General features: G+C 36.6%; 3 protein-coding genes across 3 annotated transcripts; 2 read left to right on the top strand and 1 right to left on the bottom strand.

Annotated features, from left to right (window-relative positions):
• Window positions 1-15,167: 15,167 nt before the first annotated feature.
• Window positions 15,168-16,340, top strand: LOC145791635 (L10-interacting MYB domain-containing protein-like). Its single transcript, XM_082872016.1, has 2 exons — window positions 15,168-15,578; window positions 15,711-16,340. Exons 1-2 carry the CDS (start codon window positions 15,168-15,170, stop codon window positions 16,338-16,340), a joined length of 1,041 nt encoding a protein of 346 aa, XP_082728142.1.
• Window positions 16,341-37,214: 20,874 nt separating this feature from the next.
• Window positions 37,215-38,351, top strand: LOC145791634 (uncharacterized). Its single transcript, XM_082872015.1, has 2 exons — window positions 37,215-37,676; window positions 37,950-38,351. Exons 1-2 carry the CDS (start codon window positions 37,215-37,217, stop codon window positions 38,349-38,351), a joined length of 864 nt encoding a protein of 287 aa, XP_082728141.1.
• An 11,884-nt stretch (window positions 38,352-50,235) lies between these two features.
• LOC145790821 (uncharacterized) lies at window positions 50,236-54,433 on the bottom strand. Its single transcript, XM_082869641.1, has 2 exons — window positions 51,537-54,433; window positions 50,236-51,445 (listed from the first exon to the last, which is right to left on the bottom strand). The coding sequence occupies exons 1-2, from the start codon at window positions 51,972-51,974 to the stop codon at window positions 50,816-50,818; spliced, it is 1,068 nt and encodes a 355-aa protein (XP_082725767.1). The 5' UTR covers window positions 51,975-54,433; the 3' UTR covers window positions 50,236-50,815.
• Between the last annotated feature and the right edge of the window lie 17,656 nt (window positions 54,434-72,089).

The raw sequence follows: 72,089 nt of genomic DNA, 5'->3' as shown, positions 1-72,089 counted from the left end.
ATAGAAAGAGAGAGAAAAAAAAGAAAAAAAAAGTTCACTCCAAATTTCAACAAATCACTCACACACCTAAACACACTTCATCAAATCACCTACACATCCATATTCTTCATATTAGCAAGCTATGTTACATGGGCTCGAGTACAGGTGCAGTATGTATCTAAAGGTCGAACTCGTCAAATAATAAATTTAAGGATACGCAGACTTGACAAAAAAATGTTATATTTATATTTTTAATTATGTGAGATAAAATAGTACTATATGTAACTTACAGTGTTAAAAAGACATTTATAGCAATTATACAATAATATATACATATAATAATAGTGTTATATACAATTATATAAAAAGTATGCGTTGAAAAGTATTGAACACATTCCATACCTTTGTTCGAGTGTCGGATGTTCGACATGAGTATTTGATTTATTTTGAAGAGTTCGTGTAACATAGTTGGCAAGTGATTTGAGCACAGAATATGAATAGCAAGCCATGAGCCAAGCTTGTAATGGAACATGACGCCGGCAACGATGTAGATAACGTCAATGAAATTGGAGTAATTGATCTATAATGATCTGGATCGAGGAGGTTGGATCTGGATCTCACGATGGAAACCGATTTGGATCTCGGCGATTGAAATCATTGTTGTGGGGGTTTTCATAGTTATAGCGGCATGTAAGAGTTCTATCGATTGATTTCACTTGAAAAACAACAAAAGCTTAACCTCTTCAACTCCCCATTATCTGTTGAAAGCTGATTCAACTTTGAATTTCCATCGATCTTGATGAGTTCATTTGCATCGTTATTGTAGAGGGGGAGGAGAAAGGTGGGGGGAGAGGGAAGAGAGACACTTTCGATGTACATATCGACGTTAGTGGCGGCGGAGGGGCAGATCTGGCCGACGAAGAGAATGGGGCGGGGTGGAGGACGAGAGAGAGAGAGACGGGGGTGAGTGTTTGGCTCATTTGACCGTGTATACAATATATATATATATATATATATATATGGGTATTCTGATGATTTTGCTTAACCATGCCCTCGTGGATAAAATATTTTATAGTGTGGACTTTTGATCAAACAAAATTCAATTTGGATTTATAGATCGAGTGCCCTTAAAATAATCATAAATCACAATGAAAAAATTATCAGTAAATTCTATTTCATTTTGAAAATTGCTATTAAATTTTATCATATTTTTATATTAACAAATAAATCTATTTTTTTATCTTATTTTATTTTATTTTATAAATTGTTATAAAAATATTCAATTATTTGTAATAGTATATTTTATTTTGATTTATATTTCTCATTAAAGTATGAAGCAAAAAATTCATAAATATTTTTTATTTATTTAAAATTTTATAATAAAAATATTTTAATTGTTGAAATTAAATGAATTCTTAAACAAAAGTATTAAGTATAAAATTCATTAACTATCTCATACATTTGTTTGAGATGTACTATATGAGTGCACTTTTTGGTTAAAAAAGTAGAGAAAAATATGTATGTTTGGGATAACTTTTTGATTTTTTGCGAAAAGATGTGCAATAAAATATTATAGTAAAATTAAAATGACCATTTTACCCTTTTGACTTTTTGGGTAGTTGAATTCAAAGGGCAAAATAATAATTTTTCTCTAGTGGCTTCCCCCCACAAGCTACCCTTAAATAATATAAACTTTTTAATTTTTTTAGTAACTTTTTGACTTTTTTAGTTTATCCCAAACAAGGCCTAAGAAATATATAAAATTTTCATAGTTATTTTTCATAGCACGTTGGAGTCTTTTGGGAAGCTGGTAAAAGCCAGCTTCCAGCTTTTTATCTATTTTGTGTCACATCACCTCTCACATAACTTATCCACAAAAAGATAAAAAAGTCAAAAAGTCAATTTTTTACTAACTTCCCAAAACATAGAATTTAGCCTTTTTAGATTGTTTACACTAAAAAATTTTGGATCCATTTGTTATTTGTGTTTTTAAATATAATATTAATAATTTTTACAATTAAAATTTTAAATTTTAATTAATTTAAAATTGTTAATAAAATTGTTGTTCGTATTAAATCATAAGGTTAAAATTGGAATAAGATAGACCATTATGAAGTAATGAATTTTTTGGGAACATTTTATCACAAATAAGAGTTAGTTGTCCATATTAAAATTTGATAGGACTCTATAGTAATCTTGACAGTAAAATAGGACGTATTAGTTATTTTCCCAATTTTTTTTTTGCTTGGTGTTTAACTCGGGAACCTGATTTCCATAGAGTGCGAAACAAAACAATTGCAATTTACAGCTACTTGATTTTTTTGATTCTATTCATCAGTTGATTTCATCGCCTATCTCATGGAGATTGTTCTATGTTGTAGATATTTGGATTCCTTGATGTGGAGAAAAGGGGTAAAATAACATTCAAGCAGGTAACAATCTCTCTCTCTCTCTCTCTCTCTCTCTCTCTCTCTCTCTCTCTCTCTCTCTCTCTCTCTCTCTCTCTCTCTCTCTCTCTATATATATATATATATATATATATATATATATATATATATCACACACACAGTCACACAGAAAATGAAATTTAATATATTGCTTGCAGTTCGTATATGGGTCAGCTCATGTCTTAAAGCAACAACTGTTCAGACAAGCCGGTGAATTAGCTTTCACCGAGTGTCATGCTGATAGAAACCATTCAGCATGCTTGGTTAGAATTTTCCAAAAACACTTTTCAGAAAATTCTATTTTCTTATTTTTCGTATTTTTTTATTTTTACTGAATTTTTTTAATATTTTAAGAAATTTTGTTTACTTTTTTTATTTTTTTTTATTTTTTACAAGAAAATCCTCCCTACTCTCCCGCAGGTCCAAGGCAGCGCCCCTTTGTAGAGATCACCAAGGTGTCCTGTTAGCCGTTCTGAGCAAGGAGACTATAACCTGGGAACTTGCCCCAACCTCCCAAGACAAGATTCGCTTAAGTCAAGACTCACACAGCGGGAGAGCATTGAACCCACACCAAGTGCTAATTAGACAACTTAAGGTCCACCCTCCTAACCAACTGCGCTACGCCCATGAGATTGGCCCAGGGGGGATTTGAACTCATGACCTGGGGGCTTAATCCCCATATTCTTACCACAAAGCCACCCACCCCTGGGTTATTTTTTTTACTTTTTAGACATACCTAACATAAATATACTTAAAAAGTAAAAAATTTATAAAAGAAATCTTTTAAAAATTCACTAAATATCAAAAATACAAAAAAAAATACGAGAATTCCGTACATATTTTGTATTTTTATGTATTTATTAATTTTTTAAAATATTTTTTTATAAATTTTTTACTTTTTAGATACATCTAAGTAAGGTGCATCTAAAAAAGTAAAAAAAATGTTTAAAATTTTAAAAACACTAACTAAAAACAAAAAAAAAAACACGAAAATCAAAAAATTTAGGGCTTGTTTGGTTTGATTTTGGGAGATGAGTTTGGGAGATAAAAAGTACGAAAAGTTGTTTGGTTTGGTTTTTTTGGAAAGATGTTTTGGAAAATTATTTTGAAAGAGAGTTTTGGAAAAAGTGATTGATTTGATGTGTATGAGAGAGAGATTTGTTTCGAAAACTTGTTTGGTTTACAAGTTTTGGCAAATTTTTTTGGAAAAATTTGTTTGGTTTGAGTTTTTCTGAAAACTCATTTGTAGAGAAATTTTCCCAAAAAGTTTTGAGAAATTCAAACCAAACGAACCCTTAATTTTTAAAAAACTTAATCCAAATAATTCAAACCAAACACACTGATTGCACTTCCGAGCAAGAAGTACATCTCTTTCTTGATATTCTCTTATATTTATATAATTGGATAAGCTTTAATTTGTGCACTCTTGGCTGGTAAATGCACGTGGCACGGTTAGAGATTCCATTAATCAAGCAGTTCCAAACTTGAATCAGTATGAGGTGAGTAATCAACACCCTTAGGTTGCGTTTGTTTGAACGGACTGGATAAGGATAGATTGTAATTTATTAGATTATTAGTCTTAGGATATATTGTTCCGGACTATTTAGTTTGACTAAATTTGTATCCTATGTTTGTTTAATCATAGGATTAGATGTCAGGATTGGATTATTTTTAATTATCTAATATTTGTTTGGGATATTATGGAGAAGGATAAATGCTCAAATGACTATTTTATCCTTTTCAATTATTTACTTAGTAATAACAATATTAAACATAACTTTAATATTTTAATTATTTTTAAGTAGATTAAATAAAAATTTGTTTTACTTTATTTTTTGCACAATATTTTAATTATTTTAATTTATTATTATCAATTAAATTAAATTAAATTTATAATTTATATTTTTTATTTAATATATAATTTTAAATTAACGACAATAAAAAATAATTTTATTTAATATATAAATTAAATTTTTAACAACACTAAAAAAATTTAAGTTATAAGGCCATAATTTATAATTTATTATTTTTAAATAAATTTAATTTATAATTTATATTTTTTATTTAATATATAATTTTAAATTAACAACACTAAAAAAATAATTTAATTTAATATGTAAATTTAATTTTTTAACAACACTAAAAAAAATTTAATTTATAAGGCCATAATTTATAATTTATTATTTTTAAATAAATTTAATTTATAATTTATAATTAAATTTTTTTATTTAATATATAATTTTAAATTAACAACACTAAAAAAATAATTTATAAATGTTCAAAAGACTATTTTATTATTTTCTAATTGTTTGCTAAGTAATAGCATGGAGGGTAAAATAGATATTTCACAAAATAATCCCATGGGATACCAATCCTATGGTTTCTATCTCACCTTCCTCCATGGGATAAGATAGTCCCATATTTGTGGGACTAATAGTGCGAGGGAACTATTAGTCTGGAGTAAAAAAAATGAAACAAATAATGGACTATTAGTCTAATGGGACTAATAGTCCAATCCCACCCTCTTAATCCTTCAAAACAAATACACCCTTATTGGTTCAATAGCCATGTCCATGTAATCCATACATAATCTTATATTTATAGTTTCGACATTTCCTCCCTTTGGGAACCTTGGAGAGAAGAAAAGAAGAGAAAAGATTGTGTTTTCTCTCCCTCATATTTGGATAAATAGGAGAGAAAAGAAGAGAAAAGAGGATGATTTATCATCTATTTTTTTTGGTTAAACTCTTTAAAAAAAAAGAAAATAAATTCTTGCATGTTATATTGCCAAAGTAACTTTTTATAAGGGGTTTCTTTTTTTATTTCTTCTATAAAGGGCAGTTTTGGTATTATGAAAAAACATTAATTTGTTATCTTGGGGGTTAAAGAGAAATTGATTTCTCCCCATTTATGAAGTAAGAAATATGTATTTCTTTTCTTTTTGGTTCTTTTCAAATCACCCAATTCAAACGAGCTGTGAAAGTTCTACAAACCCGACATGTCTTTCCTGCTCAACTTGATTATATTTATTGATCATACCCATCTCGAAAAATACAGGTTTCTTCCGAATTGATAAAAGTTTAGAGATAGGGACGAGTTTCCAAGTTTGGCTACAAAGAAAAAAGTGCACTTATTTTATCTTTTTATCTTTTTTGGGTTACATCAATCAACATCTCCTCTCTACTTTTTCTACACATAATACAAAAAAAGTCAAAAAGTACACTTATTTAGTCTTCCCAAACTAGTAGTTCCCACCTCAACTTGATTATATTTATTTTTAAAAATATATTTTATGAGTCGGTTTTAATTTTTTTGGTTGTAGACTTGGATTGTTGTATTGTTTTACTTGCTGATGGATTGGATTATAATGTTTTTATTTTATTATTAATATTAATTTTAATTTAAAAAAAAAAACACTCCACTCGAAATAATTTGTCCAAACCCGCCCTTGCTACATACAAATTTCACCCGATATTTTTTAAAGTTAAAAGTAAAGGTCATAAATGATTTTATAAGAAGGAAATAAAAATAGATAATTTATATGAAATTTTTTTATATAATGACTAGTTGGGTTTTAAGTTGAATATTTTTTTTTTCAATTTATTAAATTTAAAATAAAGAGCCTATTAAGATGTCTTTAATTACACAAACAATATTGTTACATTATTTTGGTATAATATTTTGGTAGAATAATATTTTTCTTATAATTATCTACAATCAAAATAGAGTGTTATTTAAGTAATGTAGAACTAATTATTTTAAAGAATATATTTTAGCGAAAAAGGTTGATTAATAGATGATAAACTGGTTAATTAGGATGTAATAAATTTATATGAAAAAATTATGCATAATGATTTGGTTGGGTTTTGATATGAGAAATTTTCTTTCTTTTTTAAAATTTTTTTTTATCAATTTAGAATAAAGAGCTTATTACAATTACACAAATAATATTGTCACATCATTTTGGTGTAATATTTTGTGTACAAATTTGGTAGAATAATCTTTTTCGTATAATTATCCACTATCAAAATTAATAGAGTTATTTAATTAATGTAGAAACAAGAATTAAAAAAAAAAATTATCGTTTCAGATCGAAATGTTGATTGATAGATAACAAACTGGTTAATTAAGATGTGATAGATGGCAAACTATTTTATCAATTATTTTTTCTTAATTAATTTTGAATCATTCAGTCGACAAATAGCTCTTACTTTATACCTAAAAAAAGAAAATAAATTACTCGTGCCATGGTAGATGATGTAATAGAGTGATATTTTGGTCTTGGTTTGAATTTTTGAAAGTATTTTTTGATTTTTTTTTTTGAAAAAATAGATTTAATTTGAAAAAAAATTAAATATTAAAAAGATTATTTTTAAAATTTATTTATTCCCTCCAAAAAGATAAAACTACATAAGAATAGTGAGTAATTTTTTTTCATTTTTTCACCACATTAATTTTTAATTTTTTAAAAAAAATCTGAAAAAAAAATTCTAAAACCAAACAAAACCAAACACGCCTCACTTTCATTTTTAACTTTTGTTAGTAAGTTGGAATGCATATGTTACCTTTTTCATTTTTTTACGAAAAATGTTACATTAGCGTTCATGTAGCATGATGTTACAGTCACGTGACGTAACAACACATTTTTATTACTAATTTGGGTAAATTATATTTTGCCATCGAAAATTTCAAAATTTTCTCATTTTAACTTTTAAAAGTTTTATTTTTTATTTTAAATTTTTTTTTAAAATAAAAAATAAAACTTTGGTCCTATAATTTTATTTTTTCTCAATTTAATCCGGCATCTAACGTTTGTCCAAAATTGAATGAATTGCAACCACATTGCCTCCGATTGGAACCCCACACTCCATCGTCCTCTTCTCTCCTCTAAATCTACTAAATGACAATTGAATTTGAGAGAGATGTTGCTCAATAATGTTGATTTGAAAGGGTTATGGTGCTTGAATGTGGTTCTGAGATGTTAGTGGTGCTAGAAAGAAGTGGATATAATGATGTACTGTTTAGTTGTTGGTGATGACAAATTACCACCAAATAGGGGGTAAGGGTTTTAGTTGTGGTTGTTTTTTTGCTGCGTATTATGCATAACATGTACATTTAATCGAATTTATTTGAAGGTATAATGTAATAATTTGAATTGTTCATATTTTAATAAATATTGAGTATAATATATTTATAAAAATCATATTAATTAGATATCGATAACCCTTTAATCAAATCACATTTGCATGTAGTTTTATATTTTAAATTACACTCACTATTTATTTTTTTACATACAAATGTGATTTGATGAGAGAACTATTGATATCTGATTAATATGATTTTTTACAGATATGTTCTACCCGATATCTTCAAAAATATAAGCAGTTCAAAATATTAAATTGGGCCCAATAAAGTGCACAATAGTTGCTGCAGGGCGTAGTGAAGGGATAGTGGAAGAAAATTATAAAGGGATAGTAGAGGTCAGGTTTAGAAACTTAGCCTCTGTTTGGCAAGTTAGTTTTCAGGTTTTTTTGGCTATTTTAGCCACAAAAAACAAAATAGGCTATTTTAGTCATAACAAACAAAACATCACATCAAACTCATAATCATTACATTCTTCTCTCACAAAAAAAGTCAAAAAAACCAAAAAGCCAAAAAGCCCTTCCCAAACCAAGCTTTTTAGCCCAGGCTAAAATAGCCAAAAAAGCCAAAAAGCCAAAAAGCCAACCCACTTCCCAAACCAAGCCTTAGTTATTTTAGTTGATTTTTTTACATTTTATGAGATGAAAAAAAAAAATTATATTTGTCATGTTTTATGATTTTTTTTATAATTAAATAGATGGTTGTGAGACATTTTGTATTATTAACTATTTTAGCATTTTTTATCTTTATTGGCTATTTTAGTCTCAAACCATTGGGCTGGAGGTTTTTTTTTTTTTTACTAAAATAGCCAATAAAGACAAAATATATTAAAATAGTCAAGACAAAATATCACATCCAAATCATAATTAATTTTTTTTTCACAACCATCAAATCAATTATAAAAAAAGAAAAGGAAAAAAGAAAGCCAACTATCATCCTAAGCCTATGTTTGACAAGTTGAGTTTGAGGATTTTCTGGCTCAAACAGTCATAAAAAAAAATAAAATAAGCTTTTTAGCTTAATAAGACAAAATATCACATCTAACCCACAATCATTATATTCTTTCTCTCACAAAAAAGTCAAAAAATCAAAAGTCCTTCCTAAACTAAGCTTTTTAATCACAAGCTAAAATAGTCAAAAAAAAAAAATTAAAAAATCAACCCACTTCTCAAACGAAGCCTAAATGCAACTTTTTTAGTCAGGTTAAAATAATAAAAAAATTAACTAAAATAACCTATTCCCAAACAAGACCTATGGGAACTTGGCTATTTTAGTATGTTTTTTTTTTTAATAGCTTTTTACTAAAAAAAAAAAATTGTATGTTTTGGAAGATTTATGACTTTTTTTTTTATAAATTGAATAGATATTTGTGATTGACTGTTTTAGTCAACCACATCAACAAACAGATTTTCATTTAATTTTTTATGAGTGTTTGTTGCTGAGTAAATTGAAAAATATTAGGAACTAAAATATATTTATAAAAAAAAGAAAATTAAAAATTGAAGTGAGAAAATATTAAAAACAATTAATGTGACTGCTTTTCTGTCCAAAATTGGACAAAAGTGAACAGTTGAAGAAATTTTTGTAGAAACCTTAGAAACTAAAGTGAGAAAAAGGTAAATTTGAAGAGTTAGGGGTGTTTTGGAAATAAAGAAATATGTAGTTTTTTGCCTTTTTAAAAAAAAAAAAAATACATTTGATAATTGCTTTTTTATTGGATTTTTTTTTTGTTTTTCAAAAATTATTATAATATGATGTCACATCATTTATAAAAATTGTGAAATTCCTATATTATCTTATGCATATTTGTGAAATTACCATTTTACCTTTTTTGAAAGGGAGTATGATCTGTCCTAGTCAATGAAATAAATTGAGGATATTTCAGTAATTTGACATATTATTCATCTTCTTGCCAAAAGAAAACAGACCTAAAATAAGCTACGTTTTGCTTATTTAAGAAAAGAGAAAAAAAAAATTGTTTATTTCTTTGTTCTGAAAACACATCTTAAAAGAAAAAATAACTGAAACTGAAGGGCAAGGTTAATTTATTTATTTCCAAACATGGTATACAGTGTACTTGATTTCAATTTTTTGAAAATTAATTTTATTTTTCGTGTTTTTTTTAATGAATATTTTTAAAATTTTAAGCATTTTTATTTTTTATTTTTTTAGATGTAACTTACTTAGATATATCTAAAAATTAAAATATTTGTGAAAAATATTTAAAAAAAGTAAAATATTTGTGAAAAAATATACTGAATTTTCATATTTTTTTGTATTTTTAGTATTTAGTGAATTTTGTAAAGATTTTTTTACCAAAATTATACTTTTTAAGTGTATTTATATTAGGTGTGTCTAAAAATTAAAAAAAAATTGTTTAAATTATTAAAAAAATTAATAAAAATAAAAAATTACGAAAATAAAATTTTCTAAAAAGTATTTTCAAAAAATTAGAAGCCAGTATAGTGATTTTTTCTGAATAAATAAATAATAAAAATTAAAAGTAGGTGGGGCCTACTCCATAGACTAGGATAATGGTGGCGGAGTCAGTGTTAATTGTTGTGTACTAGGTTGTCAAGTTTTGCATTTTACATATTTATAATCTATATATATCCAAATCAAAGTGACTCAGCCTTGATTTGGTTTTCATTTTGAGACTGGGGGCTGGTATGTCGTAGTTTAAAAAAGTGAAAAATAAAAAAGTTATTAAAAAAATAAAAGTTATTATTATTTATTAAAAAAAATATTAAAAAATTATTTTTTACAAATTCATACAACTCAACAATCATTTTTACTTTTCGGCTGTGCAGCTTTGGGACAGAAAAGTAGGACAGTTTGGGGTAATTTTGATACACTGTTGTTCAGTCAGTGGAGGCCTATCACGAGTCTCGTTTTGATAATCTGAACCGTTTAATATGTAAAAATCGTCGAGTACTATATATCTAAAAAAAATCACATTGATCGGATATCGATAACTACATGATCAAATCAGTTTTGTATAAAAAAATTGATGGTGTTATAATTAACAATTGAAAAAAACAAATCAGATCAGATAGCTATCGATATCCGATCAACTTGATTTTTTATAGGCATATAGTGCTCGACGAGTTCTACACATTGACGGTTCAGATTATCAAAATGGGACCTGTGATGGCCCCCACGAGCCGAACAAAATAGTCCACTATAATGCCCGAAAAGTACTCAATAATTTCTTGCATGAATTCGAATGGCAGGTTGTACCGCTGTTATTCACTCCTCTCGAATTTTTTCGCATTTCTTTATACAATTTTTTAATATATATTTTTTCATAAAAAGTTAAAAAATTAATCCAAACATCTATATTTTTTTCTTCAACTTGTTAGTCCAAAAAGATACAAAGTGCACTTATTTAGGACACCCCAAACAACCCCTAAATAAACACATAAAGACAAAAAAAAAGTCACAAAATGACAAAATACTTGATTTAGGATGCAAAATTACCAAATTAACCTATATACAAACAAAAAGTCGAAAAAATATCATTTCCAAGTTGAGAACAATTTTGTCATTCCAATGCAAAAAAGCCAAATAAAAAAACCAAACAAATAAAAAAGTCCTAAACTAAAAAAATTTAAAAAGTCAAAAAAATCAAAAGACAAACGACCCACAATGTGAAACATTTTAACTTCTTCACAAGAGAGGACTGGATTGAGGGTTTATACCAAATATTTCAGTGCAGGGTTGCTTGTGAAAATTTGACACAGTTTGGATAGTTCTATTCCCTCCACCCCCACCCAAAAAAAAACCCTTTTTTGTATTTATTTTGTTGCTTATTTGCACCAGCAAAAACAGAAATAATAATAATAATAATAAAAAGAATTTAAGGACCCCCCCTCCAAAAAAAAAAAAAAAAAAAAAAACCCCTCTTTTTGAATTTATTTTGTTGCTTATTTGCACGAGCAAAAACACGAAAAGAAAAAAAAAAAAAAAGGATTTAAGGAGCATCTTATAAGTAACCTTTGGCGATGATTGTATGAAGGGGCTAAGATCCCCTTTTTGTATTTATTTTGCTGCTTATTTGCTCGAGCAAAAACCAAAAAAAAAAAAAAAAAAATTAAAAAAATAAAAAGGATTTAAGGAGCCCCCCCTAAAAAAACTCCCTTTTTGTATTTATTTTGTTGCTTATTTGCGCAAGCAAAAACAGAAAAAAATAAAATAAAATAAAATAAAAAGGATTTAAGGACCCCCCCCCATAAAAAAAAAAAAACCCTTTTTGTATTTATTTTGTTGTTTATTTGCGTGAGCAAAAAGAGAAACAGAAAAAAAAAGGAAAAAAAAAAAAGAGCATCTTATAAATAGCCTTTGGTGATGATTGTATGAATGGGGGTTTTAGTAAGCGTCTGTTTGGGAAGACAATTGAGGCTAAATTAGCCAAAAAACGACAAAAAAGGCTAATTAGCCAAGTGACGACAAACACGCCATTGAGCGGGTGTTGGGCGAGGCTGTCTCGCGCGATTTTACCGAATTGCCCCGAGAGGCTAAAGTCTGTCCCTCTGCAAACAGACGCTCAGATTAGAGCTCATACACACCCATTTCGGAGCAGAGGAGAAGAAGAACGGAGGCAGTGGAGGCGGTCGGATCGACCTTGGCAGACCAAATCGCAACCGGAGATTGAACTAGCGGCCGCGAACAACAACCATCTCTTGCACACTCAAACCGATCTGCAGGTGAGAATCTGTGGCCTATTTGATTTGTTGTTTGTTCTTCCCATCTGCGTAGTGTATGTTCATAACAGCATCGGTTCATGGCCGATCTGTTGGCTCACGGTCGTTATTGGGTTGATTACACTGATATTATACACAGACCGGCCACCGATCTGTGTCATCCCTAAATCTCCTCTTTGAGATCTGTTCTGATGTTCGAAATCTGTTCGCGTCCACCAAATTTGGGGCAGATTTGTATATATACATATATATATAAATATAATATATGATCTGATTCAAATTGGTGGTCTGATATATATATATAATATATGATCTGTTGAAGAAATTGTTGGTCTGATTTGTATATATACAAGTTCGGAAATGCAAATCTGGTGTTGAATTCGAAATATCTGTTCGGATAGTTTGAAATGCAGATCTTCCATATTTTTTTTTTTTTTTTTTTTTATCAGAAATGCTGTTCCCATTTCTGAGTGGCTCCCATTTGTGCTTAACAGAAATTAGAAATTCCCATTTGTGAAATGCTCTATTGCCCTGATTGTTGCGTAATGCTGAAATTCCATTTGTGAAATTTTTTGTAATTACATAAAAAAAATAATTCCAACTCTGGGTTACAAGTTACAGATATTAACAACAACTTCTGAAAAAATATATATCACTTGTGGTCCAAAAAGAAAAAAATTGAGAACCGGGATCAATTTCGCAATATATTAAAAATATATTACGAAGATATTAAAAAAATATATGTCAAATGTTTATTACAAATTTTGATTTACAAGGTAAAGACTGTAAAAATTTTATTACACATATATGTAAAAATTTAATTATGAAAAACTTTATCATGAATATATGAATAAATGTTTTGAAAAGAGACAAAAAATATGTTGAACATATATTACAAATTAGATGTATTAATTTGCGTATATTTTTTACTGAAGACGAAATGGTCAATTCTCAATTCAAGAAAATCAATTAATTACATAAAAATTATTTTCCAACTAAATTTGGGAAGGAAGGTTCATATATTATCTACAGCTATTAACACCAAATTACAAAATTTATTATATTTATATTACAAATATATTAAACAAACAGTTTATTAAAAATACATTACAGTTAAAAATAAATGCGTGTAAAACTTTTATTACACAGATATGACAAAATTTAATTATGAAAAACTATATCATACATATTTTCAAAAAATATTTTCAAAATATGAAAAAAAAAAAATTGTTGAAAATAAATTACAAATTAGATGTCTTTAATTTGCATATATGTTTTACTCAGGACGAACTGCTCATTTCTCATTTCTAAAAAATAAATTAATTAGCACCGTAAATATTTTTATTACTACATTAGGGAAGGAAGGTAGATATATGTACATATATTAACAACAAATTACAAAATATTTGAAATTTATGTTACAAATATAGAAAAATAACAGTTGACTAAAAATATATTACGAAAATGTTTGACAGATATTAATAATGTATTAATATTATATATTACAAATTTAGAGGTAAACAATAAAGCGTGTAAAAGTTTTATTAAACATATATGACTACATTTAATTCTGAAAAACTATATCGTTAATATATTCCAAAATGTTTTCTAAATAAAGAAAATATATATATAGAAAATATATTACAGATTAGATGTATTAATTTGCGTTTATTTTTTAAATATACACGAAAGGGTCAATTCTCATTTCCTAAAAATAAATTAATTAGCACCATAACTATTTTCGAACTACATTTGGTAAGGAAGCTACATACATTATGTACATATATTACCAACAAATTACAAAATATATATAAAATTTATATTAAAAATATATTAAAAAAATAGTTTATGTCCAATATATCTTAAACAAATGTTAGACAGATATTACTAATGTATTAATATTATATATTACAAATTTAGAGGAAAACAATAAAGAGTGTAAAATTCTTATTAAACAGATATGACTACATGTAAGTATAAAAAATTTTATCATAAATATATTAAAAAACGTAAATATAGTACAAATATATGCTCACCAATCCATTTTGCTGCCTAGCATAAAATATATTATCAAAATATATTACAACATAGATTTCTTAATTTGAGTACGTAATCGTGTTCATGTTCATTCATGTCAATTTACTTTATATTAAATCGTAGCATGGCGTCGTTCACCTCAACTGCAACTTCCAGTACATGGCCAGGACGAATGTGTGCCTGTGGATATGGCCCGTGTATTGTTAGGATTTCCAGGTCCACCAAGAATCCAGGGCGTTCGTACTTTGTATGTCCCCGCCCTGTGGTGAGTGACCCAATCTTTACCGGTCATAACTTAATGAACATTAACAACCCATGAAACTAATAGTTGCATACTTTTCACTCATCAGCCTTGTGTCAGTTGGATTGGTTGGTGTGAAGAACGAAGCCATGAGAACCAAGGCTATGCGTCACCCGGAGATGAAATTGCCATGCAATTGCGGGCTGATGTCATAGACATTCAACAATCCTTGCGTGTGCTTAAGACCATTGTGTATGTGCTCTGCATTGTCGTTGTTATTTTGTTGTGCCGTATGTAAGCACCGTTACCATGTTCTTAGTATGTACAAAGACATTAGTATGTCTTCAACATGTTGTTAGTATGTAGTTAGTATGTTTGTAGTACGATGGTATTATGTTGTCGCATATGGGAGCCGTAATACTAACTATCATGTTTTTGTCCACTACTAACTCCCATGGAACCTGTGTACGTACGTAAAAAATGTTTTCAATGGGTATATGCAAATTTCATCTTCAGCATCATATATCTGCGTTTGTTGTTTTTAATGTGTCATCTGTTGTGTGTGTGTATGTAACAACCAAATTTGTGATGTATATCTTTTGTAACCGTACATTAGTAATGGCTTCCACACGTACTTCGCCTCGTAACCACTCGAAAAGCAAAGGCGTTGTCAGTGACAAGTCAACCAGTCTTGAAGAGACACAAACTCAGCTAAGCCACAAGGCCTCATGGGACAGTAAGTCAGTCCGAGTTTTCCTCCAGTTGATTGCAAATGAGATTAGTAAAGGAAATCGGCCATTCTTAGTCCTCAGCCAGGCAGGGTACAAGTCCTTGTCAAGGAAATTTCAGAGAAAAACAGGAAAAAAACATGGACTTAAACAGTTGAAGAATAAGTACATGAGCTTGAAGAAAGAGTGGCAAGCGTGGATGAAGTTGATGGATTCAAGCAAGGGAGTGTCCGGGATAGGCTTTGACTATGACACCGGTTTGTTTCAGGCACTTGACGAGTGGTGGGACAAGATGGAATCAGTAAGTACATGTACCAACAAGTTTTATATTTCTCATTTACCAGTACATTTTTTACTTCTTAGTTCAACTTGAATAAAATTTATGAATATGAAATATAACGTCAACCTCTTTTACACATGTACATGTCTGCAGATCAACAAGGTGTGTGCGAAGTTCAGGAAGAAAACGTTGGAACACCGTGACTTGCTGGAGACGGTTTTCATGGGGGCAGCAGCTACTGGGAAGCACCATTGGACCCCGGGAGAGAACATTCCTGAACCTGCTACGGACTCATCTGATTCAGTGCGTAGTTTGGGCGCCCAGCCATTCGCTGATCCGATACCCACAGGAGTACAGGACGTGGATTCCGATCCTTCACTGGAGCATGTGTCGATTGAAAAGGCAAAACGGAGAAAGACGCCATCAACAAGTGTTTCAAAGTCGAAGAAGGCAACAAGTGGTGCGTCTATTATTGCGGAGAGCATGAACAGAATGACAGATGTGGTCCGTTCGAAGAATCAGCAGGTCACGGTCAGGCACCTGACAGGCAACGAAGCACTGTACACTATTTCCGAGTGCATGCATAAACTGAGCAGTATTCCGTCTCTGATTGGTACACCGTTATTCCACTTCGCCTCTACACTTATGGATAACGCTGATTACCGGGAGGTCATGATGTGCCAGCCTGATGACGACCACATCATTGGCTGGCTTACACAGAAGCAGCTCCAGTGTACTGCGTCGGGGCCATTTGCAAACCTGTTTGGGGGTAGGCGGATGTGATGCTACGGTCTTACGAGTGTTGCAGATGCATGTCTTTTTCTTCCTTTTTAAAACTTAGACTTATGGTACTTTTGGTATGTACTAAAACAGGATGGTGGTGTGTGCATGTTTTGCATTATGTCTATTTTTTTTTTTCTTGCTAGCTACGGGCAGTGACAAGTTGTAGGTAAGTCCATGGGTTGACGGACCGGAAGCATGGTTGTGCTTCGTTTTTGGGAAATGAATGGGATGTTTACGGTTTAATATTTTGTGGCGCTACGTTTAAGACAGGGAAATACGTTTTCGATGCATGCTTCTGAATGCCTATATGTCGCAAGTTATTTTCTTAGTTTTGTGGTTGTTACAACCATGGCCCCCCTGTGAAGCATACGTTGAACAGCTTTTTTTATTTTTTGCAAATCATATGATCATGCCTTCCAAAGGACATTGGTGACAGCATTGCGTTCATTACAAACAATGTCGACATTGTAAAATTGCAAAATTCAATATAATTTAACTCAATGAATCACGTGCAAACTAATTGAAAGCCTGCCACTTTTGTAGGTTTTGCATCAACGAAAACGCGATGAATCCCTGGGATGGAAGCAACCATGATGAAATAATGGAAATGCTGAATCAAATGGCGGTCCAGCTGCAACAAGAACAGAACTGCACATTTCTACAAGCATGCCAGTTGGCGACAGAATGGTACCAAAAACACATGCATAAAACGCCATGTCGCACTTCTATACTAACCGGGAATACATGGATATGCGAACTATATGCGGGGCATATGGGTCGCTTTGAGGAAAATGTTTGCATGCCGAAGGAAGTGTTTGCCGCCTTGTGTGAGACATTAGTAAATGATTTTGGGTTACAAGTCCCGCAACGTCCACATGGGTTAGCTGTTGAAGAAAGCGTTGCGATGTTTATCCATGTCTTGAAAGGGAAGCAAAATCGGGAAATCCAGGAACGCTTCCAACATTCTGGGGAGACTGTGTCGAGGCACGTGCATAACGTATTAAATTCCATGAAAGAGTTCACTGTTGTCCATTGCCGGCCCACATACAGTCAGCATCGTATACATCCATACGTGAGGTCTAGACGGAAATACCTACCGTTCAAGGTACTTCAGCAAAACATGATTGACATATAAGTGAAGAAAATATATATGTTTTTTGTTATTAACTGCACGTGACAAATGTGAAACACTTGTAACAAAGTTACGACTCAAAAACATATGATCCATGTTGACAGGACTGCATTGGCGCAATAGACGGAACACATGTCAGTGCATGGGTTACGGGGCCAGATGCGGCAACATATTTCGGTAGGAAATACTGTCACACACAAAATATAATGGCCGCTGTCGATTTTGACATGTGTTTCATATTCATTTCTTGCGGATGGGAAGGAAGTATGCATGATAGTCGCATATTCAACGAGATACTAACAAATGACAACGTCCCATTCCCACATCCTGACGAAGGTAACACATGGCCATGTTATTAGATTTGTTAACAAATATTTATTTGCTGAAAAAGCGTTATATGAAAATGACGCAGAATGTTGGTTTTGGTGTCATACATTGTCGTCATGTCTGCAGGCAAATATTATCTTGTCGATTCTGGCTATGCAAACCGGATTGGTTACTTAGCACCATTCAAAGGCCACCGTTACCACCAACAAGAATTCCGGCGTATTGCAAGAAACGCGATGGCAAACACGCCAAGGGAATTATTTAACAAAGTCCACTCGTCCTTACGCAGTGTCGTGGAACGCACTTTCGGTACCTGGAAAAATCGATGGGGGTTTATTCGAGACATGCCTCGGTATGACTTTGCAAATGTGCAAGTTCAGTTAGTAGGTGCGTCAATGGCATTACATAATTATATACGGCGAAACACAGGTAACCCAACAACTGTTCAGCCAATCTGTGACGAGGAAGAGGCTATGACAATAGTAAATGCCATACCAGAAGTTGAACATGACGAGGATGGTTTAATGGTTGGAGATGAGGACCCCCATATGGCATTGGTCCGCCTTCACATACGTGACAAATTATGTTACATGCGTAATAACGGAATGTTAGGAAATATATAGTACTCGAAATAATGTTCGTATGGTCGTCACGTAATGACACACGTGGAACAGACTGTATTCAAATATATTATTATGTATAATATGTATGAGTTGCCAGGGGAATGTAACCCCTTCCAGTTGCTGACGTGCCTAAATTAAAAAAACAACAATCCATATGCATTTTGGTTTTGGAAAAATAAAAAGAAGGTGAAACAAATAAAAACAAATTAAAAAGAAAACTAATACACAAATTGTAAAGTGCGACGAGAATTACAAATAAATGAAACACTTAAATATATTAAAAAAAAGTTATTGTATACCAATTAAAAAAAACAAGACTTAGTTCAAAATAAAAATCGAAGACAAAAAAAAAAACATAGTTAAAAAAAAAACATAGTTATAGTAAAAAAATAAAAATTTTAAAAGACAAAAACATAAATTCCCAAATAAAAACCGAAAAATTTAAGCACAAGACCCCAAATCCAAACCGAAAATGAAAAAAAGTAACAGGAAAAAAAAATTAAGCATAATATGAAAAATCCAAGCGCAAAATAAAAAAATGTCAAAGAAAAAAAACAAGTTAACGCAAAATCCGCCAAACTACAAAAAAAAAAAATAAAAAAATAAAAAAGACAATTTGGAGTTGCAAAATTCGGGAGATCGAAACACAACATACAAAAATTGTCCAAAAAAAAACTGTAAAGCAAAAAATGCCAAAGCGAAACCCCCCTCAAAAAAAACAAAACAACAAAAAAGGCAAAATCGAAACCCCAACATAACAAAATTAAAATAAAAAAGAAGAACCAAAATATGGCAAATTCAATTCCAAAAAAAAAAAAAAAAAATTAACAAATTAATCAAAAGTCGGCAGATCGACACCCAAAATGAAAAAAAAGAAAAAGAAAATAAACACAAAAAAAAAAGACAAATCCAACTTGTGAAAAAAAAAAATTAGCAAAATACGTGAAATCGAAAGATAACATCAAAAATTTTTTAAAAAAATATAACAAAAAAATGCCAAATCCAAAAATAAATAAATAAATAAATTTAAACAAAAATCAAAAATTGGAAAAAAAAATACCAAAACAAAATAACAAAAAAATGCCAAATCCAAAAATAAATAAATAATTAAATTTAAACAGAAATCAAAAAATGGAAAAACAAATACCAAAAGAAAAAAACCAAATTTTTGTTCCCAACAAAAAGGCAAATTTGTATAAACAAAAAAAAAAAAAAAAAAAAAAAAAAAAAAAACCGAAAATATGCTAAATCCAAACCCAAATAAAAAAATCAAAAAAAATGGAAAAGGGCAATTTCGTCATTTAACAACATCACACCTCACAAAAAAGCCTAAAAGCCAAAAAAGCCAAAAAAGCCAAAAAGCCCTTCCCAAACCAGGCTTTTTAGCCCCAGGCTAAAATAGCCAAAAAAGCCAAAAAGCCAAAAAGCCAACCCACTTCCCAAACGGAGGCTAAGTTGATAAAAAGTCAATTTTTTTGACTTTTAAATTTTTTTAAGTCACATTATCTTTTTATTTTTTTATATCAAAAAATTATAAAAAAAATTTAAAAAATTAATTTTTTACCATCTTTTCAAAACACCATGAAATATATCACTTGGTGTACTCTTGACATATTGTCAAGTTTGGTTTCCCTGACCGGCTTTGATCGTACCCATCTCAAAATATACAAGTTTCTTCCAACTTGATAAAAGTTTAGGGGTAAGACCTCGTTTGGGAACAGGTTAATTTAGTAATTTTTTGGCTATTTGGCTAAAAAGGTAGGTAAAAAAAGCTTGTATGTTTGGGATGACTTTTTGGCTAATTACGAAAAGATGTGCAAAAAGTAGAGAGAAAAGAGAATCTTTGCCTTTTTAGTATGAGTTATTGGCTTTTTGGCTAATTTAGTAATTTTTTTGACTAATTGGCTAAAAAAAGTAATTCCCCAAACGGGGCCTAGTGACGAGTTTTAATTCTCACCTCAACTTGATTATATTTATTTTTAAAAATATATTTTATAAGTTAGATTGGATTATAATATTTTTATTTTATTAATATTAATTTTAATTTTAATTTCAAATAGTGGTAAAAAAATAAAATAATCCACTCGAAATCATTTTTGCCCAAACCCCCCCTTGCTATAAATAAATTTCACCTAATATTTTTTTAAAAAAGTTAAAAGAAAAGGTCATAAATGATTTTATAAGAAGGAAATTGAAATAGATAATTTATATGAATTTTTTTTACATAATGACTAGTTGGGTTTTTTTAAGTTGAGAATTTTTTTTTTTGAATTTATCAAATTTAAAATAAAAAGCCTATTAAGAAGTCTTTAATTACACAAATAATACTATCACATTATTTTGGTATAATATTATGGTAGAATAATATTTTTCTTATAATTATCTACAATCAAAAGAGAGTGTTATTTAAATAATTAAAAAAAAATTATTTTAGCAAAAAGGTTGATTGATATATGATAAACTGGTTAATTAGGATTTAATAAATTTGTATGAAAAAATTATACATAATGACTTGGTTGGCTTTTGAGATGAGATTTTTTTTTTTTTTTTGAATTTATCAATTTAGAATAAAGAGCTTATTACAATTACATAAATAATACTGTCACATCATTTTAGTGTAATATTTTGTGTACAAATTTGGTAGAATAATCTGTTTAATAGATAACAAATTTAGTGTAATATTAAAAAAAAAAAATCATTTCAGATTGCAATGTTGATTAATAGATAACAAACTGGTTAATTAAGATGTAATAGATGGCAAACTATTTTATCGATTATTTTTTCTTATTTAATTTTTGAATCATTCATCCGACATAGCAAAATAACTCTTTGTACCTAAAAAACAGAAAATAAATTACTCATGCCATGGTAGATGATGTAACGGAGTGATATTTTGGTCTTGGTTTGAATTTTTGATAGTATTTTTTGATTTTTTTTAAAAAAAAATAAATTTAATTTGAAAAAAAAAATTAAATATTAAAAAGATTATTTTTAAAATTTATTTCTTCCCTCCAAAAAGATAAAACTACATAAAAATAGTGAGTAATTTGTTTTTCATTTTTCACCACATTAATTTTTAATTTTAAAAAAAAATCTGGAAAAAAATTCTAAAAACCAAACAAAACCAAACATGCCTCACTTCCATTTTTAACTTTTTGTTAATGAGTTGGAATGCATATGTTAGCTTTTTCAATTTTTTTCGAAAAATGCTACATCAGCGTCTATGTGGCACCATGTTATACTTGTTGGACAATTTTCACTGTATTTAAAAGATTTAATTTTATTGTGTACACAATAACAATTAGAATTTAAAGAAATAAAGAAAAGGAGAGAATTTGTTTGATTATAAAAATCAAACTCGAAATAATAAATAAATAAATAAATAACATATTTTATTTTGTTACAAAAACAAAATTTAAATCTGATTTAATAAATAAAAATAACACTGAAAATAAATTAAATAACTTACTTGATTTAATTTCTTCGAATTATTTTCTGATCAAGTCCAGTGTTTGACACTGTGTCCTTAAGACAGATTCGTCCTTTCCACGGTGCTTTCAGAATTTGGACGTCTATCTCCCAGGATAAAATGATCTTATCAACGAATAAAAGCAGCATTACAATTTAATCGTTCGTCGAACACACAAAGTGTTTACACTCTTTCTTTCATAAATAAAATGCAGCAAAATGCAGAGATTTAAAGCAGAGGATGGAGTACAAAAATTGGAGATGAATCCAAATGGGAGGCTAGTCTATTTATAGATATAAAGGTGGCTCTTGATTTTGAATTGAACAGGTATGAAACCTGTTAGTTTCGAATTTAAACAGATTTTGAATCGGTTGGGTTAATAATTCAAACAGATAAAAACGGGAAGGGCTCTGTTTGGATGAGCAATAAATCCAAACCAGTTTAATTCTGTTTGAAAACGGGAAGTGCCCTGTTTGGATTAACAGTAAATCCAAACTAGTTTAATTTGAATTCTGGATTTTATTTTAATAAAAAAAAAATTAAATTCAAATGTTTGTGACCCAAAAAGATTAATATCGGGCCGAACAACCCAACCACACACCACGCACCTGCGCCCAGGCCCAGCCCAGCCCGCCCGACCGGACGGGCGGCGGCAGCGGGCGCATGTGGTGATTTTTGGATCCAATGGGTCTAGCCCATTTTGCCCATAACCTCTCCCTCTAAAACACTTGAGTACCCCTTGGGGCACACCCCAAGTATCTCACCCAAGCCTTATAAACCCTTTCAAAACTTCCCACCAAATCAATGTGGGACAAGCCAATTTACAACCTTAAGGAATTTCCAGCAAAACTCCATTTCCATGGAGCACACTTTGGCTTCAATTTCCTATTCACTCGGTAATGGTTTTGAGCAACCAAATATACCACGTGAATCACAACGCGGCATAGAACGCGTTACTACTTTGACCCGAGTAAATCGACGCTCGGGGCCCACCTAAAAAATAGACCAAACTTGAGAAAAAATTCTGGTTTTACCCAAAATTTTTCTACCATTTCCGACAATCCCCCACATGAATGGAATTTGATGACAACGGAAATGCAACAATATGCAGACTTTAACGAAAGAGTATAAGTCGAAAATATCTTGCATCAGGATAGGTAGTTTTCGGCCTTGAACCTTCCCTAGTAATAACCTATCGGACTTAGTGTCTAACCAATGGACGAGATGCCTTGAATTGTTCAGCCGTTTGTGTAAGCCAAGACAATAGATTTCACACAAAATATCTTCTAACACATCGTGGTTCTCACTGTTGTGTTCATTTTAACCTTGAACGCGCCTGGTTTTCATAAGTGTTACTAAAGAATTTAGTCTCTTCATTCTCATAGAATCGGCCCCAGTTCAACACTCATATAGGTGATTCTTATTGTGAGTATCTCCTTATACTCGTCTTGATTTTATACCTTAATCAAGATATAAGTAATCATTAAAAGCAAAGCTTATCCTTATACCCCTGCATTCAACATATGTTGTAGATATCACTCTCACCATAGGAATGGGTAGGGAATTTTTAATCCCTTGGTGATTTCTGGTGAGCCATACATAACTTAGTTGTCCCTTTGAACTTAGTTCTTGGGATCTCCAGTCATATAAGTAGGGTTACCATTATGACGACTCTTATGTAATAGGCTTTAATCCCATCCCCTTTGATGAACTATACACTAGCTCTTTTGTCAAACCTTTTGTTAACGGATCCGCAATATTCTCTTTAGATTTTATATAATCTATTGAGATTATTCCGTTTGACAACAATTGCCTTACGGTATTATGTCGACGACGAATATGTCGTGACTTACCGTTATACATGTGATTCTGTGCCCTGCCTATTGCAGATTGACTATCACAATGAATCAAATAACTGGCACAGGTTTTGGCCACATTGGAATGTCTTCTAAGAAGTGACGAAGCCATTCTGCTTCTTCTCCTGCTTTGTCCAAAGCAATGAACTCGGATTCCATTGTGGATCGTGCGATGCATGTTTGTTTGGTGGATTTCCAAGAAACAGCAGCGCCTCATAAAGTAAAGACATATCCACTTGTGGATTTTGAATCTTTAGTATCCGATATCCAATTTGCATCACAATAACTTTCAAGTACTGCTGGCTATCGAGTAAAGTTCAAACCATGATCACGGGTGAATCTTAGATATCTAAGAACCCGAATGATCGCTTTCCAATGGTCTTCTCCAGGGTTACTAGTGTACCTACTCAATTTACTGATAACATAAGCTATATCAAGACGAGTACAATTCATTAGGTACATTAGGCTTCCAATGATTTGGGAGTATTTTAACTGTGACACTGCATCACCTTTATTTTTCGATAAATAAAGACTGATGTCTACAGGTGTTCTAGCTAAATTCAAATCATCCTTGATAAATTTATCAAGAATTTTCTCACTATAATGAGATTGAGATAATGCAAATCCGTCAGATGTTTTAGTAATTTTCATTCCTAATATAACATCTGCGACCCCCATATCTTTCATATCAAATCTTTTGTTAAGCATCTGCTTAGTTGATTTGATCATGTTTTGACTGCTTCCAATGATAAGCATGTCATCCACATAAAGACAAACTATGACATATCCTTGGTCAGTGTTTTTAACATAGACGCATTTATCACATTCGTTTATCTTAAACCCATTAGTAAGCATTGCATGATCAAATTTTTCATGTCATTGCTTAGGTGCTTGTTTTAATCCATAAAGGGATTTTACAAGTCGACAAACTTTCTTTTCTTGCCCTGATACTACAAACCCTTTGGGTTGTTCCATATAGATCTCTTCATTTAGATCACCATTTAAGAAAGCTGTCTTAACATCCATTTGATGTATTTCTAAAGTAAACAACGCTGCTATAGAAATAAGCATGCGAATGGATGTTATTCTTGTCACAGGGGAATATGTGTCAAAATAATCCAGACCTTCCTTTTGTCTGTAACCTTTAACAACAAGTCTTGCTTTATACTTGTCAATTGAACCATCTGCTTTCATTTTTCTCTTGAATATCCATTTATATCCAAGAGGTTTAGAACCTAGTGGAAGATCCAACAATTCCCAAGTATGATTTTGCATAATGGATTCAATTTCATTATTAACAGCCTCTTTCCACAAAGGTGCTTCAGGACCTGTCATTACTGCCTTAAAGCTTTGAGGTTCATTTTCTAACAAATATGTCAGAAAATCTGGACCAAAGGATTTTGATGTTCTTGCTCTCTTACTTCGTCTTGGTTCATCATCAGTTAAATCCTGTTGGTCGAGACTATTACTAGTCTCTTGTGTTTGATTGTCATTAGTCTCTTGACTTTGTGTACAATCATAAGTTCTTTTCCGTAAACTTAATTCCTGTCCTTTCTTGTAAGGAAAGACATGTTCAAAAAACACAGCATTCCTTGACTCTATAATAGTGTTCACATTTATATCAGGTATTTCTGATTTATAAGTCAGAAACTGATATGCACTACTATTCTGAGCATAACCAATAAACACACAGTCTACTATTTTTGGTTCAATCTTAGTCTTTTTAAGAACAGGAACTTCAACTTTTGTCAAACACCCCTACACTTTTAAGTATTTGTAAGAAGGTGGTCGACCTTTCCACAATTCATAAGGAGTGCTGTTGGTTTTCTTGTGGGGTATTCTATTAAGAACATAATTAGCAGACAAAAAATTGCTTCCCCCTACAAGTTCTGTGGTAAACCTGAACTTAGTAACATGGCATTCATCATTTATTTTAGGGTTCTATTCTTCCTTTCAGCAATTCCATTTTGCTGTGGAGAATAAGGGGCTGTAGTTTGGTGAATAATGCCATGTTGTGCACAAAATTCTTTTAATGGTGTATCATATTCACCACCCCTATTACTTCTGATATAAATCAATGAATTTTAAAACAAATTCAAGAAAAAACCAAAATAATTATGACTACTCAAGTCAGAATTAAAGTTTTGACAAAATCATATCCTCATAAAAAATTTTGCCTAAGTATCAAACAATTCAAAAACCCATTTGATTGTATACATTCTTGCAACTCAATAACAAATAAATGTCACTGTCATAAAAATATTTGTGACAGAAGAAAATTAAATTATGTCCAAAGTCGACATAACAATTTATCATTCCAAATCACTTGAAATTATTGTTAAGAAATAACTTGAGTTGATATCATACATGCATATCAAACGCATCAACTAAAAATAATGAATTAACAAAATAAATTAATCATGCACGATCCCATCACTTGCATCATGAAATAAAAGGATTCTCAACTCATAAATAAAATCTAACGCATTTAAACTTTAAATTTCAAAATGACAAAACATACCTTCATTTAATAAGTTTGATTTGTACATAAATAAACAAATTAAATATGAATTAAAATGTTCTTGTGAATATATATATATATATATTTTTCGACTCAAGTGCAGAAACAATTCAAGACTATGAATCCACATTGTAATAAAAATAAAATTAGTTTGTAAAACTAATATTTTACTCTAGAAACAAATTCTTCCATGTATACTCACGATGAACTATGATAAAGTCAAAATAATTAACACATTTTCACAAAGGGTTCAAAAATAAGTGGTCTACCAAATGAAACCATAAGTTACTTACAAAATTAACAGATTGTGACCGAGTCACAAAGTTACATGATTGATTAACAAAATTAATTTTCTAGTCACTAAAACCAGAAAATAAATTACAAAACAAAATAATTTTATTTTCCTTGTTACTAAAACTAGTAAAATAAAATACCGAAATAATATCTGATTACAAAAATCAGAAAACCAAACCACAACTTAATTTTCTAGTTACTTAAACCAGAAAATAAATTATAACATAAAATCATTTTATTTTTCTTGTTACTAAAACTAGAAAAATACTGTAATTTTATTTTCCTTGTTACTGAAACTAGAAAATAAAATACCACAAAACTATCTGATTACAAAAATCAGAACAAACACAAAATAATTTTCTAGTTACCAAAATCAAAAAATAAATTAAAACACAAAAGTAATTTTATTTTCTTTGTTACTAAAACTAGAAAATAATATAATTTTATTTTCCTTGTTACTAAAACTAGAAAAATAAAATACCAAAATAATTTTCTGTAACACCAAATAATATTCTGCAATTGTTAATGACACCAGTATATTACTACTAGTTGTCAAAGAAAAGAGACAGTATATTACTACTATCTGTCAAATAGCATAAATCACTATTTGTTTTTCCAACCAGAATATTAGTTTGAAAACACAGAAAATTAAATACAATGAAGATACCAAAAAGGAATCTGTCTTAAGATTGTTGGACAATCTTCACTGTATTTAAAAGATTTAATTCTATTGTGTACACAACAACAATTAGAATTTAAAGAAATAAAGAAAAGAAGAGAATTTGTTTGATTACAAAAATCAAACTCGAAATAATAAATAAATAAATAAATAACAGATTTTATTTTGTTACAAAACAAAATTTAAATCTGATTTAATAAATAAAAACAACACTGAAAATAAATTAAATAACTTACTTGATTTAATTTCTTCGAATTATTTTCTGATCAAGTCCAGTGTTTGACACTGTGTCCTTAAGACAGATTCGTCCTCTCCACGGTACTTTCAGAATTTGGACGTCTATCTCCTAGGATAAAATGATCTTATCAACGAATAAAAGCAGCACTACAATTTAATCGTTCGTCGAACACCCAAAGTGTTTACACTCTTTCTTTCAGAAATAAAATGCAGAGATTTAAAGCAGAGGATGGAGTACAAAAATTCGAGACCAATTCAAATGGGAGGCTAGTCTATTTATAGATGTAAAGGTGGCTCTTGGTTTTGAATTGAACAGGTATGAAACCTGTTAGTTTCGAATTTAAACAGATTTTGAATCTGTTGGGTTAATAATTCAAACAGATAAAAATGGGAAGGGCTTTGTTTGGATGAATAGTAAATCCAAACTAGTTTAATATCGGGCCGGCCGAACAAGCCCAACCCAACCACGCACCTGCGCCCAAGCCCAGGCTCAGTCCGCCCGGACGGTGGCGCACGCGTGGTGATTTTTGGGTCCAATGGGTCTAGCCCATTTTGCCCATAACCTCTCCCTCTAAAACACTTGGGTACCCCTTGGGGCACACCCCAAGTATCTCACCCAAGCCTTATAAACCCTTTCAAAATTTCCCACCAAATCAATGTGGGACAAGCCAATTTACAACCTTAAGGAATTTCCACCAAAACTCCATTTCCATGGAGCACACTTTGCCTTTAATTTCCTATTCACTCGGTAATGGTTTTGAGCAACCAAATATACCACGTGAATCACAACGCGGCATAGAACGCGTTACCACTTTGACCTGAGTAAATCGACGCTCACGGCCCACCTAAAAAATAGACCAAACTTAAGAAAAAATTCTAGTTTTACCCAGAATTTTTCTACCATTTCCAACAATACTTACGTGACATAACAACACATTTTTATTACTAATTTGGATAAATTGTATTTTGCCACCTAAAATTTCAAAATTTTCTCATTTTAACTCTTAAAATTTTTGTTTTTTTTATTTAAAAAAAAAACTTTGGTCCTATAATTTTACTTTTTCTCAATTTGATCCAACATCTAACGTTTGTCCAAAATTGAATGAATTGCAACCACGTCGCCTCCAATTGAAACCCCACACTCCATCGTCCTCTTCTCTCCTCTAAATCGACTAAATGACAAATTGAATTTGAGAGAGATGTTACTCAATAATGTTGATTTGAAAGGGTCATGGTGCTTGAATTAATGTGATTAGTGGTGTCCAGAAAGAAGTGGATATAATGGTACTGTTTAATTGTTGGTGATGACAAATTACCAGCAAATAGTGGGTAAGGGTTTTAGTGGTGGTTTTGTGTTGGTGAATGGGGAGTTGAGTTATTGGGTCTCATGCCTAGTAGTAACAGTTGCATATTTAATTGGGTTTATTTTAAAGAAAATGTAAAAATTTTGACTTATCCAAAAAATAATGTAAAAATTTGAACCGTTCATATTTTAACAAATATTGAGTATAATATATTTATAAAAAATCACGTTGATCGGATATAAATAATTCTTTAATCAAATCACATTTGCATGTAGTTTTATATTTTAAATTACACTTGCTATTTATTTTTTTACATACAAATGTGATTTGATGAAAGAACTAGCGATATCTGATCAATATGATTTTTTACAAATATGTTCTATCTAATATCTTCTAAAATATGAACTATTCAAAATATTAAATTAGGCCCAATACAATGCACAATAGTTGTTGCTGCACATAGTGAAGGGATAGTGGAAGGGAATTATAAATGGGGTAGTGTGGAGGTCTAGTTTGAGAATTTGGTTATTTTAGTTGGTTTTTTGACTTTTTAACTATTTTATGAGATGAAAAAAAATATTATATTTGTCGTGATTCATGAATTTCTTTATAATTAAATAGATAGTTGTGAGACATTTTATATTATTGGCTATTTTAGTAGTTTTTGTCTTTATTGACTATTTTAGCCTCAAACCATTAGGTTGGAGGCTTTTTTTTGGCTAAATTAGTCAATAGAGACAAAATATGTTAAAATAGTTAATAACACAAAATGTCACATTCAAATCATAATAATTTTATTTTTTTTCTCACAACCATCAAATCAATTACAAAAAAAAAAAAAAAAAACCAACTATTATTCTAAATACAACTTTTTTAGTCAAGTTAAAATAGTCAAAAAATCAACTAAAATAGCTTATTCCCAACCAAAGCCTATGGAAACTTGGCTATTTTAGTAGTTTTTTTTTTTATTTATAATTTTTTAGCTAAAAAATTATATATTTTGGATGATTTGTGAATTTTTTTTAATTGAATAGATATTTATGAGAGAAAAAATTATTAATTAAGAATGTGAACTTTTGTCATATTAGTCAAGCACATCAACAAACAGATTTTCATTCAATTTTTTATGAGCGTTTGTTGCTGAGTAAATTGAAAAATATTAGGAACTAAAATATATATAAAAAAATAAAATTAAAAATTAAAGTGAGAAAATATTAAAACAATTAACGCGACTGCTTTTTTGTCCAAAATTGGACAAAAGTGAACACTTGAAGAAATTTTTGTAGAAACGTTAGAAACTAAATGAGAAAAGGTAAACTTAAACAGTTGGGGTGTTTTGGAAACAAAGAAATAAGTAGTTTTTTTTGCTTTTTTTTTTTTTTTTTCAAAATACATTTGGTAATTGCTTTTCTATTGACCTTTTTGTTTTTTTGAAAATTATTATAATATGATATCACATCATTTGAAAAAAATTATAAAATTCCTATATTATCCTCATGCAGATTTATGAAATTATCATTTTACCCATTTTTAAAGGAAGTATGATCTGCTTCAGTCAATAAAATAAATTGAAAATGGCCCCTTTTGAGAAGTGGGTTATAATTTACTTCTCAGACTATAATTCACTTCCTCTCTTACAAAAAAATTACGTATAAGCAATTTTTAACAAAAAAATTGATTATAATCATTTTTCTAAAATAGCCCGATATTTCAATAATTTGACATGTGACTTATTCATCTTCTTGTCAAAAGAAAACAGACCTAAAATAAGTTACTTTTTGCTTATTTATGAAAAGAAAAAAAAAAATTGTTTATTTCTTTGCTCTCAAAACACATCTTAAAGAGAAAAAATAACTGAAACTGAAAGGTGAGGTTAGTGTAATTTATTTATTTCCAAACATGGTATACAAGATTTTTTGCTAAATAAATAAATAATAAAAATTAAAAGTAGCTTGGGCCTACTCTAGACATAGGTGGGCCACTAGAATAATGGTGGTGGAGTCACTGTTAATTGTTGTGTACTAGGTTGTCAAGTTTTGCATTTTACACATTTATAATCTATATATTCCGTACATACCCAAATCAGAGTGACTCAAACTGTATCCTTTTCGAAATTGGGTACTGATATTTCAAAATTAACCCTAATTAGAAGTTTAGTTGAGATTTTTTTTAGTTAAAATAGTTTAAAAAAAAAGATAATAAGTTTTTTAGTTTAATAAAATAAAATATAAAATCTAATTTATAATTATTATATTTTTTTTTATAAAAAATCAAAAAAAAATTTCACAAACGAGACTTTTTAGGCTCAGGCTAAGGGATTATTTGGGAAGTGTCAAATTAATATACTTTTTAACTTTTTATGAAAATAAATAAAATATGAATTGGGTTTGAAATGACGTAATAGAGAAATTATATGACTTAAATAAGATAATTGTGATTTAAATAGGATAATGTGCTAAAATAATATGTGTTATTTTAACACATACCAAATAACCACTAAAATAGTTAAAAAAAAATTAAAAAATTAACCTACTTTTCAAACAAAGCTTTACAAGAGTTTCAAAAGGCATTTTCTGTAACTCATACAACAATAGTATCACGTGATGGTATTTTTATAATAACATAGTAGGCAAATTATATCTTCTTTTTTTTTTGGTGAGATTTTTTTGATAATTATAAAGACATTTTCTGTAATTTTAATAATTATATTAATATCTTTTACTTTTAAAATTATTATTAAAAAAAATTCAATCTATTAAGTTCGTACAAACAACGTTACTTGGGTGTGGAAATCATATTATCATTTGATTTGCACGTGAAAAGACGAAAATACTCATAAATTAAGAAGTTTCATTCATTATCAACATGGGTAAATTACACTTAATTCCCCTGAGATTTTGTATATATATTATCAAAGACATATACATATTTTAGCATTATTGAATAAAATTCTTAAATTTCATACAATATTAAATAAAACTCTTAAAGTGTGAAGACATTATTAAAACATTTAATATAATATATATCTTTTCATTAATAAAATACCTAAAAATAAACTATCTCTCTTGACCTTAAATGCACTAAATTTAGTTTACCTTATTATGTGAAATTATTATTTATTTTTATAACTTTTTCAAAATATAAATGTAATTTATTGACTATATTGTTTTCCACAATAAGTTTTTGAACTTTTATAAACAAATAATAAAATAAAAATTCAATCATTAATGAAGGTGTGAAATTAATTTTCAAATTTAGTTTAATAAAAATAATTTAAATGAGATAAATAAAGATGGAGAAATAGATTTTAAGTATCATACAATAAATTAATTGAGCATTTTATTATTCTTAAATAATTAATCCATTCACGTAAGGATTAATTTTAATTTTAGGTGTAAGCAATGACAAATTATTTGAATTGTTTATTATTCTCAAATGATTTCTTGATCCTTTATTCCCTATCAACTAATTTTAATATATTGTGAGGTGATTAGATTTTTTTTTAAAATTTTATATATTTTTATATTTTTTTTAATCATGTAAGAATATTAACTTGTATTTTTTTAAATATGTATTGATTAGAATTTTAATGACTCAAAAATAAAAATAAAAATTTGATAATAATATATGATTGAGAAATGATAAAATAATAATTTTTTTTTACATATGAATAAATAAGTAATGTAAATTTTCGGAAAAAAATAAATCCATTTATTTCAACTTTAAAAAAAAAAAATTCAAATAATAAATGCATTACTTAAAATGATAAATTTTACGTTATTTATGTAGCGTAGAATAAGTCTTATATTAAATTATCATAATGTTATCTAATATTAATTTTAGAGAAATTGTTTATTTTTAAATATTTTATCAATGAAAATTACGTTTTTTTTTCATTAAATGATTTAATGATGCCCTAAAAATTTAAGGGTTTTATGGAATATTAAATGAAATTTAAGAATTTTATTAAATAATGGTAAAATATGTATGGGCCTTTGATAATATATATGCAAAAACTCATATGAGGTGAGTAAAATTTCTTTTTTGAATCAATAAGGTAACTAATGGGTGCAATTTCATCATTTTTGATAGTGTAACCTATGACATCGACATGCCATTAGCATGATATTAGTAAATTCTATTAAATAGCCTAACAGAGTATAATAGTGATGGAATGTTGATAATAATTTCAAAAGCAATAAATGTTATTGTAATTATTAAAACTAAAAAGAATGTTCTTGTAATTATCAAAAATCTTAAGGAAGGTAAGTGTAATTTACACTTTTTTTTTTTTTTAACCTATTTGTCTCTCATGAGGCTTTTTAGATGTTTGTTTTGTAGTGGTGTAATGATGTATTTGTAAAGTCGGTAAAAAATTTATCAAATTAATAAATGGTTGACAATTGATTTTTATTAATGAGTTTTGATTTATTTGTGTTAATTTGTATTAAAATATGATGTGAGAAACGTAATAAGTTGAATTGTAATTTCTTAAGATACTTTTTATAGTAATAAATTTATTATTGAAAGTTTAAGCAAATTTTTATGTTTAGAATAGTACGAAGCGAGATTTCCATCTATTTTTATTTTTAATTTTTTATTCAACAATGATTTAGATCACTAAAAAATACATCACTAATAGCACTAATACATTGGAAATGACAAACAAAATAATAAAAAAATAAAAACAAGGCATAGAAAGTGGGCGGGGCTTACTGCCACATCATTAGTGCTCCCTTTAGTGATCTCCTTTTAGTGCTCCCAAACATTTTTCTTTTTTATTTATTTATTGATGGCACGTAAGATGGTATTATCCTTTAATGAAAAAATTATAAAAAATTTTATGTTTAGATTAGTGAAAAACAAAATGCTTCTATCCATTTCCATTTCCATTTGTATTTTTTTTTTTTTTGGTAAGTAAATTACACTGACTTTCTTGTAGCCTAGAGAAAATATAGCTTACAAATTTGACATAATTATATTGAATTCTTTTAAGATTTTAATTTACATAATACTTATTTTTATTTCAGCAAAAAATTGTTAGACATGTAAATGAAAAAAATAATAGTGCCATCCATTTTAGTCTGAAATGTATATATGACTTCTTCTTTTTTTTTCTTTCTTTCTTTTTCTCTATTTTCACAACATTTGCATTAGTTTCGATTTTTTAACTTTATTAAAAGAAGGGCAAAATCCTATCTCTCCCATATTGTTTAGACCAGTTGCACTTCGGGGTGTGTGCGGTACAGTTCAGACGATTTGAGGATAAAATTATAAATCAAATGATAGATTGGCGTAGTGGCAAATAACCAAGTCGCAATTTGTGACGGAGTGAAGAATATTCTTAACTAATTATCAAGCATTTGCATAATATGTAACACTAATTTATATGATATTTTTTTTATATATATAACACAAACTAATTTTATATAATATTTTTCATATATATAACTACTAATTTGTAACAAATTTCACATATTAAATCTTTCTCACACTCATTTTTACTTAGATATTTCATTAGAGGTTAAAAAATATTTATTTATTAACTATAGCAGAACAGATCGATTTTGAAAACGGATTATAAATTTTAAAATTTAATCTGTGGTTAATGGATTGGTGCGGGTCGGTGCGATTTAAGCAAATTAGGTGATATTTTGCAGTTTCCTAGTTGTACTTTACCCCCTATCATTTGGAAATAACCACTTACCCCTCTTGTGGTTTTGGATTAAACTGTTGCCGTTAACTATTCCATCCGACTTCATATATTTGAAGTGTACGCGCCTTTGACACAAGTCTACTGAAAAAATAATTGTTTTCCTCCAAAACTAGTTATAACAAAAAAAAAAACAAAAAAAACAAAAAAACAAACAAGCAAATAAACAACAACAACAAGACTAAAGGGTGAGCTTTGAAGTTTTTCTTTGCAATGAGAGAGGGTAGGAGTTTTGGTGGAGGGTGGCAGCCAATGCTCTACAAGAGAAGGGATTTGGGCCAAAATTGCAGGGCTTTTGCTAGTAATCTCATTACAATCTTAGTGGATAACTTGCCCGCTGAGATGGATCCGAAAAGGCTGTTCAGGATGTATTCGAAGTTCAGAGTTGTCCGCCATGTGTTTATACCCTACAAGAAGAGTAGAGTGGGGACGAAGTTTGGATTTGTAAGGTATGATTGTGAAGCGGGGTTAGCAATCCAGAAGACTAATGGGGTGTGGTGCGATAACAAAGAGTTGATGGTCAAGCTTGCAGACTATGTTAAAAGCAATGGTCGGAACGATGTTTTCACCAGTAATGCAGTGCCTTTGGGTGGACAAGTCAAGTCCCTTGAGGTTAATAGTAAGATTACTATCTTAAGGGGAGGCAAATCCTTCGTGGATGTTGTGAAACAAAAAGGTGTTGAAGACACTAGTTGCTTGAAGGTCTTGACCTCAGATGAAGGTTGTGATTGGTTAGATAGTACTATGATTGTCCGTTTGAAGTCCTTGACTTTGGTGGGTAGTTTAGAAGCATTAGTGAAAAAATATAATCACAACATCTCCATTCGGTTTGGAGGTGGTAACATTGTGCTCCTTTTCTTTGGGTGCAAGGTTGAACTTGATAAGGAATTCAGTTCTGTTGCTGTGATTATACAGGATTTGTGCGAGGAAATTAGATCTTGGGGGGAGGATTTTGTATTAGAACCCTCTCGTCTCGTTTGGTTACACTGCTTCGATATTCCGTTTCATGTGTGGAATCCTAGTACGTTTCAAAGGATTGGAAACTAGTGGGGAGATACCATTAGATTCGATTCCTTGGATTCAAATTCACTGGTTTGTGGGAGAATTCTAGTGCACACCAGAGTTATGGAGACCATTAACTCTAAGGTGTCAGTGGATTGTCATAACAAGCAGTTTGTTATTTCTGTGAAAAAAGGGTTGTCAAGTTTGGATTTCGCGGAGGAGATTGGGTAGAAGTGGGGTCTCAGTTCGATTGTCGATTGTCGATCAGAATTTTCAGTTGCCGGCGGCAGAAGTAGGAAAGAGAAGAGTCAAGAAGAAGTGGTGGGTAATGATGAGGTAGTGTAGTTTCTTTCCTTCCAGAAGGAAGTTGGAGTCGATGTGTCTGGCACGCATGGGCATTGGGACTCGGTGTCGGCTATTACTGAATCTAGCTCAAAGCATGCTCTTCAACTAGAGGCTTGTGATCATGAGGGGAGAAGGATTTTGAATTGTGATAGGCCTGATAATGATTTGGGTTTTGTTAGATCTCAGGTAGACTTCATGAGGAGTATTAGTAGATCTATTGGGCCTCAACCTGGGTTGAATTTAGAAGTAGTGTTGGGTGAACCTACTTTTGTTGGGCCTTATCTTGGTAAAAGGTGCACTGTTATTGATATTGAAGAGGTGGACCAGAATTTGGGGGTTGAGCCTCTTAATATTGGGGAAAATTTAAAGGTAGGGGTCATAGAGGATGCTTCGGTTGGGTCGGTGGAAGAGGATATCTCTAGAAGCACATTTGGTGCTAAGATCACGATCAATTTGCAGACCAAATCAAAGCTAAGGGATGCAAGAATTCGGTTCCAGTGAAAGTGATTAAGGGCGGTTTGAAACCTGCTAGGCAGAGGAGCCGTAATCAGCTGACCACTACTAAGAAGGGAGCCTCTCTTAAAGATGTGATTGCGGCATTTTCGTTGGCTTCATCTTCTAAGTTGGGGTCTAGCAGTGGTCGAATTATTCTTAATGAAACTCAAGCAACTGTGCAGTTGGGTAAAGCTTTGGGTATTGATTTTGATGATTAGGAGGATGTTGTGCTTAACAGAATCGCCGATCTGGAAAGGCAAGATGTGGCAAGTATTGAGCAAAGGAGGCACCAGCAAATCAGGTAAGTTTTTGCTTGTTTTGGGAGTGTTGGAGTTTTTTTATTATTTTATTATGCATCTTCTGTCCGGGAATATTCGAGGTTTGGGGAGGGAGGTTAAAAGGAGGAAAATTAGGAAAGTTCTTAAAGATGAGAAAGTGGATATGGTATTTTTTCAAGAAACCAAGAGATAAGTTATTAGTCCTAATATAGTGAGATCCGTTTGGCCTTTTGATAGATTTGAGTTTTTGGAAGTTGGTGCAAATGGCTTTGCTGGTGGTCTTTTGTGCATTTGGAATCCATGAGTCTTCTTACTTCATAGTAGTTGCTGTTCTAGGAATTTATTATGTTAGCTGGCAAGATTAAATCTGAGTTTGAAGGAGTGTTAGTCAATCTCTATGCTCCTAATGATGTTGTAAAGAGAAGGGATTTATGGGATTTGTTTATCAGGATCAAGCCATTGTTTCCCAATCCTTGGTGCATTGGGGGCGATTTTAATGAGATTAGGTGTATAAGTGAGAGGGTTGGTTGTTCCAGGAGAAATGTAGGTATACAGGATTTTAATGAGTTCTTGACAAGTCTGAAGGGGTGGAGCTGTCAATGTTAGGGAGAAGGTTCGCTTGGAGCAATTCCAGTGAAAATGGTAAATGGAGTCGCATTGATAGGTTCATATTAGACTCTGATTGGCTTGCTGTTTTCAACTTTAAATGTTGGGGGCTGCCTAGGTCTGTGTTTGATCATTGTCCTATTATTCTAAAGGAAGATAGTAGGGACTGGGGTCCTAAACTTTTTAGGTTCATGAACTGTTGGTTTTTCCATTTTGGTTTTTTGCCAATGGTTGCAAAGGTTTGGCTTGAAGCAGAGGTTGATGGGTTGGCTGGTTATAGTTTGTCTAAAAAGGTTTGGCTTGTATCTATTTTTGGAAACCTTACATCCCAACTAAAACTTGCTGAGGAGGAGTTCTATCAGCTGGACCTACTAGCTGAGTCTAGAGAGTTATTGGCAGCTGAGATATCCAGAAAAGTAGAGTTGAAGGAGTTAATTTGGAAGTTAAGTAAGAGGGTAGAGTGGTTTTGGTTTCAGAAATCCAGACAAGACTAGGCTCTCAAAGGTGATAAAAATACGAGGTATTTCCATTTTATGGTTAAATGTCGGCAGAACATTAATTTCATTAACTCAGTGGTAGCAAATGGAGTGGTGGTTGATGATCCATCAGTAGTAAAAAGACATGTCTAGAATCATTTTAAGAGTGCTTTTCAGAATCATGGAAGGTTAGGCCAAAAATAGGGGGTATTTCAAACCTTAGATGGGTCCCAAGTTCTTGATCTTGAAAAGGAGTTCACAGAGTCAGAGGTTTGGAGTGCTCTGAAGGCCTGTGATGGGAACAAGGCCCCTGGGCCAGATGGCTTTAATCTTTTAGCTATTAGGAAGTGCTGGAAATTTATGAAAGGGGATATCATGCTATTTTTTAAAGAGTTTTTTGCTAATGGAAAGCTGGCCTCTGGTCTTATTTCTTCTTTTAGTGCTCTCATTCCCAAGACTGAGAACCCCAATAGCCTCAATGACTACATACCAATTAGTCTTATTGGTTCCATGTACAAGATTCTTGCCAAAGTGTTATCTAGCAGGCTAAAACTAATTATTCCATCTATTATTAGCCCCTCACAGTCAGCTTTTTTTGGGGGGAGATTCATTCTTGATGGGGTGCTTGTCGCAAATGAGGTCTTAGATTGGTGAAGGAGTAAAAAGAAGAAATGGGTGATTATTAAAATTGATTTTGAGAAAGCATATGATTGTGTAAATTGGAATTTCTTATTTAATCTAATGGAAAGTTTTCATTTCGGTCTTAAATGGAGGAATTGGATCAAAAGTTGCGTTTCCAAGGCTAGAATTTTTGTTTTAGTTAATGGAAGCCCTACAGATGAGTTTGTACTTGAAAGAGGTTTAAGGCAAGGGGATCCTCTCTCTCCTTTTTTATTTAATATGGTTGTGGAAGGTCTGAATATTTTGATTTTGAGGGCTAGAGAGTTGGAAGTCTTCAAGGGGGCTGTTATTGGGAATGGTTTGGAAAAAGTGTCACACCTTCAATTCGCAGATGACACCATCTTATTCTGTGAGGCCAATCAGGAGGAAATTCTTTGTATCAAGAGGTTGCTTCGATGCTTTGAAGTTGTTTCTGGTCTAAAGATTAATTACAGTAAAAGTTCGGTTATTGGTGTTAGTGTGGAGGAGGAATTACTGGATCAGGCTGCTGATATCCTCAATTGTTCCAAAGCTGTGCTTCCTATTTCTTTTTTTGGGTCTACCTCTTGGTGCTAGTCCTAGAATTAAATCAACATGGGCCCCTATTGTTAGGAAGTTTAAAGTTAAGCTTGCCAACTGGAAGAGAAGGCATTTGTCTTTTGGTGGCAGATTATCTTTGATTAAATCTATGTTGATCAACCTCCCTGTCTACTATTTATCTTTGTTTAAGATCCCTGGAGGAGTTGCCAAAGATCTTGATCGTATTCAAGCCTCCTTTTTATGGGGGGGTTCTGACCTTAAGAAAAATGTGCATTTGGTTGAGTGGTCTGAAGTTACTAAAGATTTAAGAGTTGGTGGTCTTGGTATTAGGAAGATTAGAGATGTGAATTTATGTCTTTTGGCTAAGTGGTGGTGGAGGTTTGGGTGTGTGGAGAAGGCTCTTTGGAAAGACATTATTTGCAATAAATATAAGTATGCTCCAAAGTCTTGGTTGCCTCCATATGATCTTCAAATTTTTGGCTCTAGAGTTTGGACTAACATACTGTCAGTAGTTGTTTCCAGGCCTATTTTCTTTGATTTTTTGCACTCCCACATTAGTATTGATTTAGGTGACGGTTATAGGTGCTCTTTTTGGAATGATTCATGGATTGATGCTGGTTGTTTGAAGTTAGCTTTCCCTAGATTGTATATGCTTTCTCAGGATAAAGAAGCACCTGTTCTTAATATTTTCAGTAGAAGATCTTCATCATCTAGGTGGGTGTTAAACTTCAGAAGAAACCTTTATTCTTGAGAATCTGCAGATTTATCTGCTCTTGTTCATGTCCTTAACTCTGTCCCAGTATTAAGATCTGGTGTAGAGGATAAATTGGTGAGGACTTTTGGTACCTCAGGGGTCTATTCAGTGAAATCAGCTTATGAGTGGCTTTCCTCCAATGATAGCTCAGGTGTAGTGGTGCCTAGGTTGTTGTGGAAGGGTATCTCTTCTCCAAAAATGCAGTTCACATGTTGGTTGGCATGGAGAGGTAGATTAGAAACTTTTATGTTTATGCAGAGTATTGGTGTTTTAGATCCCAATGGCTCCTATTTGTGCTGCTTTTGTCATTCTAGTGATGAAAATGTAAGTCATGTCCTTCTCCATTGTCAGTTTGCTTGGTGCATTTGGTCCGAAGTGGTTAAGTGGTGGAGCTTGGTGTGGGTTATGCCTCAGAGCATATCTCAGCTTCTGGATTGGTGGAGTGGTTTTAAATTTAAGAAAATGCTTAAATGTATGTGGGATGCGCTGTCATCTGTGGTCATGTGGTATGTGTGGAAGGCTAGGAATGAAATCAAATTTTCTGGTTCACAGGTTAACTGGTGTGGTGTCTGTGAGTCCATCAAGTTGCATATTGCTTTTTTGGTTAAGTACCATACTAATTAAGGGGGTGGTTTTTTCAGTCAATGACTTGCTCTTTAGTTTGAAATCTATCAGGGGGCTTTGAGTTGTGGTTGTTGCTGCCTATCTCTTTGTTCTAGGTTATAGTGGTTGCTGTTGTCTACCTCTTTGTTTTGCGAGGCTGTTGTTGCTGTGTTGTTCTGTATTGCTTGATGCTACTGTGTTGATTTTGGTATCTGGTTGTCGTGTTGTTCTATTTTGGTTTTCTACTGGTTGGATTCTCTCCAACTAGTTTTTGGCTTGTGTTAGAACATGATTGGGTGGCTTTTTTGTGCCAATCTAGTTGGGATGAGTAAAGTTCACTATGATGCTAGTAGCACGACTTTTTTGTTCCTTCATTGATTTCAGATGTAAGGATCTTTTCCTTAGTTCTAATTCAATAAAGTTTTATTTTTGTTGATCAAAAAAAAAAAAAAAAAAAAAAAAAAACAACAACGACAACAACAACAAAACATAAATGCCCCCACATATATCTATGTAATGAAACAATGCATTGTTGCTGTTTGCCAATAAACCTACGCAGAGGAACCCATCTAGAAGATCTCCAGGTGAGCTACTATAATTTATTTATTTATTATTCTATTTTAATTTAAATTTTAGAAATCATATATGTATATAGTATGATTGTTATTATTAACTATTGAGTAATTGATTTAATTATAAACTATTATTTTTTTATTTTTTGTTTTTAAAATTTATGTAAATGCCAAGTTGTTCATCAAGCAAAATGGAGGTAATGGAAGTACTTGACCTAAGGTTCTAAAAAACATGTGTGAATGTAAGAAAAATACAGCAAACCCTTTTCCTTATTGTACTGCTATGGGCCACAAGCATTAACAAACATGTAAAAATCATTAAGAAGCAACTAGCAAAGTAGAAAAATACAAAAACAAAAGCACACAAGAAAACATAGAAATATATATATATATATATATATATATATATTTAAAAAAATATATTTGTATTTCAAGTATGTAATAGAAATATATAACACATAAGCATGTTCCATAAATGAAATGTAACTTTGAGAAAATCCTCTGAAAAATATCATATATGGAAGCTATCACATACGCTTCATTTTTTTTTGCTATTTTGTGTGAGTTGACTTCACTTTTTTTCGTTACCCTCCTTAATCGTTAACCGTTATCCCAATTGAGAACCAAAATTAAAACCTTAGAAAACTTTCCCCAAACCTTCTTTCTTTCAATTGTGACATGTGAAAATGAGAACTATATAGACAAAACCTATATATTTAAGGAAGGTCAATTTTAACTTTTCAACACAAGCCGTTAACGGAATCAATATTGCAAAAAAGTCCAAAATCACAATTGGTTTGTTATTAAAATAATTTGTTGTGAACAATTATTTGTATGACATGTATGTATATGTGTATTAAACATAAATTGATAGAAGAATAATACACAATTCCGTAGTTTTTTCAAAGCAATTATAATTATATTAATAAAGTAATACATATTAGAAAATTAAAGTATTCAATGGTAATATAGTATTACAAATTGATAATGTATGAATACAATGACATATATAAATATAAATTTACATTTATATTATATATTTATTTATATATGTAGACATTGACATATATAAGATATCACAAAAACAATACGTGAAATTTTTTGTAACAATATAATACAAGTAATAATGAGAAGTTAATTATTCATAATTAAATTGTAACAACCACCACCATAATTACTTGCTGAATTATGTGATTAGTCTTGATTATGTGTTTTATGTTAATTACGTGACGTGTTATTTGCCATGTATTATTTGTCTTGTAGTTATATGAACAGATGCATGGAGAATAGGAATTAAACATGTCTGAATCAGTAAACTATAAAGTTAGAATTTAATATTTGGGATAAGAAATTAGAACCTAATTCACCATAGTACGTTTCAATTTAGTGCAAAGAAAATTAGATTATGATAGTAAACCCCTAACATATACAGACAAGTTTAAACTTTTGTAATCAGAATTCTCAAAATGTTTTTTTTAAAAAAAAAAAAAAAAACTATACAATGTCCTGATCCATTAAGTTTTCTAATCAACCCATGTAACAAGCATTGGGCCAATGACTCCCAAACCAGACGGTTTTAGGGCACTAGGTGTGAAGACACCCATACGGGCTTAATAACTCGAGTTGAAAAGGCTACGAATCCGAACAAGTCAATTTCCTTATTGTCCTTAACTATGCAATGTCTAGGTCCCTTAAACTTTCTAATTAACCCATGTGGCAAGTATTGGGTTAATGACTTCCAAACCAGACGGTTTTAGGACACTAGGTGTAAAGACACTCCTATGGGCTTAATAACTCAAGTTAAAAATGCTACGAACCCAAATGAGTCAAGTGTTTGTTATTTTTTTTATTGTTTTTTTTTTATTTATTTTGAGAATCAAGGCTAGTCATTTATTCTTTCCTACAACACTAGCAATTATCAATAATGTACACTAGAGATTATTGAGAGGGTGATTTATGCTCCGGCGTTGGGCCGAGGTATGAACCGAACAGGTTGGGGGCCCAGCAGAGCAGTGGGCCGAGATGATCGACTGTTCACCCGGAGATGGGCTACCAGAACTTGGGCCGGGCAGAGTTTGGACTGTGCTGCCCCGAACCGTGCAGAAGGTGCTCGGCCAGGAAGTGACCGGTCAGACCAGGATGCTCGGTCTGAGGATTGTCGAGATCAGACAGACCGAGAGGCCGGCGCTCGGAAAGGCGCGGTCAGCCGAGGTAGTTGACTGACCGGCGAGAAGACCGACCAAAGGAGGATCCCGGGCTAAGCTTTGCCGAGATGCCGCTTAGCCCGGTCCTTCATTCGGTTATCCGGTCGGGCGCTTAAGGTATGAAGCATGGTATGACCGAGGTAGGGCAGCTCGGCTGCCGAGCTCCAGCTATGCTGGCAGGCAGTTGAGAGCAGGTGATGAACGGCATGGTTTAAGCTGACAGATGGGATAGCAGAGCCACGTGTCAGGAGATGACAGGGAGTGGATATGGGGCACAGAAGATATATAAGCCTGTCTGCGCCCCCCATACGAGATAGACAAACACTCTGTAAGAAGATCCTTACACTCAAACACTCTCTCCCTTCTCTCTATTCCCTCTAAGGTGTGTGCTAACTTGACCGTCGGAGGGTTTTTCCGGCCACACACCGCCGGGTAGCTCATCCTTATTGACTCGCAGGTGATCGGACATCGACGGAGCTTGGAAGAAAGGAATACGGGCACGCCGGAATATTTGCTCCCCGTACAATTGGCGCCGTCTGTGGGAATCTTGACAGACAAAACCTTGTCTTCCAGGTTCATCTGATCGCCGTCCATGGCGAACAACGACGAGTTCCCGTTGTCCGTCATCGATGGAGCCACCCCGGAGTATACCCGAAGGAGAGAGGGACCACCTGCCGTCCATCCAATGGCTGAGTTGGGGACGCCCACTGGAGGACAGTCAGGAGACACGCGGGATAAGCGCGGAAGGAGTCATGGGCATTCTCGGAGTCCAGACGGTCACCGGCGGAGAGACTCACACGCCAGGCGACTGGAAAGCAAGTTAAGGGACCAAGACGCTGTCATCAGGCGGATGGCGGCGGAGATGGAGGATCTTAAACGTCATGTCAAAGGGAAAGGTGTAGCTGGAGTGGGAGACCACAGTGAGCGCACCCTATCCCGCCGTTCAGGCGGACAGAGCCAACGACATACTCAGTCCATATCTATCACCAGAAGTTACCAGGTTGGTGATTCCGACGTGCGTGCAGAAAAGTCCAGCGCGCAAGACAGCACCTACAAACCCTCACGTCCGGCGACGACGTCGAGGTATTCTTATTCAGCTCAGTCAGAGGACTTACGGGCAGTATTAAGGGAGCGGGCTCGCCGACGCGAAGCTCAGAGAATACCTGCTTTCCAGCGGCTCTCCTACGGGGTTCATGCCAGCGAGGAGGTCGGAATGCCTCCACCCCGCCAGGCAGTGCCGATATTCGAAGATACAGACTTGGCAAGGTTGAATGCCACTCCTTTCTCCCAGGAAATAGAAACAACGCCGCTTCCAGCGGGCTTCCATCAGCCTAAGTTCACACTTTACGACGGGAAGACCGATCCGTACATGCATGTGAGCCACTTCCGACAGGTTATGGCCGGACATCGGCGCAATGACGGACTTATGTGCCTAATCTTCCCGTCAAGTTTAGGCGAGCTGGGCTTAAAGTGGTTCGAGAGGTTGCCGGAAGGGAGTATACAAAGGTGGCATCAGTTGGCCGAGGCGTTTGTTACGCGCTTCAAAACCAACACAAAAACACCAAAGGAAGTTGATCACTTGCTGAGTGTCAAGATGGAACCGTGCGACACACTGAAGGCGTACAATTCAAGGTATTGGGAAACCTTCAACGAGATCTTAGACTGCCCGGTCAACCTTGCTATCACGCAGTACAAGCGCGGTCTCCCGGTCGGACATAGACTGCGGGACTCGCTTACCATGCACCAACCGACTTCCATGGGCCAGCTCATGCAGCGCATCAACGAGCACATCCGAGTAGAGGATGATGCGTCGGCTTCCACCGTGAAGGCCACTCCGGTCGGAACAGACAAGAAGACAGCAGGCAAGGTGCACGCAGTTGGGCAAGAGTCCAGCCGCTCAAATGACCGGGCAGAGGAATCAGACCGAGGTTCAAATCGAAAAAACCGGGGTAGAGGACGTCGGAATGACCGGGATGACTACCCCCGTGATGACGTTGAGGACGCAAACAGGAGAATGAAGGCAAGGACTGGCATAACCACGGTCTTTAAGATTCCAATCTATCGCATACTTAGCGAAATCCGAGACGAGGAGTATGTCCGGTTTCCTGCTAAGTTGGGCGATGGACAAAAGGGGTACAACCCGCGGTATCGTTGTACGTTTCACCGGGAGAGGGGCCACCGGACTGAGGATTGTTTGCCTTTGCGACAACATTTGGAAGAATTGGTTGCGGCCGGGCATCTGGACCTTTACATTGATGGCGGAGTGAAACCAAATCAGGCTCCGGTTGATCCCAGGGGACAGGACGACCGAGATGCACCACCACAAGGAGTCATTAATGTCATTCACGGCATCGTGGAACCGGAGCGTGTCTGCGAACTCCGGGGCATGATCAAGAAGGCAGAGCACATGAGGGAAGTTTTGTCAGTACAGCCTGCCATCAAAAGGGGGAAGACAGAGGAGAAAGACGTGATCAGCTTCACCTCAAGGGATTTAGAGCGTATCCAGACGCCGCACAACGATGCTCTTGTCGTAACACTACGCGTCAAAGAATTTGATGTTAGACGGATCTTGATCGATCAGGGAAGCTCGGTCGAGATCATGTATTATGATGCGTTCAAACAGCTCAAACTTCGTGAGACAGACTTGGCACCGGCCACTTCGCCACTGGTTGGATTTAACTCGCAGCCGGAGTGGCCATTGGGAAAGATTATCCTGCCGGTCAAAGCGGGATCCGTGGTCCAGCAAGTGGAGTTTTGGGTGCTACAAGTGCCTTCAACATACAACCTTATCCTTGGAAGAGGATGGCTTCACGCCATGCAAGCCGTAGCATCGACCTACCACCAGGTGATGAGATTCCCCTCGGCTATGGGGGCAATCGAGGAGATTTGGGGTGATCAGGTCATGTCCAAGCAGTGCTTCGTGGCGGTCAACGGGAGCCGGGCTGCCAAAGGATTCGTTCAAATGATCGAGGGACCGGAGGACCAGAGTGTCTTGGATGATGTTGGCACCAAAGTAGAAGACAAGGCAGTTGAAGAATTAGTTGAGGTGCGGATTGATGCCGAGCACCCGGACAGGTTCTTCTTGCTCGGTTCAAGTCTCTCGGCCATGGAGAGAACCGAGATGATCGAGTTTTTAATGGCGAACATCGAAGTCTTTGCATGGTCGCCCTATGACATGCCTGGTCTTGACCCAAGCTTTATCTGCCATCACCTCAATGTCTTCCCTGGAGCAAAGCCAGTCATCCAGCGAACAAGGCGATCGGCGCTGCATCACGCCGAGGTAGTAGCAGAGGAGGTAAAGAACTTGCTTGAGGCACGAGCAATACAGGAAGTGCACTACCCTCGGTGGATTTCCAACACGGTAGTGGTGCCCAAGAAAAATGGAAAATGGCGAGTTTGTGTCGACTATAAGACAGTCAACCGAGCTTGTCCAAAAGACAGCTTCCCTTTGCCGCGCATTGACCAGCTAGTGGATTTGACGGCTGGACACAGTCGGCTCAGTTTCTTGGATGCATACCGCGGCTATCACCAGATTGCCATGCATGGGCCTGACCAAGAAATCACCTCTTTCACGACTCCAAGGGGACTCTTCTGCTATCGAGTTATGCCATTTGGTTTGAAAAACGCCGGGGCAACCTTTCAGAGGATGGTGACCAAAATGTTCGCTCCTTTGCTCGGCCGGACAATGGAGGCTTACATCGATGATATGGTGGTAAAGAGCCGACATGAGGCACACCATCTGTCCGACTTAGCCGAGATGTTCGCCGTTCTTAAGAAGCACAAGCTGCGCTTGAACGCCTCGAAGTGTACCTTTGGCGTGGGATCCGGGAAATTTTTGGGATTCTTAGTCACGAACCGAGGCATCGAAGCAGACCCTACTCAGATCAAAGCCGTGCAAGAATTGAAACAACCTAGCTCGGCCAAGGACGTACAGCATCTGGTCGGTATGGCCGCCGCGCTTAATCGATTTATAAGCCGGTCATCAGATCGCTGCCGCCCTTTCTTTCAAGCATTGAAGTCAAAATTCTCATGGGATGACGAGTGTGACCGAGCTTTGGCTGAGCTCAAAGATTATTTGTCTTCTCCGCCGCTGTTGGTTACACCAGAGCCCGGTGAGGAACTCTACCTTTACCTTGCCGTCTCCCAGCACGCAGTAAGTGCGGTGTTAGTCCGGGCTGAAGGAATTAAGCACCTCCCAATTTTTTACGTAAGTAAGACCCTTCTGCCGGCTGAGACGAGGTACTTGCCGCTGAAAAAACTAGCGTTGGCACTGATGATGGCTTCGAGGAAATTGGCACATTATTTCCACGCCCATACCATCGTCGTACTGACCGAGTTCCCTTTCAAGGCCTTGTTTGAGCGCGCAGACTTTTCCAGCCGAATATTAAAATGGGCGGTCGAGTTGGGACAGTTTGATGTGAAGTTCCAGCCGCGCACCGCAATCAAAGCCCAAACCTTGGCCGATTTTGTTGCCGAGTTCTCACCTGGCACTCATCCGGTATGCCCGGTCGTCATTGCCGGGGCAGATGATGAGACGCCCACAATGCCAACCGAGGAACTACTATTTGCAGAAGGTCGCGCCGCGGAGTTAGCGCGCATCATCGAAATTCCCTCAGTTTGCACGGTAATACCTCCCGGTGTTGCGATGACGGAGTTGTGTATCACCAACCCATCCACTCTGTCCGGTACCGCATCACCAAGGGGGGAAGGAATGGTTCCACACAGCTCAGAACTTGATGATTCGCCTACGGACTTGGGCATTACGGACCGACTTGCTGAGTCCGGTGCCGAATCCTCAAGGGGGGAAGGAATGGCTCCAGGCAGCTCAGAACTTGATGATTCGCCTACGGACTTGGGCATTCTGAATCAACTTGCTGAGTCCGGTGCCGAATCCTCAAGGGGGGAAGGAATGGTTCCAGGCAGCTCAGAACCTGCGGCCGGCTTCACACCGCAACCTGGTGTTTCGCCTACGGACTTGGGCATTACGGACCGACTTGCTGAGTCCGGTGTCGAATCACCAAGGGGCACTGACTTTGAACCGGTCAACACCAAACTTGACACCGCACAGCCGAGCAGTTGTGATCCCATTGCCCTTCGCAACTCTCAGGACCCATCTGACTGCTGGAAGCTTTTCGTGGGGGACATGTGGAAGCTTTTTGTTGATGGAGCGTCCAACCGCCATGGTGCCGGCCTAGGTATTGTACTTATATCCCCGGACGGCCTAACCATAGAGCATTCTATCACACTCGGCTTCCCGGCATCTAACAACGAGGCTGAGTACGAGGCGCTTCTTGCTGGGCTCAAGAGCGCAATCCAAATGAAGGCTGCCGAGCTTCTGGTATATAGTGATTCCCAGCTTGTGGTTAATCAAGTTTCCGGGATTTATGAAGCGAAGGACGACAGGATGGCGAAGTACCAAGCTCTGGTCAGGGACCATATCAAGCAGTTTGAGGCAATCAGAGTCCAGCAGATTGGCCGGGAAGAAAACAGCCGGGCTGATGAACTCGCCGGCCTCGCTTCCATGGTAGATAGCACATCTCCAAACCCCCTGTTGATTGACTTTCTTCCGCGGCCAAGCATTGAAAACGCCGGGCAGACGGATGTACTCTGCGCCGAGCTAGGTCCTTCATGGATGGACCCATTGATCTCGTTCCTCAGAGACCGGACTCTTCCAGCGGACAAGAAAGAAGCACACAAAATCCGGGTGAAGTCCGAGCGGTTTTGGCTCTCTCCATCAGGCGCGTTGTATAAGAAGTCCTTCACCGGTCCTTATCTCAAGTGCGTGCACCCGAACAGTGTGGAGGCCTTCTTGTTTGAAATTCATGAAGGCAGTTGTGGCAGCCACGTCGGGGGACGGTCCTTGGCTTACCGAGCTATTTCGCAGGGATACTGGTGGCCGTGCATGCAGGCCGACGCCCAAAAATATGTCCGCAAGTGCGAGAAATGCCAAAAATTCGCTCATCAGATCCACCAGCCTGCCAGGGAACTTCTTCCCCTCACCAGTCCTTGGCCTTTCGCCATGTGGGGGCTAGATATAGTGGGACCGTTGCCAACAGCACCGGGCAACCGGAAATTCTTCATCGCGGCCACAGATTACTTCACAAAGTGGGTTGAAGCTGAGCCCTTGGCAACCATCAAAGAAAAAGACGTGAAGCGATTTGTCTGGCAGAACATTGTCACGCGGTTTGGCGTCCCCAAGATTTTGATCTCTGACAACGGTACCCAGTTTGACGGTCGCCTATTCAGAGGATTCTGTGAAGATCTAAAGATAGAATTCTACAACTCCACCCCGGCCTACCCGCAGTCCAATGGTCAAGCCGAAGCATCAAACAAGACTATACTGGATGGGTTGAAGAAACGGTTGGAAAAGGCTAAGGGCAAGTGGGCTGAAGAATTACCGAGCGTCCTTTGGGCATATCGAACAACCCCGCGACGTTCGACCGGGGAAACTCCATTTGCTTTGGCTTATGGCATGGAGGCGGTCATACCCTTGGAAGTTGAAATGCCCACCCTCAGAACTGAGAGTTTTGAGCCCGAGCTAAATGCCGAGGCTATTGCCTTGGAGTTGGACTTAGCGGAAGAGCGCCGGGAGAAAGCCCTCATCCATGTTGCCGCTTACCAACAAGAGCTCTCCAAGAAGTATAACAAGACAGTGCACCCCAGACCGTTCAAAGTTGGGGATTGGGTTTTGAGGAAAATTATGGGCAACACCCTGGTGCCAGGAGAAGGCAAACTAGGGGCAAATTGGGAAGGACCTTACAAGATCACTGGTCTGGCGGGCAAGGGGGCTTACCACTTGGAGGATCTAGAGGGAAGAGCCATACCCCGGCCATGGAATGCGGCCAACTTGAAATTGTATTATTTTTAAGCTTTTTACTTTCCTCTTTTTTGTAAAGCAATTTTTTGGCTTGCAAAGCAGAATGTAATTCTTTTTGTCAAATTATAGAAGTCATTTTGCATTAGCACTCGGATTGTTCTTTTAATGTTTAAAACCGAGACGATTTGCTCCGGTTGGAAGAGTTGGTGTTTTGTCCAACTTAGGATCCCCAACCGAGATGATTTGCTCCGGTTGGAGGAGTTGGTGTTTTGTCCAACTTAGGATCCCCAACCGAGGTGATTTGCTCCGGTGGGAGGAGTTGGTGTTTTGTCCAACTTAGGATCCCCAACCGAGATGATTTGCTCCGGTTGGAAGAGTTGGTGTTTTGTCCAACTTAGGATCCCCAACCGAGATGATTTGCTCCGGTTGGAGGAGTTGGTGTTTTGTCCAACTTAGGATCCCCAACCGAGATGATTTGCTCCGGTTGGAAGAGTTGGTGTTTTGTCCAACATAGAATCCCAACCGAGATGATGTATTCCGGTTGGAAGAGTTAGTGTTTTATCCAACTTTGGATTCCCAACCGAGATGAAGTACTCCGGTTGGAAGAGTTGGTGTTCTGTCCAACTTGGGATTCCCAACCGTGATGAAGTACTCCGGTTGGAAGAGTTGGCGTCTTGTCCAACATGGTATCTTGTCCAAACTTAGCAACAACCGAGATGGATATTTCGGTGCGTGAATTTGTTTTGTTATGCTCAACTGCGTCGACCATGTTATGGACTCCGGTCGACCAAGTGTTCAAATGATAAGTCGTACCGAGATAGTTTGCTGAAGACGGAATTAATTACTACCGGGCAAACACTTGGCGAAAATTCAAAATTTTTCATTGATAAAGAAATTCATTACAAAAGGTGGGGACAAAGCCCGGTTACATCAAGTGTATTGAAAGCAAAAATACAAAGAAAAGAAACCTAAACTAAGGGGGAAAGATTGGCGAACTCATCCTCGGCAGCATCAGCATCAAGGTCAACAGCTTGGCTTGCTTCTTGAGCGCCGGGCTCATCGTTGCCGGGCTGTTCAGGCAGCTCGGCCTCTTCTTCCTCAGAATCTGTGTCATCCTCTCCATCTTCAAGTCCTTCCTCGGCCTCCGCTTGAAGCGCAGTAAATACATCATTTGCATATGGCACGAGGTAGACCGGTAGTGAAGCTTTGGGAGGATTGGCAAAAACGTCGGTGTCAGAGCCCTGGCCGAGGTGTTCACAGGCAGACTTCCAACCGGCCTTGAAGTAGATGTCTTGTGTTGCAAACACCTGCTTCTTATAGCTCTCCTCGGCCTCGTTGAACCCGGCCTTGTTGGCAGCCCGGCAAGCCTTCTTCTTCGCCTTCTTCAAAGCGTCAACCTCGGCCTGAAGCTCACTTTGTTTTTTCTCGGCTGCGCCCAGCTGACCGAGCAGTCTATTATTGTCATGGTTGGCCATTTCGAGAGAAGCTTTAGCCCGGCCGAGCTCGGCTTGGAGGCTTTCAACATGGCTCGCAGTGTCGTTGGCTTTCTGCCTAAGCCGGTGGATGCGCTCTAGGACCAAATGTTGTTTTTGAATGGCCTGCAAAAAGAAGCAAAGTACATCAGAAAGGGGACCGAGCAAGAAGGACCGAGCAAACACCTGTGAAATGTTAAAAAGAACGCCGACTTACCCTGGCCATCGACTTCACAGAAGATTTTACCAGCCGGGTGTCAGGGACGTGGTCACTGCCTACCACGTCGCCCGGTAGGAGAAATGCTTTGGAGAGATCGAAGGCAAGCAAATGTTCTTTGTCTGCCTTGATCGATGCAGTCGCCGGGATGTCCTGTCCCCGGTGCTTCAGCTGAGGACGCCAAGCGGGCACGGGAGCAGGAGTTTCAGCAGGATGCTCGGTTGTCAGCTCGGTGATGAGCTCGGCGGAGGGATCCGCCCTTGGTCTTTTTCCAGCCCGGCGCGCTTCTCTGGCGGATTGCACGGCAGCTGGAGCCGGAGAAGCAAGGGCTACGACGGCTGCACTCGATTGACCGGCAGCCGGGGAACGGGTGGTGACGCTCGGTATCTCGGCTGAGGTCGCGGTTAGAAGGTTTTTGATCCGAGATCTTTTGGCCATTTCTTGCTCGTCAGTTAACCGGATTAATGGGACGTCTGGTAGTGTTGGATCGGGAGGTGGCGAAGGAGCTCTGAGGAAGTCAGTTACTCTACTCCGGCGCGGAGCAGAATATCTGTAAGTCGGTGTGTAGCCGAGCAACTCGTTGCAGTCTCGGTGACGGTACCTAAGCACGGCCCGAATTGCCTCGACATTGGGGAATTGGTAGTTGGCTTGCAAGGCCTGGATAGTTGTAAAAGAAACAGGGAAACCGGTTAGTAAAACTAAAGAATAAAGTTAACCGAGCAAGTTTGAGTGGCTTACATGAAGAACCGAAGTCCTTGCTTATGAACCAGCCCGGCACCTCGGCTGTTTCGTAGTTGCCGGACACCCAGAAGAAATCATCATCGTGCATATCTTTGTCCGGGGTGCCGGTTACGATTTTTTCCTTGCCCGGTCTTATTTTCAAGTAGTAAGCCAGGCCGTCACCGGTGTGGCCCATAGTGTATTGCCTTAATATCTCGGCTAGGCCTAAGTTGGCGCCCAGCCGTTGGTTCAATTCGTGTACGCCGTTGATTATTCTGTATGTGTTGGTGGACACCTGTGTGGGTGCCAGCCCGGTTCGGCGGAGGAACTCGGTTATGAGAGGGTTGAGTGGGAAACGAAGACCCCCTTCAACGATGGATAGCACGGTGAAGGGGCATTCCTCCCTACCCCAAGGCGTGGTCTCTTCTTCGGCCAGCTCAAGATGGACGTCGGCCGGGACGCCGTAGTCCTCTCTGAAAGCGGCTAGCGCGGCCGGAGTATCCACAAGGAAGCGGAACTTCCCCATTTGTGGCCGACTTACTATAGCCCGGTTGATGGGTTGGGCACGGTGATAAATTGCTGCAGCTCGGTCCTGAGAGGTTCAGGAATGACAGGGGTCCCCTTGGACTCTGCAGGAAAAGGATGGTAAGTGTAAGTGTGTGGTTTCGCTAAGAGAGCTAGACTTCAGCTCGGTCGGTAAGGGGGCCAAACTACCTCGGTTGTCTGATTAAGGAGCTCGGTCGCCCGAGCAGACCTGATGTTAGCCCGGTTAAGCGACCAAGCCCTTTGGTTATCTCGGTTTTTGCCATGATTGGAACAAACACGTTGTTTGCCCGGTTTGGCTAGCTTTTCGGATCAAAAGAAGGCCCAGAGCCCGGCTCACCCCAGTTCTTCGATGTTCTTCAGGAAGACGAAGAACACCAAGAACAGTGGGAGGTTTAGGACGTTTTCTATGGTCTAAGCCCTAAAAGCTATGTTTTCGGGTCCTAATGTGTGCAAAATAAGAGTAAATAGCAACAGTAGAGAGATTGGACATCTTACTTGTGAAGGGCCGAAGGTGTTCTTCCCAAACACGAAGAATGGCAGGATGGCAGTCGAGCTTGGGTCTGAGAATCGACAGAGATGGATGCAGCAGTAGAGGAAAAATGGAACTGGGGGGGGCAAGTTTGTATAGGCGTTAGAGACCGCCCAAATTCAAATTCTGGCAAAAACGGCGGGTTGGCTGCCCGATGACCAATGGCAGACCGCCACGTGTCACCATTTATGGCTTTGGCAGGACTGAAGCGACGGGTTGAAAAGATGAAGAGCCAACCGAGCTACTTTCAACGAGAAAAGGTCAGCCGAGGAATATGACCGGTCAAATCTGCGGACAATTGCGTCAACTAGCTCGGTCGAAGCTTGGCATCTTGACGACCGGATAAACGTTATCTCGGACGAGGTGAATAATCCCAGTCACGCTTCCGCGGACGGAATTAAGGGGCAATTGAGAGGGTGATTTATGCTCCGGCGTTGGGCCGAGGTATGAACCGAACAGGTTGGGGGCCCAGCAGAGCAGTGGGCCGAGATGATCGACTGTTCACCCGGAGATGGGCTACCAGAACTTGGGCCGGGCAGAGTTTGGACTGTGCTGCCCCGAACCGTGCAGAAGGTGCTCGGCCAGGAAGTGACCGGTCAGACCAGGATGCTCGGTCTGAGGATTGTCGAGATCAGACAGACCGAGAGGCCGGCGCTCGGAAAGGCGCGGTCAGCCGAGGTAGTTGACTGACCGGCGAGAAGACCGACCAAAGGAGGATCCCGGGCTAAGCTTTGCCGAGATGCCGCTTAGCCCGGTCCTTCATTCGGTTATCCGGTCGGGCGCTTAAGGTATGAAGCATGGTATGACCGAGGTAGGGCAGCTCGGCTGCCGAGCTCCAGCTATGCTGGCAGGCAGTTGAGAGCAGGTGATGAACGGCATGGTTTAAGCTGACAGATGGGATAGCAGAGCCACGTGTCAGGAGATGACAGGGAGTGGATATGGGGCACAGAAGATATATAAGCCTGTCTGCGCCCCCCATACGAGATAGACAAACACTCTGTAAGAAGATCCTTACACTCAAACACTCTCTCCCTTCTCTCTATTCCCTCTAAGGTGTGTGCTAACTTGACCGTCGGAGGGTTTTTCCGGCCACACACCGCCGGGTAGCTCATCCTTATTGACTCGCAGGTGATCGGACATCGACAGAGCTTGGAAGAAAGGAATACGGGCACGCCGGAATATTTGCTCCCCGTACAATTATAATAAAGAGCTTACCGCTATGATAGTGTGTTCATGTGAGTCAAGGCATACTTATGATAAGTGTACTAATACCACAATCACAAACAACTATCCTGGTGCAAACATCACATGCGAGTGTTTACCCAATAAATCATTTTCATACAAGTCTACTATGCTCCCCAATTAACATATGAAAATAACATCACCCTACTAGCAACAAGTCAACATCAAGTGAAGTAATGTAATCAAGTGAAGCAAGTATAAGCATGAATTATGAGCCAAATAGAAATACACAAAAGAAAATACCCTCATCTCCCAACCTAAATATGACATTGTCCTCAACGGAAGCAAATGCTAAATAAATAGGCAAGAGAGAATATTACCAGAGATTGTAGGTGCACATCCAGATAGGCAAATAGTAACATACACACACAAAAAAGACAAAGAAAAAAATAGTCTGGTACTATTGAGAATCCAGTGGTGGGGGGAAATGCTAGGCAAACAAGGCGTTCATCAATGATTGCGTCTCGAACGCTTCGTCTTGAACCCGAGCGCCGAACTGGTCAAAACGCTGCTGACTGGACTCTCGATACGTATAAAAGTCAGTTTACAGTGATGCAACTAACTGCTGAATGTCGAGCTGGCGGGCATTGAGCTGGTCGAAAGCTGCCTGAGCATAGTCCCGATGCGCCTAAAAATCCGTGCATAACCCCATAAGGATCTAGTGGTGATCGTGAAGAGTACTGTGGACCTGATCTATAAAGTGCTGAAGCTGTAAGTACTCCTCGCGAGTCATGTATAATGGGTCCCCTTGGAACGGCACAAAGGAGGTAGGAGGAGGTGGTTGGTCGGCCATGGGGTTATGGGCCTCATCAACAGAGGCACCAACTTGTTACGGGATGCGGGATAAGCTATGTTGTCATTCCTGCTACCCGAAAGTTGGATAAGCAGTGTCAATCTCCTCAGTTGGATCAATTGGGAGGCCGTTCAGCTCGAAGATAAGTGTAAGAAAGTTGGCAAATGGTAGTGGCTAAGTTAGTTTCTGCATAGGTTGAGGCTGAATGACCTCCTGCAGAAATTTTTGCATATGCATCCAGATCACGTGCGCAAGCGAGACCTGATAACCATGTTGGTAAGCATGTAGGACCCAGACAAACTCCATTCAGCACTCAGCTTTATGCCTAAAGAGAAGGACATTCTTATATATCACTGAGTCAATGACAAATAAGCAGCCAAGCAGCTTGCTCCGGTGCAAGCACGTGTAACTTGCATCACCGTGGACCCCCGGAAAGTACTCTTGGATGAGGCTGTATATGGGTTGTCGGCCCTTAACTTCCGAGAAGGGCTAGTGGTTCGCCTTGGAAAAAAACCCTAATACTTGGGCAATCATAGATTTTGTGATGTTGATGATGTGGCCATCAATAATGGACAGAAGTCCTATCTCAATGAGCAACTCGTACATATTCTGGTAGAAGATCCATACCAGACGAGGATAAGTAGGCGCCGTAACAGTGCAAAGGCCCAACTATTGCCCAAGGTGGAGCTGCTCAACGGCCCAAGAGAAGAGTGGGTCATTCTGAAAATAGGTGATGTTGAACTGTGTAAGCTTGTGAAGTGGCTAGGAAGCCCACTCCGATTATGGCAACTCAACCGGTGGTGGTGGTGAGGATAATGGTGACGGTGGCGGCGGTGGCACCAAAGAAGACAAACCTCTGGCCTTTTTGGAGGCCCGGGTAGGTATCTGTCGACTTATGTCCTGTACACATCAAAAACATACACATATACCCGTGGAACCAGCATAAGAATAAAGTAAGATATTAAAGCACAAGTCTACCCACTGTTGTACCACATGCAATTCTCATCATTTTTCATTTTTCTTTTTTGGAAGAAATGAAACCTAAAATAAAATAAAATAAAAATGAACTAAACTAGACATATGCATGTAAATTAAACTAGTTACTTAACTATGGTATAATAAAACACATTAGCATTATATTTAAATAACTAATTACCAAACAACTAAAAACGAATTATACTAACAAGTCATCAATAAAATAATAGAATAAATAAAGTAAAAATAAATAAATAAACAACCTATGAAATAAAATAAATTAGAAAAACTAAAGCATTAGATTTTATTTTATTTATTTATTTATTTATTTTTTGCGTTTAACGCACGTGCACTGGAGATGGCTGCACATGTGGTGGTCATCTTCTTAGCTATCCAGATTTATTATTATTATTTTTTTAAAGGATGAACAATAGATCTTTATTAAACTATCCCTAAACCTCACTACAAGGGAAGATTGAAAGAAGAAATATAAAGTTTAAACAAAAAGGAAGCATTTACCTTTAAATAGTGAAGAAAAAGCGAGAAAGAAGGGAGACTCGTTAGAAAAAATGGTGGTCGCCAGAGATTCGACGGACGGAGAGAAAAGGGTCGTCGGCAGTGAGGTGATGGTGAGGAAAAATTAGGGAAGGTTGATAGTTGAAGGGTTGGTGATGGTGTGGTGTGATGGGTCTGTAGGGTTGAGAGAGAGAGAGAGAGAGAGAGAGAGAGAGGAAGAGAGAGAACAAGATGGTGAGAAGTGGAGAGAGAAAGACCAAATCTATGAGAGTGATTGAAATGGGTCTAGGGTTGTATAACCCCTTTTTGTATTTTGTTTTCAAAAATGAAAATAAAATAAATAAAATTTTTAAAAAAATTGAACAAAGAAATTTGTTTTTTTTTTTCCCTTAAACTCATTCCACACGTGCGGCGAAACACCCGCACTAGGTCACGCACCTACAAATAAAGCAGGCGACGCATTGCTTCCAAGAAAAATTCCAGCACGTGCAGGACCCAGGCCGCACGTGCGGTTACTGGGCCGCACCACCCTACGCACCTACCTTTAAAGCAGTGTCCAACTTGTGGACTAAAAATTGTTCCGCAAGTGCGGGAATTTTTTTTTGAAGGAATTAAACCCAAATCATAACCTAAAAACTTTTCCGTTTGTAACTTTCCCTATTCTCCAACAGAGTGACAAACTAGGTTGATTCGGTATCCAGAATTGAGATGCATATAGCTAACCCGACCAATGGGGCTACCATACAGAGTTCAAGTCGGGGTGGTTTTGAAGCAATCTCTACACCCCTGGGTATTTAAACCAGACTTTAGTCTCGCAAATTCCAAACCTTTGCATTCTATGCTTTGTCATTCGAACTCTAGTTTACACTGTCTAAGTTTGTCTCCTAAGAACTCACTACAAACACAGTTAGGTGGCTATACCAGACCATCAGATACAGTTTGGGCATGGCTGTAGACGACCCCGAATATCCTAGGAGGGAATCCCGTTTTGTTCATTGGGGCTTACTACAGTTTGGACTCAATGTCACGGTCCTGTATCTAATCTCGCGGCATGCAATGCAAGACCGATGAATCATCAAAGAGTCCAAATTCGGCAAATTGTTTTGAAAAACTAATTTTTAGAAAGAAGTGCCAAACATGGACTGCTTTGCCAGATACAGAGTCGCCACCTAAATATTTTATTTTGGGAGAATTTAGGAAACCCTGACTCGTGCCTAAGGCCATGTGTCCGTCATCACCAAAGTTGCCTCGGCTTGGGAACGTGGGTACGATTGGGGAAGGTCACTTCGTGAGCACCGCCGCTCGCCTGATCAAAGATCGACCTCTACTAACCATGATATCGAGTTTTGAAAACATTATGTGCTTTTATTCCAGTTTATTAGCCTAGAATTACTATGTGATACGCACAGCATGCAAGTATAGACTGGATCACCTAAGTTGGAACAAAACATCTCATGTTTGTTTTTGAAAGCGGTTTGCTACTCGCAAATGGGCTAAAATGCGGATTTTGCCACCCTCAAGTGGGCTTAGAAAATATGGTGATTTGCCACTCTCAAGTGGGGTTAAAACTTGCAATCAATGAATTGTTCCAATTCAAATAATCCAACCTTCACCCACAGGCATTCAGGCAGTTATATCACATAAGCACGTAGCCTCATGGTAAGCATGCTATCATGGGAGTCACTCACACACATGCAAGGATGCTAAAGCATAAACACTTACCGAGTACTCCGAGCCAAAGAAAGAAGCTAATTAGAAATCATGCATGAATCCTAACTATGCTAAAAATGTCTAATGCAACACATACAAAAATGCAACTACAATAGGCTCGGCTATTCTAAGATAGCATATGAGATGCAACAATCGATACATGTATTCAACTTGGAATTGAAATACAATGCAGTTAGCATGATGCGCCGAGCCCGGTGTATGCAATATAGATGAATGAATGCAAACATGCGAACATATAGATGCTAATTGAAACATGCTCTAAAACTAACCATCATAAGCTGGTAAATAAAAGGGAGAAAGACGTGGGGTTGGAAGACATACATCACACACACGCACACTTATTACAACATTGCCCTCTCTCATAGGGTCCGAATGAATAGTATAGAATAAACTAGCTAATCTAAGCTAATTAAACTAATCATTACACAACATTAATTAATTAACGAATTAACTAAGTAAGTAAGGAAACTAGCATGCAAATTAAACAAAATGGACTGCCTCAGCTCTGTTCCGAATGATAGGAATGCATGCATGCTCAAGTCTCCTCGTCGAGAAATTCATCACGATGCCCCGATTTGCCTCTGTTTGCAACTAGTCCCAGAACACTGTACAAAGTTCCAGGAGGTTGTTGACCAGTTTTTGCTGCTAGTTTCTGATTTGCTACAATAGAGAGCGAGAAAGGGGCATGGCAAAGTATTTTCAACATATGTGTGCATGACCACTCTCCCCATCATTGCATAAGCTCTAGGGAGTGTAGCCCTCGATCCTCGTGCCACCAATCACGCATCTCGATGCATGATGGCCGAGGAGTCAGATTGCACGACTTGATGTAACATGAATGCACATATAAACACAACAAGGCCTAAACTCCATCATGGGTAATCCGGAGTGTTTGTGACCGAGAATCGAGGCACGTTTCGTCACTTGGAGTACGAAACGTCCCTCGTTTTCCGTGTTTAGACTAAACCCTATTCCAAACACAATGCAATATACATGGCATACACAATACGATAAGCATGCAACCCTAAACGCAATGCAACCTAATCATGCTAGCATGCGAGGGATGATATGCAAACATGCAACTAGCATACACAATGCTATGAACTAAGAATGGCATACTCAATGCACATGAACTATATGGCATACGCAATGCACATACGAAGACGGACATGCACGAAGACATGAACAAGGCATACACAATGCGACGATCAAGCATGCGACAACATGGATATGGTATACATAATGCAAGATGGACTTAAACTAAAATGAATGGGCCTCAGCCACACTCAAATCAGTGGCCATACATGATGAAAATGAGGCAACAACACACGCACAAACATGCAAGGTGCAATGGCTCCAAGTCTAGGGCACAAAGCACAACTCTACAAGAGCATTAGAAGGATGAAATATGGCATACGATAGCACAAGTTTCAGCTCTGAAATGGCATACAAGATGGTCCTGAATCATGCAAACAACTCACACAATGCATGTTGGATGGCTCAAATACTGAAACTAGTGAAACACATTACACTAGAGGTATGCAAAGCAATGCACAAATGACCAAACCAGCCCTAAACAGTCCCTATGCAGGCCCAAAATAGTGGTAAAACGGACTAAGATGATGTCTTGAAGTGCGCAAAAATAAAGCTCATGCAATGGCTCATAAATGGGGCATACAAGCACAGCTCCCAAATGCGCTTAAAGAGTGATAAACATGGGAAGATAGCGAATGAATAAGCTCTGAAATATCATACACAATGATACTAAAACATGCAAACACCTCAATATAAGCATGCAATAGGCTTCAAAACTCAAAGCTAGGCATGACTATTACACTACAAGCATACATGGCAAGCATCATTTGACCATGAGGCCCAAAAACAGAGCTAAGGCATTCCAAAACATGCACAAAATCATTTTAAAGCATGGCCAAAAAGTGCTAGAATCAAAGGCCAAAATAGCATGCAATGTAAGCTAATAAAGAGGATTTGCACTACAAGCATGTGAGGCAATCAAGAAGCCACTAAACCAGCAAAAGTCAAAGGTATGACATGCCAAATAAAGCTCAAAAATCCACTGAAACATGGCTAATGCATGCAAGAATGAGATGCTCCTTTGATATGCTATGAAAAGGGTTATTCTACACATGCAAAATGGACATCCAATATGGAAAAACAAGCTCTAGACAGAGCCTATGCAGGTCCTAAAACTCATCAAAAATGGCCTGAAACATGACTTGGAAGCATGCAAATAAAGGCTCATTTGTAAGGCCAAAAATGCTAGAAAACAAAACAAGGAGAGAGAGGGTCACCCCTCTCTGATTTTGGCACTCAAAATATTCTAGCCACTGAAAATCCACTGGATTTCAGTGGCTAAAAGGCCAAACAAAGGCCAACACAAATGCTCTAAGGCATGGCTCAAAACAAGGTAAAATGAAGCATGCAAGGGGGTAGATGACCCCCAACAGAAAAATAATCTGAAACAAATATGTTAAGGGCCTCAAAATAAGATTTTTTTCAGTTTACACCAAAGCTCAAATATGCTTGCAAGTATGGCTAAAAGATGGAGCAAAATAAAGCTTAAAAGAGGGAATAGTGTGTTACCCTTGTAGCTTCAGCAAAACCAGTAGCTTCTTGGACCAAAAACTAGCTCTTTGAGACCTCTCAAGACCCTCCAAGAACCTTAGATCAATGGTGGAGGTGTGTGCCTATGAGGTGTGGTGTTAAAAGTCAAGAACAGACACCCTTTCTAAGCCTAGAATGTAGAGATATAGAGAGATATATGTGCTTTTCCTTAGAACAATTTTTTTCAACCCCTCTAAAGGAGAGGGAGGCCCTCTCTTATAGAGAAACAAGAGGGTTCAAGCTTCTTGGAGAAGCTAGAGCAAAAAGTTCAAGCTTCTTGGAGAAGCTAGAGCAAAAGGTTCAAGCTTCTTGGAGAAGCTAAAACAAAGGTTCAAAGGGTTCAAGCTTCCTCAAGAAGCTAAAACGAAGGTTCAAAAGGTTCAAGCTTCATCAAGAAGCTAAAACAAAGGTTCAAAAGGTTCAAGCTTCCTCAAGAAGCTAAAACAAGGGTCCAAAATGTTCAAGCTTCCTCAAGAAGCTAAAACAAAGGTTCAAAAGGTTCAAGATTCCTCAAAAAGCTAAAACAAAGGTTCAAAATGTTCAAGCTCTCCAAAAACCGTGCCAAACGAAGAAAGTTAAGCAGTCCCGAACTGAGGCGCACGGCCGATGGCTCCAAAAATCAGAAACTGGTCTCCAAACGGGAACAGTGGTCTACAACCACGAAAAGTAGCCTACGGCTACTGAGAGATGGTCTACGAGACCTCTCCCTCCCTTCGGGAAGAGAAAACATAACCTGCTTCGCAAATCGAGGCAAAGCACAAAAGAGTCCCGAGGTCCGGAGGTAAGGCTCTCAGCCGAAACTCCGAAACCTCAGAACGAGCACAACATGCGCAATCACCGAGCGCTCAATCGATGACGTCTGAGTTTTAAGGTCAGTTAAAAATGGGGTGTCTACAATGGCTAACACCAAGGAATTACACCGTTAGAGGATTTAATGTCTCCTAGACATCAAATAAAGCATAGGATGAATAAAAAAAAAAAAAAGAGAAATGAAAAGAGAACAAGACATCAATCTCTCAGTCAAAGTAAAAAGGATCCATCAAAGCAATGGACTCAATCATATAAATGCCTCTACAACCACAAAGGGACCATCCCATCTTGATCTAAGCTTACTCGGAAAGAATCTCAATTTAAAGTTAAACAGCCATACTTTTTGGCCGGGTTCAAAAGATTTTCTATTAATTTGCTTATCATAGAATTCCTTAGTCCGAGCATTAAAAAATTTCGAACTCTTATATGTATCATTTCGAATTTCCTCCAACTTATTGAGTTGCAATTTGTAATTGAGCCCAGCCGCAACCATATTGATGTTAAACTTCTTTATGGCCCACAACACTCGGTGCTCAAGTTTAACCAGGAGGTGGCAAGTTTTGCCAAACACCACCCTATATGGTGACATCCCAATGGGTGTCTTATAAGTAATGTGGTAAGCCCATAATGCATCAATCAAGCGTTTTAACCAATCTTTCCTATCTGGCCTCACTATTTTCTCTATTATGAGCTTCACCTCCCTATTAGAGACTTCCACTTGGCCACTAGTTTGAGGGTGGTATGGAGTGCCAACTTTATGAGTGATAGAGTATTTCTTAGCTACCAACTCAAAGAACCGGTTACAAAAATGCGTATCCTGATCACTTATTATGGCTCTAGGAAACCCGAAACGACTAAAGATATTTTTATACAAGAATTTGATTACTACTTTATGATTGTTTGTTCAGGTAGCAATCGCCTCTACCCACTTAGAAACATAATCCACTACCAAAAGAATATGCTCAACCCAAATGACAACGAGAAAGTGCCCATAAAATCAATCCCCCAAACATCAAAGATCTCTACCACAAGAATAGAGAACATTGGCATCATATCACGACGAGATATCGAACCCATTTGCTGCCAGCACAAACAAGTTCTACAAAATTAATGAGCATCTTTAAAAATGGTGGGCCAATAAAACCCACTTTGTAAAACCTTGGTGGCCGTTTTATGCCCACTAAAATGACCGCCACATGCAAAAGAATGACAAAATATAAGAATGCTATGCACCTCACTCTCTGGCACACACCGTCAAATCACTTGGTCAGAGTAATATTTAAACAACTCCAGATCCTCCCAAAAATAATACCTGACCTGTGAAAAGAATCAGTCTTTGTCTTGCTTAGACCAATTTTGAGGAATTTTCCCAATGGCCAAGTAATTCACAATATGTGCAAACCACGGGGGGCTCGCTCGTGACACCACAAGAAGTTGTTCGTCCGGAAACGAATCATACAAAGTTAAAGGGTCACCAGTATACTCAATAAGGACTTAAGAGAGGTGATCCACCACCACATTCTCAGATCCTTTCTTATCTAGGATCTCTAAGTCAAATTCTTTATGCAACAGTATCTATCTAATCAACCTAGGTTTGGTCTCTTTCTTTAATAGTAAATACCATAAAATGGCATGATCAGTGAAGACTATGACCTTGGAACCTAGGAGATAGGACTAGAATTTATCTAAGGCAAAGACTACAGCTAGTAACTCTTTCTCGGTGGTAGTGTAATTCGATTGTGCATCTGAGAGAGTGCGACTAGCGTAGTATATAGCATAGGGTGCCCTATTGACCCTTTCACCCAACACAACCCCAATAGCATAATCTGAGGCATCACACATGATTTCAAAGGGAAGCGACCAATCCGGTGATTTCATGATTAGAGCGGTAGTAAAGGCCACTCTTAGTGTTTCAAAGGCTTTCAAGTATGCCTCATCAAAGATAAAAAGTGTGTCCTTAGCAAGTAAACTACACAAAGGACAAGATATTTTACTGAAGTCCTTGATGAATCTACAGTAAAAACCTGCATGCCCTAAGAAAGATCGGACTTGACGCACAGAAGTGGGTGGAGGTAGGCTTGCAATGAGGTCAACTTTAGCTTTGTCTACCTCTATACCCTCACAATGTGTCCTAACACTATACCCTTACGAACCATAAAATGGCTCTTCTCCCAACTTAAAACCAGGTTTGCCTCAGTACATCGTTTCAACACTCTAGTCAAATTCTTAAGGCATTCCTCAAAAGACTGTCCAAACATCGAAAAATCATCCATGAAAACCTCTAGAAATTTCTCCACCATATTGGAGAAAATGGCCATCATACACTGTTGAAAACTTATCGGTGCATTACATAGCCCAAAGGGCATGCGTCTGTAAGCAAAAGTGCCAAAAGGGCAAGTGAACGTGGTCTTTTTTTGGTCAGCGGGATACACCGGGACTTGATTATACCCGGAGTAGCCATCAAGAAAATAACGGAAACCCTGCTCCGCTAATCTCTTAAGAATTTGATCAATAAATGGCAAAGGAAAATGGTTCTTCCTAGTCATGGAATCCAATCCCTATAATCAATACACACTCGCCACTTAGTAGTGGTTCGTGTGAGGACTAACCCTTTTTGCTCATTCTCTACAGCAGTGATGCCTGATTTCTTGGGCACCACTTGTGTTGGACTCAGTCACTTGCTAACTGAAATGGGGTATATAATACCCGCATCTAACAATTTCAAAACCTTTTTTTTCACAACCTCTTTCATGTTGCGATTGAGTCTCCGTTACATTTTCCAAGAAGGTTTGGTGTCTTCCTCTAGATGTATATGATGCATGCACACGGACGGATCAATCCCTTTCAAATCAACCATCGACCACCCTATAGCACTCCAATGTGCCACAAGAACACTCATTAATTGACTTTCCTGCTCTACAATTAAGTCAGATGCAATCATGACAGGTAAAGTATCATTTGGCCCTAAAAATGCATACTTGAGTGTGGCCGGGAGTGGCTTCAACTCAAGTGTAGATGGTGTGACTAGAGATGGTATGGCAGGTTCCCTAGATAGAGGAGGAAGGGGCTCAAACCGGGCTTTCCACGGAGAAAAATCCGGTGTAGAAGAACAATTAAGTAAGGAATTCACGTCCTCCGTTGACCCGTTAAAATCAAAATTTTCAAACCCAAAATGAGCTAAAAAAGCCTTTAAAGGGTCATCTACAAGAATGGAGGGTAAAGCCTCCTCCACAATCCTATCCACAAATAAACACTCCTATCTTTCATGGGGTTGTTAGGATGCTTGGAAAACATTGAGTTTCACTTGTATATTTTCAAATGAAACATCCATAACCCCGGTACAACAATTTATGCATGCATTGGCTGTAGCCAAGAAAGGTCGACCTAAGATCACCAGGGTTTATTTCCTAGAGCTGGCTACCGATTCCATATCTAAAACCAAAAAGTCAATAAGAAAATAAAACTTATCGACCTTTACTAGTACATCCTCAATCATGCCGCGTGGCACTTTGAGAGACCGGTTAGCCAACTGGAGAGTAACAGTAGTGGGCTTCAACTCGCTAAGCCCGAATTCCTCGTACACAGAGTACGACAACAAATTGATTTTAACTTGTTTAATCACCTCCATCATTACTTCCATGGATGTCGCCTTCTCATTAAAAGGGGACGATGTATCAAGGCATTTGGGAAAGGATGCCTTAGGCACATAAGTTGGCTTAGACTAATGTGAAGTGCTAGGGACTAAGTCATCCCCTTTAGGTGTTTCTCCCTCACCCTTGCTCTCTTTGGGTTGACCACCGTGATCACCCTTCTTAGCCTTAGTTGCATCAAACACAATTGGCCGAGGCTCTAACTCTCTCCCACTTCTCAAGGTAATCACCGCTTGCACTTGCTCATGGTGCTTTCCATTCTCACCCGACCCCTCTACCCCATATTGACCCTTAGGGTTGGCCACAGTCTGACTCGGTATTTTTTTCTTTTCTCTCCTATTCATGTTATTAGCCATTTGACCCAATTAGGCCTCTAGCTTAGCAATGGAGTAAGTATGGGAGTGAACTACTGGTGTTAACCCTTTAAGTTCTTAAAGAACATCCAACATTTGAGTCTCAAAGGTAGAATTGCCTTGAGGAACAGGCGGGGGTTGTGGTTACTGGTAAGGTCGTAGTGGTCGGTAGAAAGATTGGTCGGAAAAATTATTAAAATTCTGCCTTAGTGGTGGAAGATTGTAAGAAGTGCCTTGTGAAGGTGGTTTCCATGAAAAATTAGGGTGATTTCTCCATCTCGGATTGTATGTGTTGGAATATGGGTCATTACCCAAGCTGAAGAATCCTTGAGCCGCATTCACATGCTCTTGGACTAATTTCGGAAATTATGATGTCAAAAAGCACTCACTCAAGTCATGAGCAGGGCCCGCACAAATAGCACATGCCTCGTGAAATTAAAGTTGATCTTGTTGTGTAGGGGCATGTCCTGCATCTAATAATTGGTCCATTTTGTGGGACAATGCCTCTATTTATTGGACTAACTCTAGGTTTTGCCTTACCTCATAAATGCCCCCTCTTTTTGGGGCTCTAACTATCGGTTGCCGAACTTGTCGGGCTGCGGAGGCATGGTGGAGGGAATTATCACTTAAGTTATCAAATAATTGTCATGCCTTGGCATCATTTTTGGACATGAATGTCCCACCACGAGAAGAATCCACCATTTGGCGGTAAGACTCAATTAAGCCATAGTAAAAGGTCTGAACAAGTTACTAATCAAGCACTTGGTGGTGGGGACGTTGTTAGAGAAGGTCATAAAGTCTCTCCCATATCTCATGAAATTGCTCGCCATCAATTTGAGCAAAATTGGTGATGGCTAATATGAGTTGGTTGGTCTTACCAATGGGAAAGTACTTCTCCAAAAACTTCTGCTATAATTAGTCCCAGGTTGTGATAGAATTAGCAGGTAAGGAGTTCAGCCAGTGTTTGTCTTTTAATGAAAATGGGAACAATCGCAACATTAAGGCCTCATTTGTGAAATTCCAGATCCTCACTGTAGAGCAAATTTCTAGAAATTCATGCAAATGTTTATAAGGATCATCATGAGCTAGTCCATGGAATAATGAGAGCATTTGTATGGTGTTGGACTTAATCTCATAATAAGCAACAGTGGTGTCAGGTAACTGGATGCATGATGGTAATGTATGCAGTGGGTGTGAAATAATCCTTAAGGGTCCAGTTGGGTCCATTTAGGCCATTCGGATTCGCCATCTTTATTGTTTCAAAGTATGGATAAGGGAATTCAAGCCTAAGAACACAGGAAGAGGCTCTAAGTTTCCTAAGAGTCCTTTCTAGTTTAAGGTCTAAACTCCACAATTTAGGGTGACAAGAATGGCGCTCGTGCATACACTACTCACTCACACACACACACACACACACACACATATACACTAAGTTCTGACTCTGTGCACTAAGTTACGAAAGCAAAATACCAAAGGGAGAAATACTTACAACGATTTAACAAAAACGTTTTACTCGTCTTGCAGGTGCTTGATGGGTAGACGTTATCCCCAATTTCCACTTGAGCTCTCTAGTTTTAGCACTTTAATGCTTTTCTTGCGAGTATTTGTTCTCTCTCTTTTTTTATTTTTTATTTTTAAAAAAGCACTTTTGTGCTATGGTTTGTTTTTAAAGCTTAGTTGCGCTCAGCTAGCACTTCGGTGATAGCTCCACTTGCAAACACTCTACACACTTAGCAACACTAAAATATAAAATTTTAAATTAAAAATTAAAATAGGAATGTAACTTTTAATTACTCAATTTCGCCCGAAGTCTCCGGCAACGGCGCCAAAATTTGATGGGTCATTTCATACACCAAAAACAAACACTAAATTATACCAAATTCCTTAGAATAATGGTAAGTCCAAGTATCGATCCGCAGGGACAATTGTAAAATTAAACTAATTTAAATGCTAAATTCCTAAATTAATTTTGGTGAAAAAGATGGTTGTCCATAACCTACTAATAATTAAATTGAACAAAGCAATTAAAATTGAAATTAGAATTACTGATTGTGGAAACGCCTAGGGTAATGAATTCACCACTAATTACATAAATAAGGCTTCAATTTAAGACTCAATTATGTTACGGTTGGAACGGAATAATACCTCGCAACTACAAGTTTGAAGCATTTATCAAGAAAATCATCACGTTCAACGTATAGGCACGAACCATCTCAAGTCGTACGAGTCGTTTGCTCTAAACTAGGGTAGCAAAACGACCTGTCCCTCGTTGTATGGCTCGTCGCATACCTTGAATATGAAAGAAAAGAAAACCATTATATGTAAAGCATTCAACAATCACATAAAGCCAAATACTTGAAGAAATAGTGGAAACTATATATTTGAAACTTCTAAAACACCATGCAATTGTTCAAACCTTTACATAATCAAAAACCAAAAAGAAAACATATTTACATGGCTAGGGTTTCATCAAATCCCTAGAAAGATGAGCCTAGTCACTCATGGAGGAGTGGGAATAAGTGGAGGAGGAAGAAGCCACCATGGGAGACTTTCTTCAAGCTTCAAGTTATTTTTCTCCAAACCCTAGCCTCTCTTTTCTTTAAAAAATAATATCAGAACCCCATTCTAGCCTATTTTCTATTTTTTTTATACCTCTGTTGTCTTCCAAACAGGTTTAAAACAGCGACACAAATTCCAAGGTACGGCCGCACGTGCGGGAGTGGTCACCGCACGTGCAGGAAGGGATGTCGCACGTGCGGGAAAACCCTCTGCACATGCAGGAAGCTTAGGTCCTATTTGGCTACGGTAAAGGTCGCGTGTACGAGAATGGGCCTCCACACATACAGGAAGCACTTTTCTTTGCATTTTTGCTCATTTTATGCTCCCACTATGTACAACCTGATTGACATTAAACAGTCATAAAATATACAGTTTGATAAGCAAGTAACGTTAAGAGATCCTAATTAACGACCTCGATGTTGCACAATTCGGCCTCAATCTAAGAAATAACTGGCCAAACCCAAGAAACTTCAGACTTCAGTAACACTAGTCGGTCTAGGCCAAGTTACAACTGCCTTTATCTTTTACGGATCAACTGAAATGTCATCTTTAGTTATCACATGCCCCAAAAACATAACACTATTAAGCCAAATTTCACACTTAGACAGTTTTGCATGATATTATTAAGTTTTGTTTCTGAAACTATAATATTTACTGAATGAATGATTGTCTTGTTTATGAACTGTATCCGTGACATTCATAGTATACTGCTACTGTTACAAAGATATCTATCAGTTTCAATTTTTGGAACTTTTGGTTACTGTATTGATGGCCATCATATACGATTGCTCGATCTTTGTGACCTACTGTACTGTTCTGTTATTAGACGTACCACGTATTACTGTTATGACTTCATTATGACTTTGAAATGTATAAGATGCTGCTTTGAGAACTGATTCATTATTGAAACTGACCATTTTAAATTATTGTAAGTAAGGACATCATTCATAAACCCCATTACATAATTGTATTCACTAGGCTCTAACTCATTGTTTATACATGTATGTAAGTGATCTAGTGCAAGACTAGACCTAATGGCGTTGACCTACCCTCTGTTTTGTGAAGCCAATTGTTGTGTCTCACTTTGAGGTTCCTTTTAGTCAAGCTCTAAGGCTTTTGGGTGGTGTGGATTTCACCCTTTTGACATTGTGATCAACTGTAATAGTTTTGTTTTAAGGCCTTTTTGTTTGACTGGTTTTGTTATTGGGATTTACTACCTAATTAATGTTTTCTTTTGTACACAATCTTGACAGGGTCTATCGTGATTGTTTATATATGTAGATGAAAGTTCTCTTTGTTTCATTTAAGTCTCACAGCTCATTAGACATTATAGTTATTATTATCGGCTTTCGCCAGTCCCTAATATTGTATTACTATTAAGCAAGTGTATTACTGTTAAGCAAGTGTAGCGATCCCAGTTTTGCCACTTAGCTGAGTATGTCGGGGATCGAGCTGCCCGGTCAATTTGCAGGAGTCCAGGAGGCAGCGCCCCTTGGCGGGTCTAAGGGCAGCCCCTTGGTAGGGATCGAGCTGCCCAGTCAGTTCGCGGGGGTCTAAGGGATAGCACCCCTTGGCGGGTCCTAGGGTAGCACCCTGGTGGGGTTGAGGGGCAACGCCCCCGAAGCAAAAATGTAAAATACATTAAAAGTTGCTTGTCTGCTCGAGCGGTCGTTTAGGCGTTCAAGCGGAGAATGTTTGGTTCCAGAAGTTTGACCTGTCTGCAAAAGTACTGAAAAAGTGTATTTGATGCTCGAGCGGGGCTTTTCACGCTCGAACGGACCATGTTATATCAGTTCGTGAATCTGATATTTCAGATCACTTTTGTAAATCTCTCTCTCTAAAAACCCTTTCCTCTCCTCTCTCTCTCTATATTTTCCTACGCCAAATTGGATCAAAACCTTGATTTCTCAAGATTCATTGCCATAGGTTCTTCATTAAAGTTGGTTAACTTCTCGAGGGTTTCGTTGTGTGCGGTGAAGATCACATTTCGACACCGTTGATTTTGGAGTTTTCATCTAATTTCTTCTTCGAAACTTGAGATAGGGATTTTCTTAGAGTTATATATATATATTTGCAAGATCTATATGATTTTTGAAATCATCTTTCGATAGTTTTGAAAATTAATTGTTGATTCAAAAAGTTGAACGATTTTGAAAGTGGGTTTGTCTCTTGTTCTTTAAAAATGATATTATGGATTTTGATTTTCGTTGATTGAAGAAAAGATGATTTTGGAAAGTTTTCTTTTAAAAGATTTGAGTTGTATAGTTTTGGTGAGAAAACCTAGAATTTGGGAATTTTTTTTAAAGGAGACTGAAAATCCATGAATGATATTGTTATATTTATTTTGTATGTCAAAATAAATGGATGTTTGAAAATTTCTTATTTATATTTATATAAATGATGAATTTCAAGAAATATGAGAATTGTTGTTCATTTTGGAAATTATTGTTCAAAACATTGAAATAGTCTTGAAATAACTAATTGTTGAGGATACTTGGGAATAGGGAATTGTGTTATTCCTTGGATGATGAATTGAAATAAAAGTATTTATATTCATCTTGTGAAATTGGCATATCAATTCATTTGATTACATTAAACTTTCAAAGTTGATTTGGAAACTTGCATTAAGAAAAGAATATTGAGAAATAAGTTTTCATGGAATGGTTTTGGGGTAAATACGTTGGTAAGTTTTGATAGGTGGTGTAGATGATATTGAATAAGTTGGCCTGAGAGTCCGGGGTGAAAGACCAAAAACCTGTGCGAATAGGTATCGAGCATTCCGGTTAATACCAGTAAAAATGACAATTTGGTAGTACTTGTATAGTCTACTTGCAGATACCGACCTAGGGATTACCAGAGTCGTATTTACCACCCTTGAAATAAATTGTTAAGTTTTGAACAATTAAAATTGCATGATATCATTTAGCATAATGGTTTTCAAAAAATAAAAAATGTGATTTATCTTCAAAAATGGCATAGCATGGTATGTGCATTTCATTTCTTGAGACTTGTATAAAATGTATATACTTTGTTAAGAATTTCCTACTGGGCTTCATGCTCACCCTACGGGATTTTTGTGCAGGAAAATATATGGTGATCCCACCCAACTAGGGGCATGGAAGTATGTGTGTTGGGAGTACAATGCTCTCATTTTGCTGTGACTTTGTGTGTAAGTCAAGGGCTGTGTTTGTGTGGGTTTGAATAACCGTTTTGTGTAACCAGGCTCAAGCATTGAAAACTTGTAAACCCTTGGGGGTATTTATTTGTTTATTTACTTGTTGTTGGATTAATGTAATGTTGCATGAAGAACTATTGTATCATGTAATATAAGTTTGGAGATTTATATTCGGTTTTCCGTGAAAGAGCCATGATTGTTGTATTATCATTTGGATTAGAAATTTGGGCCGTTACAGCAGGCCTTTGGTAATCTTGGATTACTAGCTAGTCATCTCTCTAATCCCTTAGGGCGGAGATTAGGTCGTGACATAAATAGTTGGTCATAGT

The sequence above is a fragment of the Camellia sinensis genome, chromosome 5 (genome assembly GCF_055761805.1).
Source record: "Camellia sinensis isolate YWXY chromosome 5, ASM5576180v1, whole genome shotgun sequence".
In the NCBI taxonomy this organism is placed as follows: domain Eukaryota; kingdom Viridiplantae; phylum Streptophyta; class Magnoliopsida; order Ericales; family Theaceae; genus Camellia; species Camellia sinensis.
Note: the sequence above shows the minus strand (reverse complement) of the source record. Positions and strands in the feature narration are given on the sequence as shown.

Coding starts and splice junctions, on each gene's coding strand:
- LOC145790821 (XM_082869641.1), bottom strand. CDS start 51,974: ATGGCCAAAAGATCTCGGATCAAAAACCTTCTAACCGCGACCTCAGCC. Junction 51,446..51,536: donor CTGTGAAGTCGATGGCCAGG/GTAAGTCGGCGT, acceptor TTCTTTTTGCAG/GCCATTCAAAAACAACATTT.
- LOC145791635 (XM_082872016.1), top strand. CDS start 15,168: ATGGCTTCCACACGTACTTCGCCTCGTAACCACTCGAAAAGCAAAGGC. Junction 15,579..15,710: donor GGTGGGACAAGATGGAATCA/GTAAGTACATGT, acceptor ACATGTCTGCAG/ATCAACAAGGTGTGTGCGAA.
- LOC145791634 (XM_082872015.1), top strand. CDS start 37,215: ATGTTAGGGAGAAGGTTCGCTTGGAGCAATTCCAGTGAAAATGGTAAA. Junction 37,677..37,949: donor TTTGGAAGTTAAGTAAGAGG/GTAGAGTGGTTT, acceptor GATCTTGAAAAG/GAGTTCACAGAGTCAGAGGT.